This window comes from Syngnathus scovelli, chromosome 19 (genome assembly GCF_024217435.2).
Source record: "Syngnathus scovelli strain Florida chromosome 19, RoL_Ssco_1.2, whole genome shotgun sequence".
NCBI lineage: Eukaryota > Metazoa > Chordata > Actinopteri > Syngnathiformes > Syngnathidae > Syngnathus > Syngnathus scovelli.
In genome coordinates, this window is record NC_090865.1 from 9,267,458 (window position 1) to 9,339,546 (window position 72,089).

General features: G+C 43.2%; 1 protein-coding gene across 3 annotated transcripts; it reads right to left on the bottom strand.

The window, feature by feature from the left end:
• Window positions 1–14,365: 14,365 nt before the first annotated feature.
• LOC125987043 (uncharacterized protein K02A2.6) lies at window positions 14,366–33,456 on the bottom strand. Of its 3 annotated transcripts, none has more exons than XM_049751126.2 (4): window positions 33,394–33,456; window positions 32,997–33,319; window positions 25,630–25,705; window positions 14,366–25,541 (listed from the first exon to the last, which is right to left on the bottom strand). In XM_049751126.2, the coding sequence occupies exon 4, from the start codon at window positions 16,405–16,407 to the stop codon at window positions 14,938–14,940; it is 1,470 nt and encodes a 489-aa protein (XP_049607083.2). In that variant the 5' UTR covers window positions 16,408–25,541; window positions 25,630–25,705; window positions 32,997–33,319; window positions 33,394–33,456; the 3' UTR covers window positions 14,366–14,937. The 3 variants fall into 3 exon arrangements, with proteins under 3 accessions (XP_049607083.2, XP_049607079.2, XP_049607077.2); XM_049751122.2 differs by having other exon boundaries at window positions 25,630–31,013; XM_049751120.2 differs by having other exon boundaries at window positions 25,630–32,917.
• Window positions 33,457–72,089: the final 38,633 nt, after the last annotated feature.

Consider the following 72,089-nt stretch of genomic DNA (forward strand, 5'->3'; position numbering starts at 1 on the left):
TTTGAAAAGTAAGGGGTTAGTTGTTAATGCATGTTTACAGACATGACACAAAATTCTCCAAGACTGCAGTTGACAACCTGCAAAGTAAACGCAAGTTTAACAAATAAAGCACAATCTGCTCCCTGGGTTGCTGTTAGAGGCTGCAATACAATTAGGTAAAACGTCAAAACAAAGCAAGTCATCACAAATTTCGTCACATACATTTCGTCACACTGTCAGGTAAGTCCAGAGTTGTTGTTATACACTGTCTTGGCTCAGAGTCTTGATTGTCAATGCTGGTATAGTCACGTCTGGTCATAATCTTGAAATGGGCCTTCTCCATTGAAGTCTTTTGTTGTCAATGGTTCCAGAATTAGCCCTGATTGATTGATTGATTGATTGATTGATTGATTGATTGATTGATTGATTGATTGATTGATTGATTGATTGATTGATATCTTTATTTCGAACATCCAAAACAAAAAAGAAAAAACAAAACAAATCACACTCTAAAGTGCCACATATAAGTCCATACAACAAACAAACAAAATATAAACCAACAAACAGAAAAAAATACATAAATAAATAATAATAATAATACATAAGTAAATAAATCAATAAAGAATGCTCGAAAAGGAGTAGGAAGAAGCATAGCTTTTTAGATTCCTACCCCTTTCTCACTTTATCCATTAAACCAATGATTCAACATATATTGTAATTCTACAACAGAACACAAGTAGATACACTTTCACACTTATTTTTCTGTTTCACTTTAACTTGTGTGTAGCCCTTTGGCACTTTTAGCCTTTGTACCCGCTAAACAACATATTTTTGTACATTCTTTTAAACTGGTGGATATTTGGACTTTGCTTAGATTGTTCCATAGTTTGACCCCAGTTATAGTGAGGCAGAAACTTTTTAAGGTTGTTCTTATGTTTAAGATTTTGAAGTTGTGATTCCCCCTTAACTTATAACCTCCCTCCCGATTCCTAAATAAGTTTTGGATATTTTCTGGTAGTTGTTTTGCTTTTGCCCTATACATGATGATTGCTGTTTGGTAAGATACTATGTCAGTGAATTTCAATAGTTTGGATTGTATGAAAAGTGGATTTGTGTGTTCCAAGTAGTTGACTTTATGAATAGTCCTTATTGCTCTTTTCTGCAGAATGATAAGTGGCTGTAGTGAAGTTTTATAAGTATTCCCCCAAACCTCAGCACAGTAATGCAAATAGGGCAAGACAAGAGAACAATAAAGTGTACGAAGTGAATGATAATCCAGTAATTCTTTTGCTTTGTATATGATTGCCATGCTTCTTGAAATTTTAGACTTTACGTTTTTGATGTGTGGCTTCCAACTCAGCCTGTCATCTATTATAACCCCAAGAAATTTGTTTTCCTGCACTCTTTCAATTTCAGTCCCATCTATTTCTATTCGTATCTTTATGTTCGCTTTGCCAAATACCATAAAATTGGTCTTACTTACATTTAATGATAATTTGTTTCAGTCAAACCACATTTTTATTTTTTTCATTTCCTCATTCAACACTGATTCCACTTGTTGGATGTTATCACCTGAACAAAAGATATTTGTATCATCTGCAAAATTGATGAGTTTTAGTTCTTTAGAGACTTTGCACATGTCATTTATATACAAATTAAATAATTTAGGGCCTAAAACTGACCCTTGTGGAACACCACAAGCTATGTCCAAATATCCAGAGCAGTGATTACCCAACTTTACATACTGTTGCCGTTCTCGCAGATAATCCTTTATCCAGTCTAATACAATTCCCCTTATCCCATATTTTTCTAATTTATTGAATAGTATATTATGATTAATTGTGTCAAAAGCTTTTTTGAGGTCAATGAAAACTCCCACTGCATGTCGTTTGTTATCTATTGCATCTGTGATTTCCTCGATTGATTCCATTAATGCCTGTGCTGTTGATCTTTTTACTCTAAAACCATATTGGTTCTCTGCAAATAATTTATGTTTTTCCAAAAAACCATCCATTCTACTGTTAAAAAGCTTTTCCAATATTTTTGAGAGTTGTGGCAATATTGAGATAGGTCTGTAGTTTGTAAAAATGTGTTTGCTCCCAGTTTTATAAAGAGGAATGACCTTAGCAATTTTCATCTTTGTGAATGTACCAGTTAAAAATGACAAGTTACAGATGTACACAAGTGGCTTTGAAATCCCCTCAATGATTTGTTTAACTAACATCATATCAATCCCATTGCAGTCGGTAGATGTTTTATTTTTGCATTGCTTTATAATGTTAATGATTTCATTTTCATCAACTGCCTTTAACAACATTGAGTGAGGATTCCTTTCTATTAATTTATCTCTGTTGCCTACATCTGGCGCTGGAATCGGTATGTTTTTTGCTATTTGAGGCCCAACATTTACAAAGAACTGATTAAAACTGGTTGCTACTTCTTCCATATTATAATTTTCAGTATCATTTATAACAAAATATTTTGGTAATTTGTGTTGTTCGGTACCTTCTCTAATAATGTGGTTTAGGAGAGTCCATATCCCCTTAATATTATTTTTGTTATCCTCTAATTTATGCTTATAATATTCTTTCTTACTTAATCTTATAATATTGGTTAATTTATTCTTATATCTCTTATATTTATCTTCAGCACCTTCTGTTCTCTGTTTTATGAAATTCCTATAGAGTAAATTTTTCTTTTTACAGGCATTTCTTAAGCCCTTCGTCAACCATGGACAGTTCTTATATTTAGTTTTTTTATTATATTCCTTGATTGGACAATGCTTATTATATAATGAAGTGAATATAGTCATCAATTTATGGTATGCATTATTTACATCTTTTTCTTTATATATTGCATCCCAGTTCTGTTCCATTAATTCATGTTTTAGAGTAGCAATTGTCTCATCTGTCCTAATTCTTCTTTGTTGTTTATACACCCCAATTTCAGATTTGAAGTTATTGTCATATACTGTGAACACTGGAAGGTGGTCAGTAATATCAGTAATTAATAACCCGCTTGTTGTCCTGTTTTCTATTATATTGGTGAATATGTTATCTATCAGAGTAGCACTCTGTGATGTTACTCTCGTGGGTCTAGTGATTGTAGGAAAGAGACTCAGGCTATGCATTAAATTTAAAAAATCATCAATATTTTGTTGCTTACTTGGATTTAATAAATCAATGTTATAATCCCCGCAAATAAAAATATTTTTGTTGCCCTTTTGTATAATCACACTTTCTCTCCATTCTGTGAATGTCTCAATGCTAGAACCAGGAGCTCTATAGACACAGCTTATAATAATGTCTTTTTTTTTTTCAACACAAATCTGTATCGTGAGACATTCAAGAAGATTGTCCACTACCTGTGTCATAGGCTCTACAATCTTAAATTTCATATTCAAATCAACATAGATTGCAACACCACCCCCACCTTTACTCTGTCTGTTATTTTGTATGAATTCATAGCCTTCCATCTCAAAGTGCATTCCCTTCTCAGTCGTAATCCAGGTCTCAGAAATAGTTATTATATTAAATGGTTGTTTGAATGTGTTTAAGTAAGCCTGAATGCTACTAAAATTTTTATATAGACTCCGGCTATTGAAATGGATAATAGATAGCTTATCTTTTGTTAAGATGTCCATATGGTACTGATCATTGCTGTAATAATAACATGTGTTGTTTGTGGTGGAGAAGAAATTATTGTCTGGGTCGATGTCCTGATCTATGACCAGAGTGCTGCTTTCACTGTAATCAAACGTTAGTTGAAGTTGTTCATGTTCTTGTATCCACTGTGTTACATGTCCATTGTTGCTTGATGTACGTTGAGTAGTGTCCCTGAGCATTATGTTTGTGTTTTGTGTTGTTACCTCCATTCAGTTCCAAGTCCACTCCAGTTGATTTTCTATTGAGGATACTTGTTCGAGCTTTTCCAGTTCCTCAATACTCCTCACCATCAGTATCTTGGCCTCTTCTGGTGATCCATTAAGCTTGATGTATATCTTGCAATTTCTGGTCCATGTACTCTGTATTTTTTTCATTCTTCTCAAGTGACGTGCTTTCTTTGCAATATCCGCATTGGTCTTTGTCAAATGTTCATTGATGTAGATGTCTGTGCCTTTGAGCAACTTACCCTGCTTTGGAAGTGCAACTTTGTGCTTCCTGTTGACAAATTTCAGAATGACTGCTGGCTTGTCATTACTGTTTCTTCTGGGCAGTGGATGACATGCTTCCACCTGGTTGGAGTCCATAGTTATTCCTTTAGTTTGCAGAAACTCAGCTACCTGTTGCTCAGCTGAGCTTGCATGTTGCTCACAGCCATCGTTACCTGCCGTCACTGCCCTTGCATAAGATATAGGTTTAATTGCTATTCCCGTGATGACAATGTCATTTATTCGTGTATATTGCTCAATGTCCGCTACCCGACTTTCAAGGTAGGCAAGCCGCTTGTCCTTCTCAGCATTGAGCATACGGAGCATCTTTACCTCTTCCACCAGTGCCAAGATGTTTTTCTGCTGCATCCTTACAGCAGAAACTTCTTCCGAAAGGAAGTCAAGTGACCTTTTTATGTCCTCAACCTCCTCCGTGGACATGGTTAGGTTTTTTTTCGGCCCCATATTGCTCACGTTGGTCGCAGCTATCTCTTTGACAATATTAAATTGTAAAAAGAACCTTCCCTACGCAAAATTTTCTCCTCAATTAAAATTTCCCTTTTTTTTATTTTAAATCTAAAATTAATATCTAATTGTCTGGTCTCCTGTCCTCACATCGTTTGCCAATATGTATAATACTGGAACATGATTTAACTCCCCATTTACTTTGCTCACATCTCACATTTAGACTATTTGACTCTTTGTGTTGAGCTGTAACTTCAATATTTCCACCTTCCCATATTTCTTCCACTAAACAGTTCCATTTTGCTTTCAGTTTAAATTCATCCCTCCAAATAACTACCTCTGCAAAGAACCAAACATTTTTAGAGCACTCCCTTTTACTGTTACCTTGTTCCTTCATTCATATTCTCACAAGCATTACTGACCCTCCTAAGAAATACTGATACTGAAAATAATGTTTAAAAATATACACAGCTTCCTCCTGCCACTTACACTATCACCTTGGATTATCGTTCTCATTTTTGTTGATGCCAATTCTTAGAATTAAAAAGAAATACTTACTCTTGATAATGGAGTCACGCTATATCACAAATTTTGAAAACCTTCTTCCATGTTCCCCCTTTGTACCTATCAAAACCAATTAGAAATATTTTTGCTGTCATGATCATCATTGTGGCCCTCACACTTATTGTTCTTGTATTTTAAATTGGCAATTTTTGTACATTTGAAGCCCTTTGAGACTTGCTTGTGGGATATATAAATAAATTTTAATTGCCTTGACTTTATTATTATTCAACTTCTTCTGCATTCTTCTTCCTTTTATTTTATTTTTATCTTAACTACTTCCACATAATTCATCTGATTTACTCCATTACACTTTTAACCTCCTAGATTCAAATTCAAATTTCACATCCTCACTTCCAAATTTTGCAAAGTTTCATTTTTTCCCTTCTAATATCTTCTAGTTTTCCTTTTTTCTTCTTTTTTTTTCCCCTGACTCAACTCATTTCAACCATCATCTTTTGAGCACACTCATCATCTTTTTTAACTGTTCATCTTATGCCTACCTATTCCAAAACTTCCCACTTGTGGAAAATTTCAAATTTTCAACTTTAGAATTCACGCCCAATTTTACAAAATTCTTTCTATATTTTTATCAATTTTCTGACCAATTCAACACGTTCCAAATTTAAACATAATCTTGTAGCATTCCCCGAATTTTTATTCAGCCTCTTCGCCTTCACATGCAATTTCTACAGAAATTAATAATTCTAGTTATTATTGTTAATCCTCCGTGGCCCTCGTAAGGACAAGTCGCACCAGTAATGGAAGGATGGATGGATTGTTAATCCTAACCCCAAGTGCCTATCATAAATTGCCATTTAAATCAATTGTCGCAAGGGTCATGTCAATGTATTTGTTATTTAAAGCCCTACTGTATTCGTTTTTAATTAAGTAGTGCCCTGTATTACTATTTTGCTGACTATCCAGAATTCCAACTTTCTTATGGCCCCTCACCCCTTCAAGTTCAAATATGCATCCTATAAATCAGTCGCAGTTGATGTGTAATTAAATTCTGTTGTTTTGATAAAGGTCAATTAAGTTTAGCAATTCAGCCTTCTGTTGCCCGAATCCAAATTTTCACTGGTCCAATTATAAAATTTCATTATTTCAATTAGATTCATTATGTCTTCGAAATGCTATGTCACATAAAAATTTATGATTCAAATGATTTAATTTCTATCGATCAATGTCCACTTTGCAAAGTTTCTGATCACGCTGTCGTGATTTGTTATTATTAGTGTATCTTCACTGTCCATATCTAAGTATTTTGTTTTTTATCCCCGTTTCAGTGTCAATAAGCAACCTTATTATTCCCTCTTTTATCAAAACTCCTCAGTTATGTCTGCCCCAGCACCCAAACACACTTCCATCCCTTTTGTCCCATACTCCACCAACTTTGTAATGCTTCAGCAGTCTTTAGCAATGTGTCCAGTTTGACTTCATGTGCCTCGTGCAAGTCTTTAGCAGCCTCTCATCTTAGATTCTCATGATGATGATTCAAGGCTGGACCGTCCGCCATTCTCAAATGCGTCCATCTTGTCTTTGTTCTTTCAGTCCATTTTCTTTTTGATCTGCAACTGTGTGTATTCTACCAACTGTATGGTTCTTGTCCTGTGAAGAGCCGTCCTTGCCCCCTTCAAGCATGATAATAGTTCCTGTTGTTCTCCCAAAGGTCAAAGGTGTCTCATGACCAGGGACAGTCCTCTGTTGATTTTGAGACAGCCAGTGGAGTAAGAGGACTCAGTTCAGGAATTGTGCCACGCGCTAGGGCAGAACACACTGGAACACCAATTTCACAAAACTATCTTCGTGTTATCAGTCTTCCTGTGTAGTATTTGTTCCTTCCACCCCAAATCTTCCCATTAACATATTGTATCTTATCAGTTGCACACACTCATCATCTTACTATCAAGCCGCCCTTATCAAATGCTTTTTTTTTTTTTTTTTTTTTTTTGAGTAATCCATCCACCCTACCCATTAACACGGCTAAAATCCTCGTTCCAGTGTTTATCATCAAATAAAGTTCCGAAATCCTTTGTAATAAACTGTAATGTAATTTAACAATCTACCAACATGGTTGTATATGCGGTGAATGTTATTGTATAATTTATAGGTCATACAGCGCCTGTGTTCCAACTATGACACTCCTCCTTGGTTTACCATTTCATAAGTTATTGTTGTCAGCAGCGCTAAATGATAGTGCTTGAAAGTGAATGTCTTATCGCCCAATTTAAAACACATGCCACATTTGAGCGATTATTTATTCATTTATTTATTTCCCATCCTCATGTGTCAGAATTAAAATGTAATTTTGCTTTTAATTTTAAGTTTTTCAAAATTGCTATATCCTTACTGCACCGAGATAAACTGTTAAATATGTCTTTAAAAACAAACAAAAACAATCTATGCTCCTGCACAGACTCTTAAAAGTGGCACCCAAGTGCCAGATTACAAATCAAACCTCCTCCTTCACTCTCACATTTTTGATAAAACAGTCTACTTATCTAGACACTGTCATCACATACGAAATAATGACCTGCAAATTAAATATAATGTTGTTGGTGTGGTCCCTCAAAACATGTGACTAGGATTTGGACAATTATTAACCCCCATCAATTGATCAATTGATGGGGGTTAATAATTGTCGCAATAATTGTCCAACTCACTAAATTCCTAGCCTGTTAACCTATCTGCATAAAGAAGACATTTATAATGCAGGGGATAAGAGAATAACAAGGAACACCTTAACAATAAACAAAATAAACCCAACCCACAATCAAAACCAAATAAACTAGAACCATGACATATGTGGACCCACACAGTACTCCAAATATTTACTCATTAAAATTTTAGCCTTTTTGTGTAGAGCACCACTGAATTCTAATCATTGACCTAATTTTATCCTTAATTTAATCCCAATCACGAATGCCCACTACTTAATACTTTACTTGGTGTTCTTTTGATAAAAAGTGCCCCCTTGCAATGTCGTTTTTATTAGTTGTTTATTAACTCTAAGTGATTCAAATCTTTAGTTATATGTAACCACCTTATATAGTCTTATGTCAAAACCAATCAATAATTCCTCCTAAATTTAAAATCTGCAATCATAATTTAATTTTCTCCAATTCTACAATGTATGTTCTCTCTTACTCTCGCATTTTTATGAGGGCTGGGCACTCTCCTCGTTGGACGAGTTTCTGCCCACAACCCTCAGATTATTCTATAATTTCTAAGTTTTACATTTAAGAATGCAAATCTGATAAACCATTGTCTAGCACACCGTTTCCGTGCACCAATTTAACGCAATTCCATCCTTTATAACGAACCGATAAACAAAGACAAACATGCACATAAACAAACACACGGGCCCACAACATAGACATGACAATCTTCCCAGCTGATAACTAGGGTGGGGGGGGGGGAGGCAACTGAAGTGCGGAGAGCCTCGCCACCACCACGTCGCACAATGTAACCCCCCACCTCTGTCCAAAATATGCATTTGTGCCCACCTGACCGTTTGGCCCAAACTTTAGAGCCGCACCCTTTTGAAAACAAAAATGGTTACAGTTTAACCCCACCACACAATGGGATATAACCTTCATGCTAATTAAATATACATTCTTTATCAAATTCTTGTTAAGCCATTTTTCTGACTCCAACTCTCATGCAAAATCAAAATAAAATCAACAATTTTATACAAATCAACTTATTGTTCTTCATGAATCATCACTTCCATCCCATGAACAGCACCACAACTAATCACTCACTTCTTCAGCTGCGCCGCTGTCCTATCTGACAGCCAAGCCTGCTTTCCACACAATATCATCATAGACACACTTCAACAATTATGTGGCGACCTGGTTAACCCAGTTACCCTTCGCCCTAGACAACAATATAAGTCTCTAAGGTCGTACTATTGAGGTCGCCAGGCATCCGTCCTGCTATATCAGCGATGCCTTCACCATTTTTTTTTTTCTTTTTTTTTTTCACGAGTCCCCGACTCGTTTTGGTGGCCTGGCCGATCCAATCCACCCCGACCTTAGGCAACAGTATAAGTTCCTTAGTGTCTACTATTGAGGCCACTCAGGTGCCCATATGCTAGTCACTGGCATCCCACAAGTTCCAGCGGTATGAGCGCCCTTTGCTGATCAGACAAAGTCCTCACCTCTCTTAATTCACCACGACTCGTCCTTCACCTTAGACAGCCCTGTAATGTTCTAAGGTCACACAATTGGAGTCGCTCGGCATCCGTCCTGCTATATCAGCAACGCCTTCACCTGTTTTTGTATTTTTACTTTTTTCCACAAATCACTCTTACCAAGTTCCACACAAACACACACTTCTATACAACCACCATTCCTGAACACAGAGCTGAAATTATTAATTTTTGTATTCCGCTTTCACTCCACAGTATTGCTCAACTGGGAGAGAGAAAAAAAAGGTTCCCCAATACCTTTTGTGCCGATCGGACTGCAAACTTGTTGAGCAAGACCGGAGAAGGAAGAATCCTTTGTGGAGCATGCACTTTCCCTTCCGAAGAAATCACGTCGGATGGTCACCATTTGTTGGATTTTGTCCACAATTTAGGGAGCGCGTTATATGCGCCTCACGGCAAAAGCCATTGCCAATCACCTGTTATCCAATTTACTCACTGCGTGCTCGTTTGATTTCTTCAGATTTAGGAAAATGCTAAGACACTGAAGCACAAATTAGACTTACACAGGTTGGTTGAGTTCAATCACAATTCTTGTTCAGACAGCTCTGTTTTCAGGAAAGTACAATACAGCGATAAACTGAACAAATTTAAGATGATTGCAGAAGTATTATGTCAAAAACAAATACCGTAATTTCCGCACTATAAGTCGCGGTTTTATTCATAGTTTGGGTGGGGGGGCGACTTATACTCAGGAGCGACTTATATATATGTTTTTTTTCACAAATTTTTACTTGATCATTAAGACATCACTTACTTACAAGTATAGTTGACCACTTCCCATGTTTTTTTTAGTATAGTTGATCACTTCACATGCTTTTATATCTTTATCTTGAACATATTCAAAACATAAAAAATAGAGAAAACATCAAAGAAAGCAATTAACAATTTAAAGCACCATATCCAAGTCCACTGTCTGCTGTATGTACACTTGTTCCATTTTTGCTCCTCTTATATTTATTATTATTATTTATTATTTGTTTATTTATCATTTATTCAACACTTTTATTTATTCATTGTTTGTGCCTTCTTGGTTTTTTTTGTGTCGCTTATATGCATATGTGTACTATCTCACCGAAGGATAGTGGGAAGGTAATTTCAATCTCTTTGTGTGTCTTGGTATATGAAACAAAATCGACGATAAAGCTGCCTTAACTTTGATAAAATAACCAAATAAACAAAACAAAAACTACATCTGAAAAAAATATATATTTTCAGACAAAACTGGATGAGGGCGCTTTAAATTTCACCCTTGGCCATGACTCATCAACTGGCTTAAGACAAATGGCACCAAAAAGAAACTCATATTTTGCAGGTTACAAACTTCAAGTTGTAAAATATGCAGCTGAAAACAGTAATCGAGCAGCAGAAAGAAAGTTTGGAGAACCGTGATGTACCAAGGTATTACTATTTCAAGTGACGTCAGTGGCGCGGCGCGGCGGTTGTTTACATAAAGGACAAACGTACCCACGTAAGGACTACCGGCATCATTAGCGGTGATCATTTCTCAGTGACACGGAGGACAAAGAGTTTGAAGGAATTAAGGATTTGGAGTGACATAGAAGGTTTGAAAAACTATTATGACTTCTACGCACGCCCGGTCCTACTCTACTGAGTCGGGGGCCGGTGCTCGGCCGATTGGCTGTCCGCGAACGGTGCATGGGGCTCGGACATGGCCATTACGCACGCCCGGTCCTATGCCATGGAGCTCTCGTGTCTAGAAGTCCACACCGCCACACGCTTGGAAGTTTGTTTTGTTTAATAAAGAGCCGTTTACCAAACCCACGTCTATTCTTGTACTTTGTTAACGCTACAATATAGTTATATACTAGATCTGTGGAATAAAGACGAGGCTGACGTCAGGGCGCACGCGCGGCGATGTTGACAAAGGACGAGGAATTTGATCGATGGATTTAATGGATTTAAAGTGCACGGATGGTTTGATAATATTATTGCTTGTATTATAGTTATTTGAAATCTAGTTTATCTATCCTTATATGAGCCTGTGGAATATTTTGAAGTGCAAGCGCCCTCAGCCGCGCGCACCCATTGTTGACAAAGAACGATCGATGGATTTAATGAATTGGAGTGACACCGATGATTTTATAAACGTGTTATTCATGTAATCGTTTTCTTTAATAACTCTATATGTTACGTCAGGCCCGTTCTCAGCTCCTCGTTTGTGTTTGTCACGTTAGCATACCTATCGTTTAGCCTGTTGCTATCGTATCGAACGATCGATGGATTTAATGAATTGGAGTGACACCGATGGTTTTATAAACATGTTATTCATGTAATAGTTGTCCTTAATCACTCTATATGTTACGTCAGGCCCGTTCTCAGCTCTTTGTTTGTGTTTGTCACGTTAGCATACCTATCGTTTAGCCCAGGTATGGGCAAACTACGGCCCGCGGGCCACATCCGGCCCGCGGGACCGTTTAATCCGGCCCGCCAACCCTAAATAAATTGTATTATTAAACTTTTTTTTTCCGGTCATTTTGCCTGCAATGACTGCGTTTACCCAGTAGATGGGGAACCACTCGCCTGCGCATTTACTACCGGAAGCCGTGTCAGAAAGCTCGGTGCACACTCACAAGTGCGTGTACGTACTCAATAGTACGGAAATGGCGCACTTGCGCTCTATTTGTAGCAGTGCCGAATTTAGAGCGTGGGCTGTGACGACAGCATTCTTGTAATTTGCGCGCCGAGTTTTCGGATACAGTTTTACGCTAAAGCCACCCACAAACCTTCCCCTGGAATCCTTCCATTAAAATGAGTCGCCCACGGAAAAGCAAGGTGGACACTGAGTGCCGAGTGTTTAAAAAGAGTGGCCAATTTGGCTCGACGTACGCGACGTGACGTTCAGCCACATGAACATCAACATCAAATGAACACTGAAAATGAAGGGGAGGCTTTCAAGTTTGTTGTAAAAAAATGCATTTTGAATATGATCTGTACAAATAGCAGGGATTGAAACTAGCGACCATTCTCATTTTCAAACAATGCAGGATGCTCAAGGACATTGATGCACCACCTGTTTGTGACTAATCTTAACCTTTAAAGTTCTTAAGGCTTACTTTAAGGAAGTGTTTTCCGTTTCCTCACTTCTGTTACCAGGTGTTTGTGAGTTAAAACTCTGCTCTGATTTTCAGATACCCCTCACCGTGATGCCGTTTTGATTACTTTATTTGGATGTATGCTTTCACCGATTCTTCAAGATGATATATTTGGTCAGAATGTTTGCCGTTTGATGTGATCTCATAAGATAAACATACATCTTTCATTAATCTGACCTGCAGGCACTGAAGTGATGGAGACTGTTATTCATAACAACAGTGTCATATTTTATGAGAATCACTGATAGCAGTTTTTTAGGGATGTTTTTTTTTTAATGCTGTTAATAAATGCATTTGTTTTCAAAAAACTTTTTTGAATATCCATGCTTTACTACCTACTAAAGGCCAAAACCTTTTATGCAATGACCTTTACAGGTCGTTTATATTACTTCACACAAACACTACATCCATCTGCTCCTGGTTCGGCCCCCCGGTCAAAATTTAGAACCCAATTCGGCCCGCAAGTCAAAAAGTTTGCCCACCCCTGGTTTAGCCTGTTGTTGCTCGTTCATGACTGTTTTTGGTGTGGGATTTTGGCGAATAAATTGCCCCCAAAATGCGATTTATACTCTGGAGCGATTTATAGTCCGGAAAATACGTAGATTCAACAAGTTTTTTCCCTATGAAATGGTGCCGTTTGGGTTTGAAGTACATAGTCGCTTCAAAGGAGGAAAAGCATGATTTAAGATACGTGGTTGATCAATGAGAAGGCTATCCCTTGTACCAGGGGTGTCAAACTCATTTGTTCACGGGTCGCAGTGTAGTCATAGCTTCTTTCGGAGGGCTGGTATGACTGTCACCCGAAATGATTGATTGATTGATTGATTGATTGATTGATTGATTGATTGATTGATTGATTGATTGATTGATTGATTGATTGATTCATTGAGTGACTGACTGAGTGACCGAATGGGCAATCGTTCGATGTCTGTCTGTCTATATGTATGTACTATATATGTATGTATGTATTTCGTTATTTGTTTATGTATTTCTCTTTCACATTTTCTTTCTCATCTTCCACTTCTTTCGGCTGCTCCTGTTAGGGGCCGCGACTGCAGAGCGATCGTTTCCATATCTTTCTGTGCCACCAACCATCTGCATGTCCTATCTTTGTCTCTGCCACACTCTCCATTATTTTGGCAAGTAGATTTCCAAGCCTCGCTTCTAACATTCTTTCCGATAACTTCATGCTTTGCTTAATCAACATAACAACACCTCTGTAGCTACAGTTCTGCGCATCGCCGTGGTCTGAAATAAAAAATAGAAGTCAACACCTTTCTGGGGATCTTCTCGCTTTTTAAGAATCTCCCCTGCCATCTCTCCTTGATTGTTCCATGCTGTCACTGGAATGCCGTCTAGGCCAATCGCCTTTCCACTCTCTATCTTTTACAAATGTCTGGGTATGAATTTTATCTATATTTATTTTTCTCACTCATTGGCGGCCCCACAGAGGGACTTGAAGCGGCTCCACAGAGGGACGTTGTGTGCCAACAGAGGGACCCTGGTGGCATCAACGATTTTGGTGACCTCAGTTAAACTGAGGTCAACAGAGGGAGTGAAGGAATTGAGTCGAAATACAAAAAGTCCTGCCTAGCTACAAAAACAGATGTGCTCAAACCTCATTGAATAAAGTACATAAGCAGACAAGTATATTCACATATTAAATCAATAAAAGAAACATTTTAAGCATATAATTATACCTACACACCAAATCAATAAATAAGACATAACTAGACATTTTTGATAAGTGGTAATGAGGAAGGTTTTGATAAACTTTATGATCTGATAGATATTTCTGAGCACTTTGAAATAACAAATGTCTTTTGATATATGTCATATTCTGTACTCACGCTAGGTACAAAATGTAGAAGGACGACGACATGCAAACTAATCTTTTAATGAAGATTGCGGGAGCAGGAAAACATGCTGCATTCAGGAAGGCGTATACTTCCAACATCCGGCTACGTCACTTTTGGTAGATACACAATACGATAGGCTAACGTTACTGGACTGACAGTTCGAACATATTCTAAGAGAATATTACATCCCCCTTCTTAAATGTAAACAAATGTATTTCAGAATACAGTCCTTGTAGGATAAACAGTATACCAACACGAATAACCAATTGCTCTAAACATCTCAGGTTAATCACATAGGCTAACTGTATAGCAAAATCACAACCAAGGTTATATGCATTAATTAAACAGAACAGTGCACATGTTTGACAAGTATCACTTAGCTTGTTCAACGTCAGTGCATGCCTATAAACAGATGCTTAGTAGTATACCGCAAACAATATTACTAATCATTGATTAGATCATTAAACCAAAATCACATCACAAATGAATCTGGAACTCTTTTGCATTCAAAGCACTCAAAAGAACAGTGACAAGATTATTATTATTATTTTTTATCCGAAGGGCAGCGATCCGCCTACACCCTTTTACATAGTATTACAAGTCCAGAACCTGTCTGGGCTTGACTTCCCGTCCATACCGTGTCTGGTAGGGAACAGTGTGAGGGACAGCCTCAGACGCCTCTGAGGCGAGGGTAGCAATGCCGGGATCCAAGTCACTGTCCATGTTGTGTGTCTCTTTTGTGTCCAGGAGGTGACGTCTATTTTGCCGATACTCATGTCCTTCAGCTGTGCGGACGTGGTATGATCTGTCAGTACCAACTGGCTGGACGACGGTTGCTGGTTTCCAACAGCCACACTCTTGCATTCTGATGCTTTGGCCCTCCTGCAGCGGTGACAGTGGTTTCGAAGATCTGTCATAGTATCGTTTCTGATGCTGCTGCTGGTGTATTCTCCTGGCGTAAACCTCTGTATGGTTGACCACCTTGGGCTGGAGTTGCTGGTGGGTGCTGGGGAGGACTGAGCGTAAGCGTCTGCTGATAAGCAGCTGGGCTGGTGATCGGAGATTATCCACTGGGGTGTTTCGATACTCCAAGAGGCTCAAATAGGGGTCTCGATGATCAGCTTTAGCCTTTTCCATGAGAGATTTACAGATGGAAACAGATTTCTCTGCAAGACCATTGCTCTGTGGAAAGAACGGTGAGCTTGTGAGGTGGGTGAACTCCCAGGCATTTGCGAAAGCCTGAAACTCTTTGCACTTGTACTGGGGTCCATTGTCCGATACTACAGTCTCTGGTACTCCGTGCCGGGCAAAGGCAGCTTTCATCTTGTGTATCACAGCAGAGGATGTTGTGTTGTTTAACTTGTCCAGCTCGAAGTATCTGCTGTAGTAGTCCACGGTGACTATGTAGTCGTCATTGTTCCAGGTAAAGAGGTCAGTGGCGACTGTTTGCCATGGCCTGCCAGGGATTTTGTGGTTGATCAGGGGCTCTTTTGTGTTGGATGGTCTGTGCTCCAGACAGATGGGGCACTTTCCCACCATGTCCTCAATCTGTTTTTTCATCCCAGGCCAAAAGAGAATGTCACGCGCTCTCTGCTTGCAATTCTCTATGCCCATGTGACCTGAATGCACCCGGGACAGCATCTCCGTGCGCAGTGAGGTAGGTATGATGATTTTCTCACCTTTGAAGAGGATGCCGTTCATCTGGGAGAGTTCATCTCGGTGGTTCCAGTAATCGGCTATGCTCTGAGGGCATCTTCTCCTCTCCTCAGGCCAACCATTCTGGATAGTGTCTCTTAGCGCCATGAGCTGAATGTCTTTCCCAGTCTCGGCTCTGACCTGTTTCAGTCTGGCGTCGCTGACTGGCAGGTTACTGTAGACTGTGTGAACCTGCATATCCATGCCTTCCCGCAGGCTGTCGTCCTTGTCAGACAGGGACTTCCTGGAGAGGGTGTCCGCTACAGGAATGTCTTTGCCTGGACGGTGGATGATGTTGAAGTTGTACCTCTGTAACTGAAGCATCATCCTCTGTAGTCTTGGAGGCGCTGCGTTGAGAGGTTTCCGCATGATAGGCTCCAATGGCTTGTGGTCACTTTCGATAATGACGTGGCGGCCATACACATACTGGTGGAAGCGTTTACATCCAAACAGAATGGCGTACAGCTCCTTTTCTATCTGAGTGTAGTTGACTTCGCTGTCTGTTAGCGATTTAGATGCATAGCCGATGTGTTTCTCTTCTTGCAGTAGGACTGCACCGAGGCCATATTTGGACGCGTCGACTTGCAGCCTGAGCTCTTTGCTGGGGTCTGTCAAGTGGCATGGTGGTACAAGATGGTGTAAATTTAGGTATTGAATTTGGCCCAGGCACACTGGCTATCCCAAAACATGTAGTAGTTCCAAAATTTCACCAGGAGATGGTGTTAAAGCTTGACATGGGGTGACCTGATGGAAATGAACAATTAAATAAATTAAATTGTTAGCAATTGGGTAGACACGACCTGTTCAAACACGTAGCAACGCACAATTTTGGAATTTGAGTTTGCTATGCCATAATTTTAAGATGTAACAGCTTGAGCAATATCAATATATCTGTTTAAGTTGGAGGAACCCATTATTATGTTAAGTACTATTATGGGTTGAGATTGATCTTTATTAGTCAAGATATATGTGATTAATGTTGCAATGTTTTGTCCAACCTGTATTTAACATTGGTGTTCCATCCATACCTGAATATATTAAGTTGAGAGGAGACATTAAGGGCTAGTAGGGAAAGAACGAGCAAAACAGGAAACACCTGCATCTGGTGGCCGGTGGCTGTCGGGTGCTGTGGTTGCTGCTTGAAGCAGGGTTGCCAAGACAACCAGAGGTGCAGGGATTCTGACCTTTCATCTACATATTCCAATGAGGTAATGCCAGAAGCCTATAAATATGATGCCCGAATGCAGAGCGGGCGCTTCTTCCTAGTCAGGGCGTTAGCCGTGACGCTGCCCGGAGTAAAAGAACGAAGATTGATTTTTCATTGTTTTTGAGATTGAACCAAAATCTACTAAGATGAATTTCCAGAGTCTTCGAATTGGACTTGGTTAAATTTTAAGCTTCGAGGAAGGGCAGAGGAGACAGCCGCTCCGGGCAGAAAGGGGAAGTCGCCAATTTTACTTTTTCGGCTACGCTCCTCACGGCTGGACCTTTCCTCTTTTTTAAACAGAATTCGGATTTTGGAACAAAGAAGTGCTGATCACTCGACTTGTTCAACCAAATAGGTTTTTAGACCTTTAGTCTCCTCTTTTGTTCTGAGTGGGTGAGTCTTGTTTTCTTTGTTTTTTCGACTTGTAATTCTTTTGCTTGCTTATTCATTAAATCTCTTCTTAAGCCTTAATTCGGTTATCGATTATTTCGTAGTACCTATGTTGAGCATGGTTTTATATGCAGTAACTTTAAAATGTTTTTATTCCCCTATCGCAGTCATTCTTTAAATCCGTTCAATTCTTTTTAAAGTGAAGACAGCTTTAATCCTTAACATCAGGAATTGTCAGATCTGGTTCAAAGTGGTTATCTTGAGCTCAGCTAGGGCGAGGGCGCTCTAGTAAATTAACAAATCCTTGAGGTCTTAACAAAGACATCTAAAAATATCCGTAACATAACAACAGCTTCAAACAGAAAAAAGGGGGGCCATCGATACAACGCGGTCATTTCGAAGTCTTACCTCGAATTGAGTTACTCGGCTTGAGCTTCGGGTGACTTGAGAGGGATTGGCGTCGTAAAGAAATTAGATTGATTCTGGTAGAGTTAATTTAACTCGGGTGGTTAGATTACGGACGAATCCCCAAACCCCGGCCAAGACAAACCCGTTACCGGGAAGCCGGTGCCACTTTGATAAAAAGTGAGCGTTTGACATTTTGGCGCCCAATGTATAGGAGGGGGGTTGTGATTAGAGGTTTACTAGAAAAAAAAATTGCTCACAACTCCAAAACGAACCTGTGTGGAGTTTTTTCAGTTTTTTCTTCCCAGAAACTGTCATAATTCCGCTCACTGATACAAACAAGAACGGCCTTGAGTGACATAAGTACAGTTTCTTTAAGGAATAGAGTTTCCTAGAAGCGAACCTTTTGTACTACAGAAGGATTAGAACTGTTTTGTGTCATCGTAACGGTGGCCAGTGCCCCTCGCCTCGGAGATTTTGAGTGACGATGCAAGAGAGTGCTTTTGCTAGAGGGGTTGGTAATTGGGCACGTTTCTTGCGTGGCGGTATATTGAAGCGCAGAAAGTGCATCCCGCCGTTGAGAGCATCAATTAGCGAGGCGGTAGTTCTCGAATTGGTGTTCTGAGTAGAGACGACGCGAAGGGCGCCGTTGAGTAACTGAGAGCTGTATCATCCCTAATCCGAGTGCACACGGAAAGGCTTCGAGAGGAGACAGCTCGAACCTACAACTACTTTTTGGAGGCGGCTTGTGTGGCGAAGCTGGCCTCCAGAGTTAGCTAAATACATAGTGGAGCTGGCGTGGGAGCGGCGCCTCACTGTATAGTGTGTGAGCTTTTTGAGGAAGGAATACTAGGGGATGAAAAAAAAAAAAAGGCGGAAGAGCAGAGCAGGCCGTTTGCCCAGTGGGGGCTGAGTGTGCTCGGTGAGAATGTTAAAGGGACAATATGTGTTTCCCACAGGGTGTTTGAAGCGGGGAGAAGATGGCGTTTGCGCTGTGTTGCTTGTGTGTTTATATGTTGTCTGTCGGTGTTATGTGTTGTGAGACATAATTGGCTATAATGGTGCGCTGAAGAATTTGCTAGACTGTAGTTTGTCTGGCTTGCACCGCAAAACGTAAGAGAAAAAAATGGGGGGGGATTAGTTGTTTACAGAAACTGGTCCACACTCATTTAGGGTCCTAATGGATTTTTTTTTTTTTTTTTTTAGGGCAGAGAGCGTTCTGTCTGAAATTGGATGAAGCAAAATTATGACATAAGGACATTTCAATCCTAAAGTCAGGGGAACTAGTTGATTGGCTAGGTCAGGACTATACAAGTATTTGCACAGGAAAATAAGACAGATTAGGTTATATAAAGTTGAGACAAGTATTTTGATTAATATATTGGCAGTTGATTTGTAGATCCTTTTTTTTTCTTTTTGGGGAAGTAAGTGGGTTATCAGAAGCTTTGCGAGAGGAAAGAGAGGAAACAGCTGTCTCGAAAAAAGGGAACTGTCGACAGCCTTGAGTGAGACATCTGAGGCCGGTTGACTTAGAAGAAGCTGAACATTTTTGAAGTTTTTCTTTTTTTTTTCTTTCTTCAAAATTGTAAACGTTTCTGCTGTAAACAATCAGGACATTATTGAAAAGTGAAGAAGATTTGCCAGAAAAAAAAAGTTGTGGATGCAGTCTAATTGCTACAAAAAGAAAGCTATATGCATGTGTCCAACACACGCACACACACACAAGACTGATGAGATGTCAAAAGGAAATGAGTTGCAGTCAGGCCCGCAGAAGCTGACACCGCGAAAAGAGACGGATCAAGAAAAGATGGAGACCTGAAAGCCCATTGGGGCTTCACCCCTAAGAAGAGTTACCGACATTGGGGAAGAACGCCTGGTGACCCGGAGGCAAGAGAAGTTGCTCCTACAGTGCTGGAAAGACTGTTGAAGGTTGTGAACAGACACGCAGGAAGTGTGAGGGTCATGACCGACAGCCGTTATGGTGAAGAAGCCCTCATAGACGTTCTGGCCATTTGGGATGAACATGGCTACGGGGGTGTGAAAGGAAGACCGGATGGGCCCTAGGAGGGGGCCTGCTGGTTAAGAATAAAGGTTAATCGATACGTCCAAGAAAGGACAATTATAGTTGTAGGAGTTGAGAAATGGGACAAGACCCCTCGCGGAAAGTGGTCCCATATGTGAGTCCGTGAAGAATGTGGTAACGGCCGTACATGAAGCCATAGGGCACGGAGGAGCCGTGCCTACACGGTAGGAGTTGGAGAAGCTGGAGCTCTGGATTTCCGAAAGTGCAATTCGTGCTGCCTTGCGTGAATTGTGTAACAGGTACAGCACAGGTCGCAGAGGACAGCGAACAGACAGATTGACTTTCAAGCACTGTGCCATGGGGGCCAGCATGACGCTGGACCCATGTGAGTTGACAGCACAAGAGGTGTGCTTGTGGACTGTTTGTCAAGACATGAAGGGCTGGAAGCTGGGAAAAGAGCCGACGCCAACAGTAATCGTGAGCGTGATCAAGACGCTAGAAGAATATAATCCAGAGGGTGAGCAGTTGAAACCATTGCCAGCTGACCCGATTCGAGCTAAAATGTAACCAAAGTAACCAGATTACAGATGACAATTTAGCTTGGAAACGTCTCCTTAACAGGGCTCCTTTAAGCCTGTCTAGGAAAGCATTTATCAGAGGGTGTCAAAGTGTAATGTTGAAAGGTTTTGTAATAGCAACTTCCATTTTATTTTTGTGTTTTATTTTGGAAGCAAATGTGAGCGATAAACACCTGCCGGCCAGTCCCTCTACCATGCGGAGGGATTGACCGTTCTATGTTCTAAATTTGTGCATCTATGTGTTCCAGACAAGTACGTGTTTTGAATGCACCCAGGTGAATTTTTAGTAAATTGAATGTGTCGAAATTTGCCTGGACGGCTGGAAGGGCGGTTGTGGTGAACTATGGCTTTCCCACATCCCTGACGTCCTTAAGTGGCTTGCCCCTAATGTCAAGCAAGGAGAGCAGGCTGAGTGGATCGCCTTAGATTGGGTGGCTACTCAGACCTGATGGGTTCAGCAACGCAACTCGAGACGTCCCATGGCCCACCGAGACCATGGGTTATCCTCGTTTTGAGACAGAGTGATGTCCTGTCGCACCATCTGGCCTCTGGTTCACATGGCTTGGCGCCACCTGGACGGATCACGATGCTTCACGTCCCACTGGCAGTGTGACTGGTGTGTGGCTGTTAGCCTGGCTCATCGTCCTGTGTCCAAAGACTTCTACACTCGAGTAGAGAGACCTGATGCTGCTCCTGTCGTGGCTGTGTGACCCTCCCCTCGGCGTGGAGGACCTTGCCTTGGACATTGGTCCGGTGACGGCTTCTTCTTCAAGCCATCACTGAGGGGATCGACAATGTCAATGATAATGTCAACGACAACGTCAACGGCAACATCGACAACAATGGCAACGACAGCGACGACGACATCAGCGTCCGTCACGGCGGCGTGTTCATTCAGGACCGTGTGGAGCGCTTGCATCTGACCCTGGAGTGACTAGCGGGAAAGGGCTGATTCCTCTACTGGAGAAGTTGTGGACAATTTTTTTAATTTAATTTTATTTTTTTTTCCGAGGACGAGATGCCAATGTGGCTCCCAACTGTCGAGGAGGGCAAGGGGGTTATATTGCCTGTCCCGAAATTCAAGGAGGGGATGTCAAGTGGCATGGTGGTAAAAGATGGTGTAAAATTAGGTAATGAATTTGGCCCAGGCACATTGGCTATCCCAAAACATGTAGTAGTTCCAAAATGTCACCAGGAGATGGTGTTAAAGCTTGACATGGAGTGACCTGATGGAAATGAACAAATCTAATAAATTAAATTGTTAGCAATTGGGTAGACACGACCTGTTCAAACACGTAGCAACGCACAATTTTGGAATGAGTTTGCTATACCATAATTTTAAGATGTAACAGCTTGAGCAATATCAATATATCTGTTTAAGTTGGAGGAACCCATTATTATGTTAAGTGCTATTATGGGTTGAGATTGATCTTTATTAGACAAGATATATGTGATTAATGTTGCAATGTTTTGTCCAACCTGTATTTAACATTGGTGTTCCATTCATACCTGAATATATTAAGTTGAGAGGAGACATTATGTCAGGTTCAAAGTACTAACTGAATATCTGTATAAAAGAAAAGGATCAGCAGACAAACACAAGTGAGGCAGAATATTGAGTTTTTCTCGCGAGGAGTGCATTCAGATTGCTTTCTACAATCTCACTACACTAAATATCTGTTTACACTCTCGTTCTTTTTATTTGGAACGCCCTACCCACAGTGTGAGACGAATAGCCCTTAAGGGTGAGGGGAAGAAGATTGTGGGCTTCGTCTCGTAAGAAAAGAAACAAAAGTAATGCACAAAGTGTTGCGTGCAGATATGGCTATATCAGCAAAACAGTTTAAGCAAGATTCCGAGAGATAAAAAGAGAAAGTGATGTTCTTTAAGGAAGATCAGAAGGTTCATGGTGCATCGTTTGATGTGTTGTTTTCACGATCTGTTCTGGTGGACGTCATTTTTCTGCTGAGATGTCAGCAGTATCTTGTTTGGCACTAACGTCATCTCACCCCTGACCCAGCCGTAATCCTACTGTTCTGTTGCACAAGATAAGAATAAGCAAGGCAAAGCAGCAAGCATAGTGAGCAGTAACATTATGAATAAGTACTCATTAGAGAACGCATGATAACATATATATATAAAATGTTTCTAACAATTCCCCCCTGTTTATCATAAGTTCTCGGGGACTAATTTATCACCCATATGGCCACTTCAAAAGATTTTCAGCCAAGGGATCACATTTCGCAAGAACTAACTTACACTTGGGAGGAAACTGAGTCTTAATCGTCAAAGCCAGAGTCAGGAAACAAATCGGACAGGTTTACCACAATCGATTCGCTGACAGAGTCGTCACTAGAGAAAGCACTCCCGTCGATCGAAAGGTCATCCCTTTGGAGCAACGGAAAAGTCTCAGCTGGTGGAGAGATAGCAGTTGTAATTAGCCTGTTAATTAAGGATCGGAGACAAGGAATGCAACAACATCCACACAGGGTCAAAATGGCAGAGAAAATGGCAATGGAGACCAGGACCGAGGAAACCAGGGTGCGGTACTTTCCGAACACGTTCAACCAGTCGGTCCAAACCTCTGTGTTCACCCCACTGTGTTCCTTCATCTTCCCATTCAAGGTCCGCAGACCCTCAAGGGCCTGGGACAGGCTTCCGTCAGCTGCAGTATTATTTGGAATAAATGTGCAACATTGCTCACCAAACATGGCGCAGACACCACCCTCTTTTGAGAGTAGCATGTCAAGGGCCATTTGATTCTGGAAAGCCATGAGGGAAGTAGCGGCCAGTTGGGAGTGGACCGCCTTGAAACCCGCCTCGGTCCAGTTTTCAAGCATCTGCACGTTGTAATGGATGTAGTTAATCCTGTCAACATTTTTGTTAAGAGTACACCACCAACACAGGGCGGATTCAAAACCAGCTGCTATCTGATTCACCAGCTTATACTCATCCGGTACTCTTCTAGGAACACCAATGGCGTCTGTGTAAATTGGATTAGCTGCGCCCTGCCATTCGGCGTTTCGCTTCGTTCTCGGCCAGAATTCGGGCACTACGGATTTAGCAAAAGATGTTAGATCATAAGAGGACATTGGTATCAAATGAACAGGAAACAATAGGGTTACCAAAGCGCAAATTCCAGAGTTGTTTAAAGGCAACCGATCATAAAGTTTGTTACTATTACACCTAAACCAAATATCACTACGAGCAATGGGCAAAAAAGGGGCTGTGACATTGGTCATACCATGGAGGCGCCGAGGTTCTCACCGGTACCAGGTAATCTAATGCATGTAAAATTACCCTTAGCTACATCGGACGAAAAAGGGGTTTATATTTTGTCATAGAGGCAACAGGGTAAACCTTATCCCATTTAAAACAATCATGAGTGGGTGAAATGGATGAGTTTGACAACAGCACACTTAGGAACTATATTTGCAGGTATGATTTTCAAAAGAGGTATTGGACCCATACATGCAATGCAACTGGTGTTAGCCATCTTTGCGGCTTGCTCAGCCATAAGAATCCAGTTGTTGGTTTGACCGCTTATTCCTGTGGAGGCTACAAAATAGCTGTCTACATCAGTGAGGAGCATACTTGTGATTTTTGCTCCTGCTGACAGGGTGTAATTATTTATAATGGGACGGTCTGCGATCGACATTGTTTTGTTAATACAAATAGCAATAGGAAAGTGAGGATCAATTCCAGAGGACCAAGCCCACAGTTGAAAACCCCAACAGGAAGTGTTAAACAAGGTGGCATTTGGAGGACGAATTTGACCATCAGGGAGTGTAAGAGTCAAAAGGAGGCTTGTGCCCTGTGTTAGAGATTTGCTCACTCCAACTTATTTTGCAAGAACCACACGGGAGACAAGTAAGTCCTACTGGACACCTGCAGGTGGAGAGTCCATTCGTCGCTGTGCGTGCAGCGATGATCGAATGGAGGTCTGACTCAGGCCTCTTGCAGGAGCATTTTTATTGAGAGAAACAGAGTGGGGGTATGAGTGGGCTGAATAGAAAGCCCTTGTCCTCTAGTCTAAACATCTCAGGGGATGTTTTACGATCTTGTGATAAGGAGGACAAGGTAAGGTATTTATTACCTGTTGCATTCCAACATAATCCTATGATAAAGATAACCTGGAAAACCCTAACATCTCCCTCCTGTTTTATCATATGATTATGCTACCCCAAACAACAAAGACAAGTAAGAAAAAAAACAAAACATATATATGTATAATGAAGAAAGAAGAATAGGAAAAATAAAAACAACAAACAATGATAGCAACACTTTCCAGTGAAGATGAGGCATTACCTTAATACCCCAGATCAAACTTATTGTGTAAGCGAAAAACCTGCTGGCCAGATGTTATTAGCAGGAAAATTCTTACACGGTCCCTTTGCCTTAAGGCGGCCAGAATGCTATCAATAAAAACAAAAAGAAAAACAAAGAAACAGTACATCAGCGTATCCATTACTTGCGAAGCATATTTGATGGTCAAATCAACAAGTTTCCGTAATACATGCTCAACAGAACAGCATCTACGCAATCCACTTCTCAGTATCATTATCACATCTGCCACGCCTAAGAAGTATATGTGCTCGTGTTTTCGTCAGCTGCTGATGTTCTAGTCTGTAGGTGAGGTCTGTCACACACACTGGCGCACACACTCGTGTCCAGTTGGCAGGCAGCATCGGACAACTCTCGTGACCACAAAACCATGATCCGTACTGAACAGGCACGTGCACTCATAGGATGCAGGTGAGGCAGTGCCTCTGAACTTCTGGATGAAGTAGGTCCCGTCCGATGGTGCAGCCATGTTGGTAGTAGAGCCCTTACACCTTGAAAACGGCTCTCTCATCCTGGCACACAGCGGTGATGTCCAAAGCTCCCATCCAGTTACCTCCTGGAGAGCAGTCGTCGTTAATGCATTTGTGGGTCCTGCAACCTTGGATGCAACATGTGTAGTCAGCAAGACTTGGAATGGTCCCTACCGTCGTGGCTGGCCCAGTTCCTTCTTTTGATGACCTCAATGTAGACCCAGTCTCCTGGATTGATGGGGTTGTCGACCTGTGAGGAGGAAAGATCAAGCGGCAGTAAATTTGTCTTTGACACAGTTTGAGCGTCCTGATCATATAATCTGCCAAGGACTGCTCTTCATCTGGTGTTTGCAACTCTCGTAGTCAATTGTCGTGCCCATTTAACTGGCAAATAGGAATGTTTGTGGGAAGAGTTTGAACACTTCCTAATGATTCCCTTTAACCAAAAACTATTTATGACAGGGGCGTTCCCATTTATTGCCTCCTGGTGTAAAAGAGATTGTCTTATCCATGCCTTCTTTCTCCTCACACGCTCGCACCCACCCACACACACACACACACCCACGCAGACAAAGGGATTCTAATCCATCTCTCATGTAGCTTCTCTTGATAGAATCTCCTATTGGTAACTGTATAGCAGACGTTTTAGCATATAATCCCATACGCTGCTCTCTCACTTCTACTTTTTCATGTCGGTGCAGTCGTAGGTGGCCCCTATTGCAGTCATTGTCTTGTTAACTGTCGCCTTGTGACTCCTATGCATGATTGTGTGAATGTCAAAAATTGAACGTACCTAACTTTCTGACCATCCAACCTCCACTGTGGTATAAAAAACCTTACTATTGTATTGAGTAGGTACATTGAGCAACCTAGCTTCCTCCTGACTGCCAAATGTCCTGTTCTAAAATTTATATAACTCGACCTCTACGTCTTAAGCTTGATGAGCCAAAATATAAGATCTTGCTCTTGTTTCCTACCGTTTTAGCTTATTTGTTTTATCCAAATCCGTTCAATCTCTGATTATAATCTGTAGCCCTACGTATTTTTCAATTTTTTATTTATTTATTTATCAAATCTCCTCAGTTCTGTCAAACTCAGTGCACAATGAACCTCCCTTCCACTTTGAACCAAGCTCCACCAAATTTGGTAACGCCAAGGAGTGCGATTTGGTTGTCGGACACTCCAAGTCAATTTCTTTTTGCCGCACTTCACCCTATCAAGTTGGTGTTCTTTTGTTGTTGCTTCAGAGCGACCCCATCCATCACTCTTGAATGAGCCCATTGTTCAAATGAGTCAATTTTCATCATTGTGAGTTCCTCCGCTTTTCACTGTCTTTTCTCATCCCCGAGGATGTTGTCTGTCCTCCGGAGTGTACTTGTCCTCCTCCAAGCACAACAGCAGTCTTTTCTTGTCCTTCGCCAAAGGTCAAAGGTGCTTCAGAGCCAGGCACCATTTTGTGGTTGTTCACGGCTGCAGGCGAAGTCTCGGATTGGGTTTCAGGGACTCTGACACTGAGAATGACAGGCTGGGACATCAAAATTGTAAGACTATCTCCAAATGTAGCTGCGCCATCAATTTGCTGGTAACATTGTTTACCAAACTTCAAATTCTCCTAATAACAGTGGTCTCGTTTTTACATCGTAAATCCTGCAACTCATCCTCTTTTTGAGCTACATTTTATCTATAGTTCCAATTTAATCGGACAATATGTTGTCTTCAGTATCATTATTGAAAATCAACTCATCGAGGTCTGCTTTCCACATCAAGCCCTGATCTGTATGTCTTGACCTCTCACATGTTATTGTCATGCTTGCTCAAAAATGTGACTTAGAGTATGGTGCTGTGAATTCTCAATCTCCCCAATGAAATTGGATCCCACCTCGTAGTTCTTATCGTTCTCATGTTCCTGTTAGCCTGCAATTGTCCAAATCAAAAATGTTTTCTTTTAACTGTCTTTCTTTTGAACCTCTAAATCTCTCGTGTTGCTAACCTATTTACACCAGAACAAAAAATTTACCACAATATAACACCAAATGTATTCGAAAATTCATTGTCATAAAGTGTATTATTACTATCTTCCACTATCTGTCCTACTCACTCCCCCCTTTTGAGGCTTGGCAACGCCCATGCCTCACACCTTGACAAACTTTTTGGGAGAATGCATTCTTTACTACATACGATTCCATCATCATTTAATTTGACTTTCTTTCCAAAACGCTTCTCAATTTCTCAGTTCACACATCTTCTACATGTGTTACTGGTTCTCCAGTTTTTTTTCTCTAGTTAATTATCAATCCAAAAGCTACGTGTTTCTTTCTAACATTCAACCTGCTCAAAATCACTCTTTCATCAAAGTCGCTCTACTAATTTTCTATAGTAGTCGCCAACGACTTCAACCATTCAACCTTTCATTCAGGCAATCATTCATCAATGCTCATCATATGTATCTCACACAGGAGAGGAGTCTTCCTATCTTCCTATCACATTGGTCCCAATTCATCCAAGCTCACCACACAACATTCATATATCATTTTCAACTCAGATTTCTTGGTAGAACAATCCACCAATCTAAAAAAACAAACAATTGGCAAATTAATCTGAATTTTTTCTTTGTTTTTAAATTTGAAGATCTCAACCTCTCAGATTTAGCTTGCATTTAGAATTTTGTATAATCTTATAACACAACTCAATTATTCCTATTAAATGTAGCATTGCAAAATCTTAAATTCACAATTTAGCTTCTTCCAATTCCTGAAAGCATGTTCTGTCGTTTTTTTTCTTCGAATTTCTCATGTGGGCTCGACACTCAACGTGCACTAGTGTGGATTAGTTTCTGCTCGCAAACAGATTTCTCTCTTTTTCCTCTCATTTTTATCTTTCAAAATCATTTCTGTTCTGCGGTGCAAATTGGATAGACCACAGTCTAGCAAATTTTTTTTATACTAAAACTTTAGCCAATGTTTATCATTTTAACATATACGCACACACATGCACAGCTCTCGCATGCAAAAGGTAGTTCCCAGCACCAATGATTCGTCACAGGCTGGCCATTTCCTGTGGTCGATCATGAGCTGGTCCCTCCCATGCACACGAGGACAGCACATTCTAATTTTATTTATTTACCTTCTAGAAGCAATTTGCATTTCTTTACCACTTGATTTGCATATTTTAACTTCAGTGTAACACAATTTGATCCCTATTCATTTGTAATTGGGCCTACAAACAGCATTGTCATACTTCTTGTGTGGACAGGGGCTCTAACAATCTAAAACGATTTTTGATAACCTGACAATGACATGTTTTGCTGTCATATGGGAGAGGTTTCAGATCTTTTAAATTTCGATACATGATTTGCATAGGACCGGAAACTCCTCTTGCCCCTTGCTTGAGCCGCGGCTTGAGCTGCGGCCTTGCACCTGCTCACAGGGGCCTTATTGTCTCCTGGTCTGACAAACACTTGTGACCGCATCAGTTTTCATCTTTCTAGCTTTTGTCTCTTGAATTCGTTCTCATCTCTTTGTGAAGATTTCAACCACACTCTAGCACTTCTACCACTTCAGCATGTATTACATACAATTAAGAAATCTACTTGCCATGAACTTTTCGTTTTAAAGAAGAGCAGAGCAAGAGATTTACCGTTCTTATTTCCCGTCTTAATTTTAGTAGTTTAAGGTTTTACAATTTTTTTCAATCTTTTTTTCTTTGAGGATCCTCAATGCAGGTTTAAATTGACCTTTCAACAAATTACTAGCCTGTTTTATTGCCATGGATCAACGCTAGAACTGCTTCTTAGTCAATTTATCCTACCAGTCACACACTCAATCACACAAACTCCAGCGCTTTTTTAGGCCTATCCAGGGATGGGTGTAAAACCCTCCCAAACAGCTTTGGAAAAACGGACAAAAGAAAAAATCTACGCCCTCCTTCAATTAAGAAAAAGAAGCTCTGTTTTTCTTAGCCCGTTTCTTCCACTGGGACTTGCACCCAAGCTATTCTTTGGCTTGGAAAAACATACAAAGAAAAATCTACGCCCTTCTTTGATTAACAAAAAAGAAGCTCCGTGTTTCTTAGCACGTTCCTTCCACTGGGACTTTAACCCAAGCCAGATCCCTCTGCTCGAAAAAACAGACAAAGAAGAGTCTACACACTTCTTCGATGAACGAAAAAGAAGCTCTGCCTTTCTTAGCCTGTTTCTTCCACTGGGACTTGAACCCAAGCTGGCTCCCGTGCACCTCTACGTGTTACGCGTTTAACAACACAACACAACTTCAGGCCTTTAACTTACTTGTCCCCTGGTTCGTTGCACTGCCGGGTCCCGTCAATCCACCTCTGTCAGACGAAGGCAGACCTAAGATGCTGGCCCAGCGAAGAATTCTCTTCCCAGGACTTTCTCCTCCAGGTTCTCTTAATGGACGCTGGCTTGTCGACAATGCAGCACGTCCTCCTTCGTCAGCCAGATAGCGGGTATGAGAGGTCCCGGGTTTCGGCACCAAAATGTTAGAGATTTGCTCACTCCAACTTATTTTGCAAGAACCACACGGGAGACAAGTAAGTCCTACTGGACACCTGCAGGTGGAGAGTCCATTCGTCGCTGTGCGTGCAGCGATGATCGAATGGAGGTCTGACTCAGGCCTCTTGCAGGAGCATTTTTATTGAGAGAAACAGAGTGGGGGTATGAGTGGGCTGAATAGAAAGCCCTTGTCCTCTAGTCTAAACATCTCAGGGGATGTTTTACGATCTTGTGATAAGGAGGACAAGGTAAGGTATTTATTACCTGTTGCATTCCAACATAATCCTATGATAAAGATAACCTGGAAAACCCTAACATCCTGATTCTTCAAAGTTACTCGTTTAGCAAAGAACACAGCCTCTTCACTGGAACCAGAGGGCCAAAAATCTTGCGTTTGTGTGGTGACAAGGGTGCCCCAATCGGTGCTAACCGGGTGACTAGTTAAATACCACCAATATCCGAGCCATTTATCCCCAGTAGTGGGGTGACCATTTCGAAACCTTTCAAACTTTTCATAGGTAAAATAATAGAAGAAGATGTATTAGGAGCCACAGTAAACATTAATGAGTTATTGTAAGTCCAAGACAAAAGCCATGGCACGCAAGTTGGAACGCGGACGGTTTCTGGTGTACAAACAACATGATCAAAAGGGGATTTTGTGTTGCGCTTATGTCTAGCAATTTTTCCCCATGAGCCATATTGATTAGAACCAGCGTTGGTAGTCGCCTGAGAGAAGAATGTTCGAGGCTCATAGTACTCTATCCATAAAAATAAAATAACCCCCGAAAAAAAAAATAACAATAACACAAACCAGCAAAAGCAACCAAAAGCACATGGTAGACTTTGCCCGATTAAAGCACTTTACGAATGACTCTCTAATGCTCACGTTTTGGATCTCCTCAGAGTCAACACCCTCAGCTTCGGGTTGGTGTCTTGGAAATTGGCTTCTGCTAGCTTTCGTGTCAACCCTGGATCTTGGCACCAGGATCAGGCACTATTACCAGACTTTGCTCACCTTCCGTACTTAGGTTGGGTCTGCGGAGATCACCTTTTTACAATGAGATAAATGCAGAAAACAAATAAATGCAGAAAAAAACAATATTGTTTCCCTTCACATTTATGTAATTGGATATAAACCATATGTATTGTCTGAAACGGATACAATGGAGTCGGGAACTTTCCTCTCTGAGGTCTTAAATTGCCTTGTGAAAAAGCTGCAAAACCGTATGTCGTATAAATAGCTTCAACTTGTTTCACCATACCCCCCCGTCGAGACATGGGTGACCCCATGACTCGAAATAGCAGCCCATTTGAACAAGTTACGAGGCAAGACAGGTTTGCCCAAAGGTCACACAAAAACACCATCAGTGTTTTTAGTTGCACCCCGCTTTTCCAAAGAGAGTTGTTCCTGGGAGGGGCTCTGAGACTGCATGTCAAGCAACACATCAGGGGAGATGTGTGACATCGAATCATGATCAGTGAGAGACGAGAGGACATGGAGCCGGCCTTCTGCAGCGGCCTTAGCGGATTTGTCAGCAAAAGCATTACCGAGAGAAACAGGATCAGAGCTTGCAGTGTGAGCAGCACATTTGCAAACCGCCACCTTTAAGGGCAGCTGGACAGCGTCCAAAAGTTGAAGTAGTAATGTGGAATGGGTGACGGGCTTGCCCGTAGAAGTTATCATGCCACGGTTGCTCCACTGCTGAGCAAAAACGTGCACTGTAGCAAAAGCATACTGACTATCAGTCCAGATAGTGAAGGATTTGTTTGCAAACAATTTGCACGCCTCAGTTAGAGCAATGAGCTCAGCGGCATAGGATGGCAGATTAGCAGCCTCCAAAACTTCGTCAGCAGTAACAATGGCATACCCAGTAAGGGTCACGCCAAATTCATTTTTCTTAGAAGACCCATCAACAAAAAACACATGACCATCTGGCATAGGCTTATCTCCCAAATCAGGCTAAGCCTTTGCAATTTGTTGAGCAGCATCGACGCAATCATGGAATACGTGATTTCATGACCATCTGAGATGATCCTCGTGTTTTGTAAGAGTGTGTTTTTGGCCCCGTTGAGACAAATTCTAAAATGCTGTCATTCGAAAGCTCATCTGTCAAATCACCCAGATAATCCCCTAGAGGGAGAACACTTTCGCCCGGTTTCACCGTGTACACGAGGCTGTCTGTATCGGTGTAAAGGACACGCCTCTGTAAAATTTCTAAATAGCTGTACATTTTTAGGCATGCACAGGCTGTTGTGAAACACGCTGCAGCCACGTTTGATGTTTTTGAGGCGGGGATCTCATTGTTTATGTTGAAACAATACTGCACAATTGAAAGCTTCTCACTGACAAAATGGAAGAATTTCACATTGTACAGACCTGAAAACAGAAGTTAAAAAAAATCCTCAGATTTTGTCACAATTTTTGTGTTTGTCATGTTCTCACGCTGCACAAGTTTTCCCCATAGATTGTTAAGACAGAGTTTTGACACTTGCCTTTTGCCAGGGTTTACAGCAATTTTGGAAGGGTCTAGTTGGATACCCTGATGAATGACATACCCTTCTATGTATCTTTCTCTATCCGCCTGGTTGACCATGTGAGCCGGATAACCTGAAGATTCCTGTTTACCTTTTAGAAATGTTCGCATATAATCACGGAAAATTGTGTCGCTCGTTCTTGTGTAATGCCATACTTCGGTAATATCTGCAACCGTGTACCCGAGATCAAGTGCCTTAACAGATTCAGGGGTTGTCCAAACACAACACAAACCTATTTTGATTCGGCTAAATCTGTAAGAATACGTATTATCTTAAAACATTCTTGTAACCGTCTTTTGTAGATACAGTTACCACGGCACTTTACAGGCCCCCTGCTAGTTGAATGGCGCGTGTTGTAGAAGGGCTGCCCCCTCCTCCTCTTCCTCTCTCTCTGTGCCTCCGTGTCACGACACTCACCTGCAAGTTAATCCTTTACAATACCGAAAATAGCAAGTCGGACGATAGCATACAAAGAGAGAAAAAATAGAAGGAATACCTCCAACTTTGTTTGTCGACTCTTGATGATGGTTCAAGCCCTTGTATGTAGATAGAGCTTCAGCTAACTCTGTGTCTGTCGATGTTTCCTGTCGGTTGGCGTGGGATGCAATTGGATTGGTTCCAACGGTAGCACGTGACTCTGAGGCGTTTGGTCTCGCTGGCTCTGTCTCCTCCACTGTGTCACGTCTCGTCCCTGGTCCAAGCTGCACTTGGTCGTCCTGCTCCATGCTCCCTCCATTTCATGACACACTGCTTCAATATGGCGTTCGAAGGCAGCTTGTGTCGGCCGATTGTTTTTCCTAGTAGCCGCGGCCACGAGATCTGTTACATACATAAAATAAAATCATCAACTACTAACATTTATATGAACTATCTTAGATGCACGATTGACTCACCGTAGTCTTATTGTGTTAGGTAAACGTCGCTAAAGTCGTCGTCAAAAGATGCGTGGACATCAGCAAGAGCGATGATGTCTGCAAATATTATATAAGCATTACATCTTGTTTTATAAAATAACCGCAGTGTATTATTATTATTATTATTATTTGTTATTATTATTATCATTATTATTGCGAGAAAAGTAGTAAAATGACTTACCTTTAACCATTCTCGAAACAGCTTTTGACGCGCTTCGACTCCGTTGCTCAGAGCGATCGCTTGTCTTCTCAAAAATGAGCGCTAGTTATTCGCACTAAACCAACTTCAAATTCGGCGGGGATAAGACCACGCCTATGGGATCACGTGTCGCGAGAAATCAGATAACTTTGGCCGCATGCTGATGACGCATCAAAGGCTCTACCTCATCAGATATCTTTGGCACCAATAATGCCGACTCCACTATTGTTTGTCAAATTACATGCGACAACACCTTGATTTTTTTCCTCTTTCAGATAACTTTGGCACCATGCTGACGACACTTCAATGATTTTCTCAATGATCCTCTAAACTATTGTTTGTCAAATTACATGCGTCTCTCTTTAAGATAACTTTGGCTAAACTATTGTTTGTCAAATTACATGCGAGTCTCTTTCAGATAACTTTGGCACCAATAATGACGACTCTCACGACCCCCACACTGACACAAACACCCCTCCCCTTCGCCTTCTCAACAAAACGGGCCCCTTCAACCCACACGTACGGGCTGGTAGCAAAGCTAGCTCAGATGCTGCACCGTTTTGATTCATAAAAATACATGCCCATACATATCCACATCTAAAAATGGCGCCAGCAAACCAAAATGGCGACAGTCAAAGATGGCGCCGTCACGACTGGCGCCATCTTGATGCCCCCAACCCCGCCCCAATCCAAAAGGGGGTGATTTATGATACCATAACAAGTCATAAAAAGGTCATACAATTTTATGACCCCTAACTCATTTGCATATGAATAGACATCAAGGCCTAGTGCCTTCTTCATTTGTGTGTGTTGCTGCTTGCACTGGTTGCTCTTTCTCTGATAATCCCGTTGCCAGTAAATAGTCTTCAAATTCCCCTCTTCACCTTCTTTCACTGGCCCTGCAGTGAAGCACAGCGCCGTCCAGCCAAACTGTGGTCGGGTCCAGTCACATCTGACACCATGTTTGCGTGTATATATGTACTGACCTAGGACGACAGCTGTTCAGCTCAAGTCTGTGTCTGTATTCAACTCACGCCCGTGCGTCATGACATCACACAACCCAGCATAACATCTCCAACAGCCACGCGCAACGAGCGCGCACAACGGCCGCTCCAAAGCCGTACACTTCCTCTCGGTTGAAACTGCAATGGCCGATCGGAATTGCCGTGCGCAACGACCGCGTGCAATTCCCGACCGCAACAGCCGCGAGCAACGGCCGCTCCCAAATTGCACACTTCCTCTTGGTTCAAGTTCAAAAGCCGGAGGGCGACATTCCCACAGCGGCGATCCAACAGGAGCGCAATGACAGCGCGCAACGGCCGATTGGAACGGCTGCGTGCAATGACCGAGGCGACGGCCGATCGGAACGGCGGCCCGCAATGACCGCGCGCAATGGTCGATCAGAACGATTGCGTGCAATGGCCGATCGGAACGGCCGCGCGCAATGGCCAATCGCAATGGCTGCTCTGGTTCCCCGGTCGGGCAGAAATGATGAAAAATCCGCCCCGTGCACACTACGTGCACAGCTACCCGCTAGCTTCAGCAGCTGAAAACCTCCCCTTCCCTCCTCTTTGAAAATGCAAAACGTCTGGCAGATGAAGCCGAAAAAAGTCAAGCCGAACGCGTGGAGGTGCACTCGGGCGTCAGGCTGCGGTTCTCCGGTCGGGCAGAAATGACGAAAAATCACTCACTCGCACACGGAGTTTTATTTTATTTTTTTAATAATTTTCTGTCTGCGACTGTGACAGTAATGCTTCCGGTGCGCTGCTGTTGCGTTGTGGGACGGAAATGTTGATAAATCAGCCTCTCCAGCCTGAAGATCAAATCAAATTTGGAAATTACTTCTACAACTGTCTGCGATGGTGCTATAACAATAGTGAGTCAGGCGCGCTACAGTTGCGTGAACGAACCACGTGGTCGGAACGGCCGTGCGCAACGACCGCGTGCAATGGCCGATTGTAACGGCCACACGCAATGGCCGATGGGAAAGTCAAGGCGCAACGACCGCGAGCAATGACTGATCGGAACGGCTGCGCGCAATGGCCAATCGCAAAGGCCGCACGCAATGGCCACTCAAAGCCGCAAACTTCCTCTCGGTTGAAACTGCAATGGCCGATCGGAATTGCCGCAAGCAACGACAGCGCGCAATGGCTGTTTGACACGGCCACGCGAAATGGCCAATCGCAACGGCCGCGCACAACGGTCGCTCCAAAGCCGCACACTTCCTCTCGGTTGAAATTGCACAAAGTGCGGAGGCCCATTAGTTTATTTTGATCATCAGTCGGGGGGCCACTGAAAACTTCCCCTTCCCTCCTCTTTCAAAATGCACAAAGTCCAACCGATACAGCCGAAAAAAGTCAAGCCAACCTGATTTTTCGTTGTTTCTGCCCAACTGGGGAACCGCAGCGCCACACCCGAGTGCACTTCCACATGTTCGTCTTGTCTATTTTCGGCTTCATCGGTCACACTTTGTGCATTTTCACAGAGAAGAAGGGGAGGTTTTCAGCGGCTGCAACGTGCGGGGAACTGTGCACTTAGTGTGCACGAGACGGATTTTTTGTCATTTCTGCCCGACCGGGGAACCATAGCGACCATTGCGATTGGCCATTGCGCGCGCCCATTCCAATCGGCCATTGCACGCGATCGTTCTGATCGACCATTGCGCGCGGTCGTTGTGCGCCGCCGTTCCAATCGGCCATTGCACTTGGTCATTGCGCTCCTGTTGAAGTGTTGCTGTCGGAATGTCGCCCTCCGGCCTAAGCTAAAAGTAAATTAATGCGAATTCGCACTTTGTGCAATTTCAACCGAGAGGAAGTGTGCAACTTGGGAGCGACCGTTGTGGTCGGCCATTGCGCGCGGTCGTTGCGCGCGGCAATTCTGATCGCCCATTGCAGTTTCCACCAAGAGGAAGTGTGCGGCTTTGGAGCGGCCGTTGCGCGCGGCCGTTGCGCGCGGCCGTAGCGATCGGCCATTGCGAGTGGCCGTTCTGATTGGTCATTGCGCGCAGTCGTTGCGCGCAGCAATTCCAATCGGCCATTGCAGTTTCAACCGAGAAGAAGTGTGCAGTTTTAGACGGGCCGTAGCACGCGGCCGTTGCAATCGGCCATTGCACGTGGCAGTTCCGATCGGCCACTGCACGCGGTCATTGCACGTGGTAATTCCGATCGGTCATTGCGGTTTTAACCGAGAGGAAGTGTGCAGCTTTGGAGTGGACGTTGCGCGCGGCAGTTGCGATCGGCCTTTTCGCGCGGCCGTTCCGATTGGCCATGGCACGCAGTTGTTGCGCGCGGCCGTTGTGCGTGGCCATTGCACGCGGCCATTACATGCTGGACGCATGATTGTGCCAAGGAAGTCGCACGCACAAGCGGACACACATACACACACATACACATATACACACACACACACACACACACACACACACACACACACACACACACACACACACACACACACACACACACACACACACAGTGTCATATGCAATGAAGCACACAAGCCAGGCAACAAGACAGGCAAGTGCACCCTTACACAAACAGCGACTCACTGATGGTCGGGGCTTTTTGATGTGTCATTTTGTGCTTGGACGCGACGACCGAGGGCACCTCCAGCCGTTCGGCTGTACTTTTTTGGGCTTCATCAGTGTGACTTTGTGCAAGAGGGTAGGGGTAGGTTTTCTTGGGCTAACGCCCAAAAGTAAATAAACGGGCCCTTGCACTTCGTGCACTTTCTACCGAGAGGAATTGTGCGGCTTTCGAGCGGTCGTTACATGGGGCAAAGGTGATCGGCGATTGCGTGCGGTCGTTTCGGGCGGCAATTCTGATCGGCCATTGCAATTTCGAGAGGAAGTGTGTTGCTGTGGAGCGGCCGTTGCACACGGCAATTTCAATCGTCCATAGCGCACGGCCGTTCCGATCGGCCATTGTGCACGGCCGCTCCGATCGGCCTTGTGCAGAATCATTGCACGCAGTCGTTCCGAACATCCATTTTGCGCGGCCATTCCGATCAGCCATTGCGCGCGGTCGTTGTGTGTGGCAATTGCGTGCGGCCATTGCGTGCGGCCGTTGCGTGCGGCCGTTGCGTGCGGCCGTTGCGTGCGGCCGTTGCGTGCGGCCGTTGCGTGCGGCCATTGCGTGCGGCCTTTGCGCTCAGCTGGTGGTTACCTTTATTTATTATTTGATTATTTTTCATAGTTTGGTGGGGGTGTGACTTATAATCAGGAGTAATTTATACGTGAAATTGTTAACAGAATATCAACTTAGTATAGTTGATCACGTTACATGTTATTTGCATTTTAAACCACATGAGGGCGCACTAGGCCTGTGGAATAACTGGAGCCACCACTGACAATGAGTTTCATTCAGTGACTTCCGAAGTTAGGGGTTGCTTACAACACAGGACAGAGATTGACACAGAGGACGAAGATTTCGATGGATTTAATGATTTGACACGGATGTTCTGATAAACATATTTATGTTATAGTTATTTGATATATTGTTTATTTAGTGTAGCAACTTTAAAATTGTTAGAGTTAAATAATTTCTGATTGGCTAGGGACGCCGCAGCACAGGAGGAGACCGGAAGGAGTGATTTGCATTTCAGTTTTTTTAAGTCAAGTCAAGTCAAGTCAAGTCAAGTTTATATTTATAGCCCTAAATCTCAAGCAGTCTCGAAGGGCGTCACATATACAAAACAAATTGACAGTTATTCTCAAAGCATCCACTGATCTAAAGCTCCCAAGAGGGCAAGGGAAAACTCAAAAAAATCCTACGAGGGGAAAAATGAGAAACCTTGAGAAGGTACCACAGATGGGAGGATCCCCCTTTCAGGATCACCACGCTGCAATGGATGCAAAGAGGGCACATAAAATTCATATTATAAAAATCAAAGAAAGAGTGGATGTCCAACTCAAAGCGAAGAGCTGCAGGAGGTGCCCTCGGTTGTCCTGGCAGTGTCTTCAAGGGGGTAATCAGCTGCAGTTTCCTCATCTTGATTGGTCCACAAGAATCCAAACAACCGCTGTCAGCTTGAGTGTCACCTAACCACCTCCCCAGTCGGGGAGTGGGGATGGGGGAGAGAGCGCGAAAACACAAACTCCAGCCAAATTGGCCACTACCGATTAATCAAAGGCTATATCATAGAAATGTGTCTTTAAACGTGTCCTAAATGCTTCTCCTGAGGTAGCAGTGCTAATATCCATTGGTAGGGCATTCCAAAGCTTTGGAGCGCAAATGGAAAATGCTCTAGACCAGTGCTTCTCAATTATTTTCTGTAAGAAAACATTTCGCGCCCCCCCCGTTATTAAGATTAAAGAAAACAAAAAATAAATAAAAGAGAAAGATCAACTAACAATAAAGAATAACTCTATTAATAACATTGTTTTTTAGTCTGTAACAGAACAGATTCAAAGTGCATCACTTTGCCTGAAATGAAAAAATAAATCATAATTCTTCAAACTATACACATTCTTGACCAACTGCCATTTTATGCTGAAAACAATACAATAAAATAATAATAAACATACATAATGTTAAATTAAACAACAGCAATAATTAATATTAAATTCAAATTAATCAGCAACATTAACTGAGGAGCACAATATATAAAAAATTGTAACCTACAAAACAAAAACAAATAAAACAATTTGTGCTGTTTTTTAATCAAAATGAGGCAGCATTCCACGGCTGCAGGTAGTATCAGCTCTTCTGCAATGGTGTGTTTTTGTTTTTTGCACTGAGCAATATGGTACACTGCTTTATATGATGCTTACAGTGCTTGCTACTAATGTAGCATTTCACAAAGTGGGATGAATGTTGACAATATTCAGCCCGTTTTCGCTGAAAAACCTCAAGCATCTTATCAGCGTAATTGGGGTGCAATGAATTCATAAGTGCCGCCTTGATTTATTTGGCTTCATACTGTCCATTGCCAACATTGTAAGGCACAGTAAACACACCGGTCTTTCCTCGTCTGCCATCGTAGTCACCCTGAAGTGGAGCGCTACGTACGCTTCGTCTTATTTCCTTGTCTTAGCTTTCGTGTGACTCTCAATTCTCTTATCTCCGTCTCTCTCTGCCGTTCTTTTCAACCCTGTTCAATATTTTTCCATGGCGTCCCACTGCACTTTTTATCGCCTGTTCTGTGCTGTGTGTGCGATTGTACCATGCGCTCTCCACTGTAGAGTGGATACTCCTTGCGCACACTCTTCCAGTGATACCGCTACCTACTGCAGTGGATGTCTAATTACCCTTCCTGCGGAAGCTCAGGCGTGCATGTGCTCCTCAGGCAGTCCTGTCTACATTCTACCGTGGCACCATTGAGAGCGTCCTCACCAGTTGCATCGCTGTCTGGGGTGGTAACTGCACTGAACAGAACTTGAAGGCCCTGCAGCGCATAGTGAATACGGCTGGTAAGATTATTGGTGCTTCGCTCCCCTCCCTGAAGGACATTTACACCTCCCATCTCGCCCGCAAGGCAACCTCGATTGCCAGAGATGTGAGTCACCCGGCTCACTCTTTGTTTGACCTTCTGCCCTCTGGGAAGAGGTACAGGAGCCTGCGCTCCCGCACCACCAGACTCGCCAACAGCTTCTTTCTCCAGGCTGTTAGGGCCCTGAACTCGCTACCCCCTTCTGGGTACCGTGCGGCACTGTTGCGCTATTTTCGGAAATGTCTGCTGTACGTGCACTTGCTCCTTTTTTTTTCTGCTCCTCTTATTTATTTATTTATTGTTGTGTTATTTATTCATTATTTATTCAGCACGCTTTTGTTATACTTGTTTACTTGTTTGTCTGTTGTGAGCCATGTCTTGTCACCGTGGGATAGGGGGGAACGAAATTTCGGTTTCTTTGTGTGTCTTTGGCATGTGGAGAAATTGACAATAAAGCTGACTTTGACTTTGACTTTGACTTGACTTTGACTTTCATCTAGTACAGCCAAAAGAAAAGCATGTTCCCTGGTGTCACACGCGCTCCCATGGTAACGCGCAGGGCGCGCCCCAGTATTTGAGAAGCACTGCTCTAGACCAGGGGTGGGCAAACTTTTGGACTTGCGGGCCGAATTGGGTTCTAAATTTTGACCGGGGGGCCGAACCAGGAGCAGATGGATGTAGTGTTTGTGTGAAGTAATCTAAATGACATATAAAGGTCATTGCATAAAAGGTTTTTACTTTTAGTAGATACTAAAGCATGGATTTTTTTTGAAAACAAATGCATTTATTAACAGCATCAAAAAAAATATTTCACCCAAAAACCACTATCAGTGATTCTTATTAAATGCGACACTGTTATGATGAATAACATTTTCCATCACTTCAGCGCCTGCAGGTCAGATTTATGAAATATGTTTATCTAATGAGGCGAAATCACATCCAACGGCAAACATTCTGACCAAATACATCATCTTGAAGAATCAGTGAAAGAATACATCTAAATAAAGTAATAAAGAAATCAATAGTATTGTTGGTTTCGACACAAACATTCTTGTGCTGTAGAAAATGTATGTAGTTGTAAATATATTAAAAGTACAAAATTTCAGAATGGCACAAACTTGTGTCATGGCAAGTGACACAGCACAGGGAAGTTGTAAACAAACAGGTGTGTGAGTTACGGGCCATGAATTCAAAAGGCAAAAAGAGAATGATTCCTGATGAGTACAGAGGGTGTTGGGTTGACAACATTTATCTGAAATCAATCTCAGAGGTGGTAGGTCTTTTTGGCTTAGCGTTTTCTTCTGCGCAGAAGGGCGCACCCTAGACACACGCAGCAAGTGTGGCTGAGATCCGCGCTCTTCTCGAGTTTAGCCGTGCCTTTTATTGAGAAAGAAACAATTGGGCAAGTGTACATTGTTGGAGATTTGCTCACTCCAACTTATTAGAGCAGGGGGTGTTTTACGATGTTGTGGGAAACAGAACAACTTTGATTGCTTCCTCTGCAGCTGGTCACTCAAGCAGAGGAAGCAACCACTTCATTTTACTGCATTGTGAGAGCAAGACAAGATTGGTTAATCATTATAGTCTACATTCCAACATAATCCTACGATAAAGATAACCTGGAAAACCCTAACATCTCCCTCCTGTTTTATCATATCATTACTATGTCATCATTATGTCACCCCAAACAACAAAGACAAGTAAGAAAAAAACATATATATATACGTATAATGAAGAAAGAAGAACAGCAAAAATAAAAACAACAAACAATGATAGCAACACCTTCCAGTGAAGATGAGGCATCACCTTAATACCCCAGATCAAACTTATTGTGTAAGCGAAAAACCTGCCGGCCAGATGTCATTAGCAGGAAAATTCTTACACGGTCCCTTTGCCACAGGCGACCAGAATGCTATCAATAAAAAAATAAAAAGAAAAACACAGAAACAGTACATCATTGTATCCATCACTTGCGAAGCATTTTCGATGGTCAAATCATCAGTTTCTGTAAAACATGCTCAACAGAACAGCATCTACGCAATCCACGTCTCATTATCATTATCACATCTGTCACGTCTAAGAAGTTGTATATGTGCTCGTGTTTTCGTCAGCTGATGATGTTCTAGTCTGTAGGTGAGGTCTGTCACACACACTGGCGCACACACTCGTGTCCAGTTGGCAGGCAGCATCGGACAACTCCTGTGACCACAAAACCACGATCCGTTCTGAACAGGCACGTGCACCCATAGGATGCAGGTGAGGCAGTGCTTCTGAAACTCTGGATGAAGTATGGTGCAGCCATGTCGGTAGTAGAGCCCTTACACCTTGAAAACGGCTCTCTCATCCTGGCACACAGCGGTGATGTCCAAAGCTCCCATCCAGTTTCCTCCTGGAGAGCAGTCATCGTTAATGCATTTGTGGGTCCTGCAACCTTGGATGCAACATGTGTAGTCAGCAAGACTTGGAATGGTCCCTCCCGTCGTGGCTGGCCCAGTTCCTTCTTTTGATGACCCTGATGTAGACCCAGTCTCCTGGATTGATGGGGTTGTCGACCTGTGAGGAGGAAAGATCAGGCGGCAGTAAATTTGTCTTTGACACAGTTTGAGCGTCCTGATCATATAATCTGCCAAGGACTGCTCTTCATCTGTTGCTTGCAACTCTCGTAGTCAATTGTAGTGCCCATTTAACTGGCAAATAGGAGTGTTTGCGGGAAGAGTTTGAACACTTCCTAATGATTCCCTTTAACCAAAGACTATTTATGACAGGGGCGTTCCCATTTATTGCCTCCTGGTGTAAAAGAGATTGTCTTATCCATGCCTTCTTTCTCCTCACACGCTCGCACCCACACAGGGTGCGCACACACACACACACGCACGCACGCACGCACGCACGCACGCACGCACGCACGCACGCACGCACGCACGCACGCACGCACGCACGCACGCACACACACACACACACACACAGACAAAGGGATTCTAATCCATCTCTCATGTAGCTTCTTTTGATAGAATCTCCTATTGATAACTGTATAGCAGACATTTTAGCATATAATCCCATACTCTGCTCTCTCACTTCTACTTTTTCATGTCGGCGCAGTCGTAGGTGGCCCCTATTGCAGTCATTGTCTTGTTAACTGTCACCTTATGACTCCTATGCATGATTGTGTGAATGTCAAAAATTGAACGTACCTAACTTTCTGACCATCCAACCTCCACTGTGGTGCAAAAAAACTTACTATTGTATTGAGTAGGTGCATTGAGCAACCTAGCTTCCTCCTGACTGTCAAATGTCCTGTTCTAAAATTTATATAACTCGACCTCTACGTCTTAAGCTTGATGAGCCAAAATATCAGATCTTGCTCTTGTTTCCTACCGTTTTAGCCTATTTGTTTTATCCAAATCCGTTCAATCTCTGATTATAATGCTTTTCTCTGTAGCCCTACGTATTTTTCAAATTTTTATTTATGTATTTATCAAATCTCCTCAGTTCTGTCAAACTCAGTGCACAATGAACCTCCCTTCCACTTTGAACCAAGCTTCACCAAATTTGGGAACGCCGTAGCAAGGAGTGCGATTTGGTTGTCGGACACTCCAAGTCCATATCTTTTTGCTGCACTTCACCCTCTCAAGTTGGTGTTCTTTTGTTGTTGCTTCAGAGCGACCCCATCCATCACGCTTGAATGAGTCCATTGTTCAAATGAGTCAATTTTCATCATTGTGAGTTCCTCCGCTTTTCACTGTCTTTTCCGTCCCCGAGGATGTTGTATTTCCTCCGGAGTGTACTTGTCCTCCTCCAAGCACAACAACAGTCTTTTCTTGTCCTTCGCCAAAGGTCAAAGGTGCTTCAGAGCCAGGCACCATTTTGTGGTTGTTCACAGCTGCAGGCGAAGTCTCGGATTGGGTTTCAGGGACTCTGACACTGAGAATGACAGGCTGGGACATCAAACTTGTAAGACTATCTCCAAATGTAGCTGCTTCCATCAATTTGCTGGTAACGTTTGTTTACCAAACTTCAAATTCTCCTAATAACAGCGGTCTCGTTTTTATATCGTAAATCCTGCAACTCATCCTATTTTTGAGCTACATTTTATCTATAGTTTCAATTTAATCGGACAGTATGTTGTCTTCAGTATCATTATTGAAAATCAACTCATTGAGGTCTGCGTTCCACATCAAGCCCTGATCTGTATGTCTTGACCTCTCACATGTTATTGTCATGCTTGCTCAAAAATGTGACTTAGAGTATGGTGCTGTGAATTCTCAATCTCCCCAATGAAATTGGATCCCACCTCGTAGTTCTTATCGTTCTCATGTTCCTGTTAGCCTGCAATTGTCCAAATCAAAAATGTTTTCTTTTAACTGTCTTTCTTTTGAACCTCTAAATCTAATCTAATCTACACCAGAACAAAAAATTTACCACAGTATAACACCAAATGTATTCGAAAATTAATTGTCATAAAGTGTTGTATTATTACTATCTTCCACTATCTGTCCTACTCACTCCCTCCTTTTGAGGCTTGGCAATGCCCATGCCTCACACCTTGACAAACTTTTTGGGAGAATGCTTTCTTTACTACATACGATTCCATCATCATTTAATTTGACTTTCTTTCCAAAACGCTTCTCAATTTCTCAGTTCACACATCTTCTACATGTGTTACTGGTTCTCCAGTTTTTTTTCTCTAGTTAATTATCAACCCAAAAGCTACGTGTTTCTTTCTAACATTCAACTTGCTCAAAATCACTCTTTCATCAAAGTCGCTCTACTAATTTTCCATAGTAGTCACCAATGACTTCAACCATTCAACCTTTCATTCAGGCAATCATTCATCAATGCTCATCATATGTATCTCACACAGTCTCCAAAAAGGAGTCTTCCTATCACATTGGTCCCAATTCATCCAAGCTCACCACACAACATTCATATATCATTTTCAACTCAGGTTTCCTGGTAGAACAATCCACCAATTCAAAAAAACTTAACTAAAACAAACAATTGGCAAATGAATCTGAATTTTTTCTTTGTTTTTAAATTTGAAGAACTCAATCTCTCAGATTTAGCTTGCATTTAGAATTTTGTATAATCTTATAACACAACCAATCAATTATTCCTATTAAATGTAGCATTGCAAAATCTTAAATTCACAATTTAGCTTCTTCCAATTCCTGAAAGCATGTTCTGTCGTTTTTTTTTTTTCTTCGAATTTCTCATGTGGGCTCGACACTCAACGTGCACTAGTGTGGATTAGTTTCTGCTCGCAAACAGATTTCTCTCTTTTTCCTCACATTTTTATCTTTCAAAATCATTTCTGTTCTGCGGTGCAAATTGAATAGACCACAGTCTAGCAAATTTTTTTTTTATACTAAAACTTTAGCCAATGTTCATTATTTTAACACACACACATGCACAGCTCTCGCACGGTAGTTCCCAGCACCAATGATTCGTTACAGGCTGGTCATTTCCTGTGGTCGATCATGAGCTGGTCCCTCCCATGCAAACGAGGACAGCACATTCTAATTTTATTTATTTATCTTCTAGAAGCAAGTTGCATTTCTTTACCACTTGATTTGCATATTTTAACTTTAATGTAACACAATTTGAGCTCTAGTCATTTGTAATTTGGGCATACAAACAGCATTGTCATACTTCTTGTATGAACAGGACTTCTAATAATCTAAAAAAAAAATCTAATAATCTGACAATGACATGTTTTGCTGTCATATGGGCATCTATTCTTTCTTTCTCTGTATGAGCATAAGCGGTCAAAGAGGAGGAAGCTTGTCATGCTAAAAATTTGGCTTTTCCTCTGCTCCTTCCTCCACCCTTTGATTGGTATTGTTTTGCAAAACGACACTTTCGTGCAAAGTGTCCTCGTCTCCCACAGTTCCAACAGTTGTCTGAATCTGATGGGGGTTTTGATTTGAATGGTGGCTTGCGACGTTGTTGGTATCTAACTCTTCCTCTGCCCCTTTGGGAACTTTGGTAGAAGATCGTTGTATCTTCATTTAGATCATTATCATCATCTATATGAAATACATCAGAACTTTTGCCCTTCTCAATCCCTTTATCAGCGTCTCTGGGCCACTGCATGATTTTGTAAACCAAGCAGTGTCCGCTTCCACCAAGTGTTTCCTCGGCCAATTGCCTAAGTCAGGGGGGAAAACAGTGAGGAGCGCAATTTTAAGATGTTGCTGATAAGCACTCTCATCTGCATCATTGAATGGGATGCCACTATGTACCCAGAATTCTTTTTCAAATCTCAATTGAATGGCGGCCTCATCACTTTTCAACTTTCTATCTTTTGTATTTTGGATTTGTTCTCTTCTTTCTTGTGAAGCTTTCAACCACACTGTAGCACTTCTACCACTTCAGCATGTATTGCATACAATTAAGAAATCTACTTGCCATCTCTACTTCTCATCTCAAAGAAGAGCAGAGCAGAGATTTACCGTTCTTATTTCCCATCTTAATTTCAGTAGTTTAAGGTTTTACAATTTTTTTCAATTTTTTTTTTTCTTTGAGGATCCTCAATGCAGGTTTAAATTGACCTTTCAACAGATTACTAGCCTGTTTTATTGCCGTGGATCAACGCTAGAACTGCTTTTTAGTCAATTTATCCTACCACACACTCAATTACACAAACTCCAGCGCTTTTTTTTCAGGCCTATCCAGGGATGGGTGTAAAACCCTCCCAGACAGCTTTGGAAAAACGGACAAAAGAAAAAATCTACGCCCTCCTTCAATTAAGAAAAAGAAGCTCTGTTTTTCTTAGCCCGTTTCTTCCACTGGGACTTGCACCCAAGCTATTCTTTGGCTTGGAAAAACATACAAAGAAAAATCTACGCCCTTCTTTGATTAACTAAAAAGAAGCTCCGTGTTTCTTAGCACGTTCCTTCCACTGGGACTCTAACCCAAGCCAGATCCCTCAGCTCGGAAAAACAGACAAAGAAGAGTCTACACACTTCTTCGATGAACGAAAAAGAAGCTCTGCCTTTCTTAGCCTGTTTCTTCCACTGGGACTTGAACCCAAGCTGGCTCCTGTGCACCTCTACCTGTTACGCGTTTAACAACACAACACAACTTCAGGCCTTTAACTTACGTGTCCCCTGGTTCGTTGCACTGCCGGGTCCCGTCAATCCACCTCTGTCAGACGAAGGCAGACCTAAGATGCTGGCCCAGCGAAGAATTTCCTTCCCAGGTCTTTCTCCTCCAGGTCCTCTTAATGGACGCTGGCTTGTCGACAATGCAGCACGTCCTCCTTCGTCAGCCAGATAGCGGGTATGAGGGATCCCGGGTTTCGGCACCAAAATGTTAGAGATTTGCTCACTCCAACTTATTTTGCAAGAACCACACGGGAGAAAAGTAAGTCCTTTTGGACACCTGCAGGTGGAGAGTTCACTCGCTCCAGAATGAAGTCTGAAAAGTCTCCTTCCTGCAAGGGCATATTTATTAGGAGGAACAGAGTGGGGGTGAGAGTGGACAGGTTTGGTGAACCCCCGGCCTCTGGTAAGATCAGAGCAGGGGGTGTTTTACGATGTTGTGGGAAACAGAACAACTTTGATTGCTTCCTCTGCAGCTGGTCACTCAAGCAGAGGAAGCAACCATTTTACTACGTTGTGAGAGCAAGACAAGATTGGTTAATCATTATAGTCTACATTCCAACATAATCCTATGATAAAGATAACCTGGAAAACCCTAACAGAGCACAATTCAGAAAACGTGCTCAGCTCGTCGCGAAAATGTGATTTAAGCAATAAAATTAAAAATGCACCTAAAACCTAAACCAAACGCTGCAAATGGTCATTTCTTCATGCGCAGTGGTCAACTCGGCACTCTAAAGCCCCCAAGAGTACTTTTCACTATTCCAACCCAACCAGAGTGACGTGAGGGGCACAATTCAGAAAACGTGCTCAGCTCATCGAGAAAATGCGATTTAAGCAATAAATTTATAAATACTTATAAAACCCAAACCAAACGTTGCAGGTGGTTATTTTTTCATGCGCAGTGGTCAACTCGGCACTCTATAGCCGCCAAGAGCACTTTTTACTATGCCAAACTAACCAGAGTGACGGGAGGGGCACAATTTAGAAAACGTGCTCAGCTCGTCGAGAAAATGCGAATTAGGCTATAAAATTAAAAATGCACCTAAAACCTAAACCAAACGCTGCAAATGGTCATTTATTCATGCGCAGTGGTCAACTCGGCACTCTAAAGCCCCCAAGAGTACTTTTTACTATGCCAACCTAACCAGAGTGACGGGAGGAGCACAATTCAGAAAATGTGCTCAGCTCGTCGAGAAAATGCGATTTAAGCAATAAAATTAAAAATGCACCTAAAACCTAAACCAAACGCTGCATATGGTCATTTCTTCATGCGCAATGGTCAACTCGGCACTCTCTAGCCGCCAAGAACACTTTTTACTATTCCAACCCAACCAGAGTGACGGGAGGAGCACAATTCAGAAAACGTGCTCAGCTCGTCGAGAAAATGTGATTTAAGCAATAAAATTAAAAATGCACCTAAAACCTAAACCAAACGTTGCAGGTGGTTATTTCTTCATGCGCAGTGGTCAACTCGGAACTCTCTAGCCGCCAAGAGCACTTTTTACTATGCGCACCCAACCAGAGTGACAGGAGGAGCACAATTCAGAAAACGTGCTCAGCTCGCCGAGAAAATGCAATTTAAGCAATAAAATTATAAATGCACCTAAAACCTAAACCAAACACTGCAGATGTTCATTTCTTCATGCGCAGTGGTTAACTAGGCACTCTCTAGCCGCCAAGAGCACTTTTTACTATGCCAACCCAACCAGAGTGACGGGAGGAGCACAATTCAGAAAACGTGCTCAGCTCGTCAAGAAAATGCTATTTAAGCAATAAATTTATAAATACTTATAAAACCCAAACCGAACGTTGCAGGTGGTTATTTTTTCATGCACAGTGGTCAACTCGGCACTCTCTAGCCGCCTAGAGCACTTTTTACTATGCCAACCCAACCAGAGTGACGGGAGGAGCACAATTCAGAAAACGTGCTCAGCTCGTCGCGAAAATGTGATTTAAGCAATAAAATTAAAAATGCACCTAATACCATACCAAACGCTGCAGATGGTCATTTCTTTATGCGCAGTGGTCAACTCGGCACTCTCTAGCCGCCAAGAGCACTTTTTACTATGCCAACCCAACCAGAGTGACGGGAGGAGTACATTTCAGAAAACGTGCTCAGCTCCCCAAGAAAATGCAATTTAAGCAATAAAATTAAAAATGCACCTAAAACCTAAACCAAACGCTGCAGATGGTCATTTCTTCATGCACAGTGGTCAACTCGGAACTTCTAGCCGCCAAGAGCACTTTTTACTATGCCAACCCAACCAGAGTGACGGGAGGAGCACAATTCAGAAAACGTGCTCAGCTCGTCGAGAAAATGCGATTTAAGCAATAAATTTATAAATACTTATAAAACCCAAACCAAACGTTGCAGTTGGTTATTTTTTCATGCGCAGTGGTCAACTCGGCACTTTCTAGCCGCCAAGAGCACTTTTTACTATGCCAACCCAACCAGAGTGATGGAAAGATCACAATTCAGAAAACGTGCTCAGCTCGTCGAGAAACTGCGATTTAAGCAATAAAATTAAAAATGCACCTAAAACCTAAACCAAACGCTGTAGATTGTCACTTCTTCATGCGCAGTGGTCAACTCGGCACTCTCTAGCCGCCAAGAGCACTTTTTACTATGCCAAACCAACCAGAGTGACGGGAGGAGCACAATTCAGAAAATGTGCTCAGCTCGTCGAGAAAATGCAATTGAAGCAATAAGATCAAAAATGCTCTTAAAACCCAAACCAAACGTTGCACGTGCTTATTTCTTCATGCGCAGTGGTCAACTTGGCACTCTCTAGCCACCAAGAGCACTTTTTACTATGCCAACCCAACCAGAGTGACAGGAGGAGCACAATTAAGAAAACATGCTCAGCTCGTCGAGAAAATGCGATCTAAGCAATACAATTAAAAATGCACCTAAAACCTACACCAAACGTTGCAGGTGGTTATTTCTTCATGCGCAGTGGTCAACTCGGCACTTCTAGCCGCCAAGAGCACTTTTTACTATGGTGACCCAACCAGAGTGACGGGAGGAGCACAATTCAGAAAACGTGCTCAGCTCGTCGAGAAAATGAGATTTAAGCAATAAATTTATAAATACTTATAAACCCAAACCGAACGTTGCAGGTGGTTATTTTTTCATGCGCAGTGGTCAACTCGGCACTCTATAGCCGCCAAGAGCACTTTTTACTATGCCAACCTAACCAGAGTGACGGGAGGGGCACATTTCAGAAAGCGTGCTCAGCTCGTCGAGAAAATGCGATTTAAGCAATAAAATTAAAAATGCACCTAAAACCTAAACCAAACGTTGCAGGTGGTTATTTCTTCATGCGCAGCAGTCAACGCTGCACTCTCTAGCTGCCAAGAGCACTTTTTACTATGCCAACCCAACCAGAGTGATGGAAAGATCACATTTCAGAAAACGTGCTCAGCTCGTCGAGAAAATGCGATTTAAGCAATAAAATTAAAAATGGACCTAAAACCTAAACCAAACGTTGCAGGTGGTTATTTCTTCATGCGCAGTGGTCAACGCGGCACTCTCTAGCTGCCAAGAGCACTTTTTACTATGCACACTCAATCAGAGTGACGGGAGGAGCACATTTCAGAAAACGTGCTCAGCTCGTCGAGAAAATGCGATTTAAGCAATAAAATTAAAAATGCACCTAAAACCTAAACCAAACGTTGCAGATGGTCATTTCTTCATGCGCAGTGGTCAACTCGGCACTATCTAGCTGCCAAGAGCACTTTGTACTATGCGCACCCAACCAGAGTGACGGGAGGAGCACATTTCAGAAAACGTGCTCAGCTCGACGAGAAAATGCGATTTAAGCAATAAAATTAAAAATGCACCCAAAACCTAAACCAAACGTTGCAGGTGGTTATTTCTTCATGCGCAGTGGTCAACGCGGCACTCTCTAGCTGCCAAGAGCACTTTTTACTATGCGCACCCAACCAGAGTGACGGGAGGAGCAAATTACAGAAAACGTGCTCAGCTCGTCGAGAAAATGCGATTTAAGCAATAAAATTAAAAATGCACCTAAAACCTAAACCAAACGTTGCAGGTGGTTATTTCTTCATGCGCAGTGGTCAACGCGGCACTCTCTAGCTGCCAAGAGCACTTTTTACTATGCGCACACAACCAGAGTGACGGGAGGAGCACATTTCAGAAAACGTGCTCAGCTCGTCGAGAAAATGCGATTTAAGCAATAAAATTAAAAATGCACCCAAAACCTAAACCAAACGTTGCAGGTTGTTATTTCTTCATGTGCAGTGGTCAACGCGGCACTCTCTAGCTGCCAAGAGCACTTTTTACAATGCGCACCCAACCAGAGTGACGGGAGGAGCACATTTCAGAAAACGTGCTCAGCTCGTCGAGAAAATGCGATTTAAGCAATCAAATTAAAAATGCACCCAAAACCTAAACCAAACGTTGCAGGTGGTTATTTCTTCATGCGCAGTGGTCAACGCGGAACTCTCTAGCTGCCAAGAGCACTTTTTACTATGCGCACCCAACCAGAGTGACGGGAGGGGCACATTTCAGAAAACGTGCTCAGCTCGTCGAGAAAATGCGATTTAAGCAATAAAATTAAAAATGCACCTAAAACCTAAACCAAACGTTGCAGGTGGTTATTTCTTCATGCGCAGTGGTCAACGCGGCACTCTCTAGCTGCCAAGAGCACTTTTTACTATGCGCACTCAATCAGAGTGACGGGAGGAGCACATTTCAGAAAACGTGCTCAGCTCGTCGAGAAAATGCGATTTAAGCAATAAAATTAAAAATGCACCTAAAACCTAAACCAAACGTTGCAGATGGTCATTTATTCATGCGCAGTGGTCAACGCGGCACTATCTAGCTGCCAAGAGCACTTTTTACTATGCGCACCCAACCAGAGTGACGGGAGGAGCACATTTCAGAAAACGTGCTCAGCTCGTCGAGAAAATGCGATTTAAGCAATAAAATTAAAAATGCACCTAAAACCTAAACCAAACGTTGCAGGTGGTTATTTCTTCATGCACAGTGGTCAACGCGGCACTCTCTAGCTGCCAAGAGCACTTTTTACTATGCGCACCCAACCAGAGTGACGGGAGGAGCACATTTCAGAAAACGTGCTCAGCTCGTCGAGAAAATGCGATTTAAGCAATAAAATTAAAAATGCACCTAAAACCTAAACCAAACGTTGCAGATGGTCATTTCTTCATGTGCAGTGGTCAACGCAGCACTCTCTAGCTGCCAAGAGCACTTTTTACTATGCGCACCCAACCAGAGTGACGGGAGGAGCACATTTCAGAAAATGTGCTCAGCTCGTCGAGAAAATGCGATTTAAGCAATAAAATTAAAAATGCACCTAAAACCTAAACCAAACGTTGCAGGTGGTTATTTCTTCATGCGCAGCAGTCAACGCGGCACTCTCTAGCTGCCAAGAGCACTTTTTACTATGCGCACCCAACCAGAGTGACGGGAGGAGCACATTTCAGAAAACCTGCTCAGCTCGTCGAGAAAATGCGATTTAAGCAATAAAATTAAAAATGCACCTAAAACCTAAACCAAACTTGCAGGTGGTTATTTCTTCATGTGCAGTGGTCAACGCGGCACTCTCTAGCTGCCAAGAGCACTTTTTACTATGCGCACCCAACCAGAGTGACGGGAGGAGCACATTTCAGAAAACGTGCTCAGCTAGTCGAGAAAATGCGATTTAAGCAATAAAATTAAAAATGCACCTAAAACCTAAACCAAACGTTGCAGGTGGTTATTTCTTCATGCACAGTGGTCAACGCGGCACTCTCTAGCTGCCAAGAGCACTTTTTACTATGCGCACCCAACCAGAGTGACGGGAGGAGCACATTTCAGAAAACGTGCTCAGCTCGTCGAGAAAATGCGATTTAAGCAATAAAATTAAAAATGCACCTAAAACCTAAACCAAACGTTGCAGGTGGTTATTTCTTCATGCGCAGCAGTCAACGCGGCACTCTCTAGCTGCCAAGAGCACTTTTTACTATGCGCACCCAACCAGAGTGACGGGAGGAGCACATTTCAGAAAACGTGCTCAGCTCGTCGAGAAAATGCGATTTAAGCAATAAAATTAAAAATGCACCTAAAACCTAAACCAAACTTGCAGGTGGTTATTTCTTCATGTGCAGTGGTCAACGCGGCACTTTCTAGCTGCCAAGAGCACTTTTTACTATGCGCACCCAACCAGAGTGACGGGAGGAGCACATTTCAGAAAACGTGCTCAGCTAGTCGAGAAAATGCGATTTAAGCAATAAAATTAAAAATGCACCTAAAACCTAAAACAAACGTTGCAGATGGTCATTTCTTCATGCGCAGTAGTCAACGCGGCACTCTCTAGCTGCCAAGAGCACTTTTTACTATGCGCACCCAACCAGAGTGACGGGAGGAGCACATTTCAGAAAACGTGCTCAGCTCGACGAGAAAATGCGATTTAAGCAATAAAATTAAAAATGCACCCAAAACCTAAACCAAACGTTGCAGGTGGTTATTTCTTCATGCGCACTGGTCAACGCGGCACTCTCTAGCTGCCAAGAGCACTTTTTACTATGCGCACGCAACCAGAGTGACGGGAGGAGCAAATTTCAGAAAACGTGCTCAGCTCGTCGAGGAAATGCGATTTAAGCAATAAAATTAAAAATGCACCTAAAACCTAAACCAAACGTTGCAGGTGGTTATTTCTTTTTGCGCAGTGGTCAACGCGGCACTCTCTAGCTGCCAAGAGCACTTTTTACTATGCGCACCCAACCAGAGTGACAGGAGGAGCACATTTCAGAAAACGTGCTCAGCTCGTCGAGAAAATGCGATTAAAGCAATAAAATTAAAAATGCACCTAAAACCTAAACCAAACGTTGCAGATGGTCATTTCTTCATGCACAGTGGTCAACGCGGCACTCTCTAGCTGCCAAGAGCACTTTTTACTACGCGCACCCAACCAGAGTGACGGGAGGAGCACATTTCAGAAAACTTGCTCAGCTCGTCGAGAAAATGCGATTTAAGCAATAAAATTAAAAATGCACCTAAAACCTAAACCAAACGTTGCAGATGGTCATTTCTTCATGTGCAGTGGTCAACGCGGCACTCTCTAGCTGCCAAGAGCACTTTTTACTATGCGCACCCAACCAGAGGGACGGGAGGAGCACATTTAAGAAAACGTGCTCAGCTCGTCCAGAAAATGCGATTTAAGCAATAAAATTAAAAATGCACCCAAAACCTAAACCAAACGTTGCAGGTGGTTATTTCTTCATGCGCAGTGGTCAACGCGGCACTCTCTAGCTGCCAAGAGCACTTTTTACTATGCGCACCCAACCAGAGTGACGGGAGGAGCACATTTCAGAAAATGTGCTCAGCTCGTCGAGAAAATGTGATTTAAGCAATACAATTAAAAATGCACCTAAAACCTAAACCAAACGTTGCAGGTGGTTATTTCTTCATGCGCAATGGTCAACGCGGCACTCTCTAGCTGCCAAGAGCACTTTTTACTATGCGCACCCAACAAGAGTGACGGGAGGAGCACATTTCAGAAAACGTGCTCAGCTCGTCAAGAAAATGCGATTTAAACAATAAAATTAAAAATGCACCCAAAACCTAAACCGAACGTTGCAGGTGGTCATTTCTTCATGCGCAGTGGTCAACGTGGCAATCTCTAGCTGCCAAGAGCACTTTTTACTATGCGCACCCAACCAGAGTGACGGGAGGAGCACATTTCAGAAAACGTGCTCAGCTCGTCCAGAAAATGCGATTTAAGCAATAAAATTAAAAATGCACCCAAAACCTAAACCAAACGTTGCAGGTGTTTATTTCTTCATGCGCAGTGGTCAACGCGGCACTCTCTAGCTGCCAAGAGCACTTTTTACTATGCGCACCCAACCAGAGTGACGGGAGGAGCACATTTCAGAAAACGTGGTCAGCTCGTCGAGAAAATGCGATTTAAGCAATAAAATTAAAAATGCACCTAAAACCTAAACCAAACGTTGCAGGTGGTTATTTCTTCATGCGCAGTGGTCAACGCGGCACTCTCTAGCTGCCAAGAGCACTTTTTACTATGCGCACCCAACCAGAGTGACGGGAGGAGCACATTTCAGAAAACGTGCTCAGCTCGTCGAGAAAATGCGATTTAAGCAATAAAATTAAAAATGCACCTAAAACCTAAACCAAACGTTGCAGGTGGTTATTTCTTCATGCGCAATGGTCAACGCGGCACTCTCTAGCTGCCAAGAGCACTTTTTACTATGCGTACCCAACCAGAGTGACGGGAGGAGCACATTTCAGAAAACGTGCTCAGCTCGTCGAGAAAATGCGATTTAAGCAATAAAATTAAAAATGCACCCAAAACCTAAACCAAACGTTGCAGATGGTCATTTCTTCATGCGCAGTGGTCAACGCGGCACTCTCTAGCTGCCAAGAGCACTTTTTACTATGCACACCCAACCAGAGTGACGGGAGGAGCACATTTCTGAAAACGTGCTCAGCTCGACGAGAAAATGCGATTTAAGCAATAAAATTAAAAATTCACCCAAAACCTAAAACAAACGTTGCACGTGGTTATTTCTTCATGCGCAGTGGTCAACGCGGCACTCTCTAGCTGCCAAGAGCACTTTTTACTATGCGCACCCAACCAGAGTGACGGGAGGAGCACATTTCAGAAAACGTGCTCAGCTCGTCGAGAAAATGCGATTTAAGCAATAAAATTAAAAATGCACCTAAAACCTAAACCAAACGTTGCGGGTGGTTATTTCTTCATGCGCAGTGGTCAACGCGGCACTCTCTAGCTGCCAAGAGCACTTTTTACTATGCGCACCCAACCAGAGTGACGGGAGGAGCAAATTTCAGAAAACGTGCTCAGCTCGTCGAGAAAATGCGATTTAAGCAATAAAATTAAAAATGCACCCAAAACCTAAACCAAACGTTGCAGGTGGTTATTTATTCATGCGCAGTGGTCAACGCGGCACTCTCTAGCTGCCAAGAGAACTTTTTACTATGCGCACCCAACCAGAGTGACGGGAGGAGCACATTTCAGAAAACGTGCTCAGCTCGTCGAGAAAATGAGATTTAAGCAATAAAATTAAAAATGCACCTAAAACCTAAACCAAACGTTGGGGGTTGTTATTTCTTCATGTGCAGCAGTCAACGCGGCACTCTCTAGCTGCCAAGAGCACTTTTTACTATGCGCACCCAACCAGAGTGACGGGAGGAGCACATTTCAGAAAACGTGCTCAGCTCGTCGAGAAAATGCGATTTAAGCAATAAAATTAAAAATTCACCCAAAACCTAAAACAAACGTTGCACGTGGTTATTTCTTCATGCGCAGTGGTCAACGCGGCACTCTCTAGCTGCCAAGAGCACTTTTTACTATGCGCACCCAACCAGAGTGACGGGAGGAGCACATTTCAGAAAACGTGCTCAGCTCGTCGAGAAAATGCGATTTAAGCAATAAAATTAAAAATGCACCCAAAACCTAAACCAAACGTTGCAGGTGGTTATTTCTTCTTGCGCAGTGGTCAACGCGGCAAGCTCTAGCTGCCAAGAGAACTTTTTACTATGCGCACCCAACCAGAGTGACGGGAGGAGCACATTTCAGAAAACGTGCTCAGCTCGTCGAGAAAATGCGATTTAAGCAATAAAATTAAAAATGCACCTAAAACCTAAACCAAACGTTGGGGGTGGTTATTTCTTCATGTGCAGCAGTCAACGCGGCACTCTCTAGCTGCCAAGAGCACTTTTTACTATGCGCACCCGACCAGAGTGACGGGAGGAGCACATTTCAGAAAACGTGCTCAGCTCGTCGAGAAAATGCGATTTAAGCAATGAAATTAAAAATGCACCTAAAACCTAAACCAAACGTTGCAGGTGGTTATTTCTTCATGCGCAGTGGTCAACGCGGCACTCTCTAGCTGCCAAGAGCACTTTTTACTATGCGCACCCAACCAGAGTGACGGGAGGAGCACATTTCAGAAAACGTGCTCAGCTCGTCGAGAAAATGCGATTTAAGCAATAAAATTAAAAATGCACCTAAAACCTAAACCAAACGTTGCAGATGGTCATTTCTTCATGCGCAGTGGTCAACGCGGCACTCTCTAGCTGCCAAGAGCACTTTTTAATATGCGCACCCAACCAGAGTGACGGGAGGAGCACATTTCAGAAAACGTGCTCAGCTCGTCGAGAAAATGCGATTTAAGCAATAAAATTAAAAATGCACCTAAAACCTAAACCAAACGTTGCAGATGGTCATTTCTTCATGCGCAGTGGTTAACGCGGCACTCTCTAGCTGCCAAGAGCACTTTTTACTATGCGCACCCAACCAGAGTGACGGGAGGAGCACATTTCAGAAAACGTGCTCAGCTCGTCCAGAAAATCCGATTTAAGCAATAAAATTAAAAATGCACCTAAAACCTAAACCAAACGTTGCAGATGGTCATTTCTTCATGCGCAGTGGTTAACGCGGCACTCTCTAGCTGCCAAGAGCACTTTTTACTATGCGCACCCAACCAGAGTGACGGGAGGAGCACATTTCAGAAAACGTGCTCAGCTCGTCCAGAAAATCCGATTTAAGCAATAAAATTAAAAATGCACCCAAAACCTAAACCAAACGTTGCAGGTGGTTATTTCTTCATGCGCAGTGGTCAACGCGGCACTCTCTAGCTGCCAAGAGCACTTTTTACTATGCGCACCCAACCAGAGTGACGGGAGGAGCATATTTCAGAAAACGTGCTCAGCTCGTCAAGAAAATGCGATTTAAGCAATAAAATTAATAATGCACCTAAAACCTAAACCAAACGTTGCAGGTGGTTATTTCTTCATGCGCAGTGGTCAACGCGGCACTCTCTAGCTGCCAAGAGCACTTTTTACTATGCGCACCCAACAAGAGTGACGGGAGGAGCACATTTCAGAAAACGTGCTCAGTGTCATGCGGTCGCGTTTATTTTTCCGGGTTTCTGTCTCGTCGATGTCGTAATTTTACTTCCGGTTTTATTTTGTCGTTCCTTCCGGTTCAGTTTGTGTTTCCTTCCTCGGTGTTGGTTGTCTTGTCTTCCCTGATCCCGATTGTGTGCACCTGCGTAATCGATACTAATTGTCATCACCTGTGTCCCCGCCCTTTTGTGTGTATTTAGTCTGTGTCTTCCCCTTGTCTTGTGCCAGTGTGTCTTGCCTCGTCCCGACCACCAGCGATCCCTTGATGCCTGAACTCTCTGTAAGAACCCTCCTTTTTGTCTCGCCACCGAGCGACGCTTTTGTTTGTGCCTTGGTCTCCATCGCCTTTTTGTCTCGCCCCAGTGCGACTCCTTTAGTTGGTACCTTTTGCTACGCGTTTTCCCTCGTAAGAGGCGTTTTGATTTGTACTTTTAGCCTTTTGACTCGCCTCAGTGCGACACCTTTTGTTTGTACTTTTTGCCACGTGTTTTCCCTCGCAAGAGGCGATTTGATTTGTACTTTCGCTCTGTGTGCTTGCTGGAATAAATCCAAGATAGAAACGACTCTGCATCCGAGTCCTTCGCCTTGTTCCCGGCCTGACACTCAGCTCGTCGAGAAAATGCGATTTAAGCAATAAAATTAAAAATGCACCTAAAACCTAAACCAAACTTGCAGTTGGTTATTTCTTCATGTGCAGTGGTCAACGCGGCACTCTCTAGCTGCCAAGAGCACTTTTTACTATGCGCACCCAACCAGAGTGACGGGAGGAGCACATTTCAGAAAACGTGCTCAGCTCGTCGAGAAAATGCGATTTAAGCAATAAAATTAAAAATGCACCTAAAACCTAAACCAAACGTTGCAGGTGGTTATTTCTTCATGCGCAGTGGTCAACGCGGCACTCTCTAGCTGCCAAGAGCACTTTTTACTATGCGCACCCAACCAGAGTGACGGGAGGAGCACATTTCAGAAAACGTGCTCAGCTCGTCGAGAAAATGCGATTTAAGTAATAAAATTAAAAATGCACCCAAAACCTAAACCAAACGTTGCAGGTGGTTATTTCTTCATGCGCAGTGGTCAACGCGGCACTCTCTAGCTGCCAAGAGCACTTTTTACTATGCGCACCCAACCAGAGTGACGGGAGGAGCACATTTCAGAAAACGTGCTCAGCTTGTCGAGAAAATGCGATTTAAGCAATAAAATTAAAAATGCACCTAAAACCTAAACCAAACGTTGCAGGTGGTTATTTCTTCATGCGCAATGGTCAACGCGGCACTCTCTAGCTGCCAAGAGCACTTTTTACTATGCGCACCCAACCAGAGTGACGGGAGGAGCACATTTCAGAAAACGTGCTTAGTTCGTCGAGAAAATGCGATTTAAGCAATAAAATTAAAAATGCACCTAAAACCTAAACCAAACGTTGCAGATGGTCATTTCTTCATGCGCAGTGGTCAACGCGGCACTCTCTAGCTGCCAAGAGCACTTTTTACTATGCGCACCCAACCAGAGTGACGGGAGGAGCACATTTTAGAAAACATGCTCAGCTCGTCGAGAAAATGCGATTTAAGCAATAAAATTAAAAATGCACCTAAAACCTAAACCAAACGTTGCAGATGGTCATTTCTTCATGCGCAGTGGTCAACGCGGCACTCTCTAGCTGCCAAGAGCACTTTTTACTATGCGCACCCTACCAGAGTGACGGGAGGAGCACATTTCAGAAAACGTGCTCAGCTCGTCGAGAAAATGCGATTTAAGCAATAAAATTAAAAATGCACCCAAAACCTAAACCAAACGTTGCAGATGGTCATTTCTTCATGCGCAGTGGTCAACGGGCACTCTCTAGCTGCCAAGAGCACTTTTTACTATGCACACCCAACCAGAGTGACGGGAGGAGCACATTTCTGAAAACGTGCTCAGCTCGACGAGAAAATGTGATTTAAGCAATAAAATTAAAAATGCACCTAAAACCTAAACCAAACGTTGCAGGTGGTTATTTCTTCATGCGCAGTGGTCAACGCGGCACTCTCTAGCTGCCAAGAGCACTTTTTACTATGCGCACCCAACCAGAGTGACTGGAGGAGCACATTTCAGAAAACGTGCTCAGCTCGTCGAAAAAATGCGATTTAAGCAATAAAATTAAAAATGCACCTAAAACCTAAACCAAACGTTGCAGATGGTCATTTCTTCATGCGCAGTGGTCAACGCGGCACTCTCTAGCTGCCAAGAGCACTTTTTACTATGCGCACCCAACCAGAGTGACGGGAGGAGCAAATTTCAGAAAACGCGCTCAGCTCGACGAGAAAATGCGATTTAAGCAATAAAATTAAAAATGCACCCAAAACCTAAACCAAATGTTGCAGGCGGTTATTTCTTCATGCGCAGTGGTCAACGCGGCACTCTCTAGCTGCCAAGAGCACTTTTTACTATGCGCACCCAACCAGAGTGACGGGAGGAGCACATTTCAGAAAACGTGCTCAGCTCGTCGAGAAAATGCGATTTAAGCAATAAAATTACAAATGCACCTAAAACCTAAACCAAACGTTGCAGGTGGTTATTTCTTCTTGCGCAGCAGTCAACGCGGCACTCTCTAGCTGCCAAGAGCACTTTTTACTATGCGCACCCAACCAGAGTGACGGGAGAAGCACATTTCAGAAAACGTGCTCAGCTCGACGAGAAAATGCGATTTAAGCAATAAAATTAAAAATGCACCCAAAACCTAAACCAAACGTTGCAGGCGGTTATTTCTTCATGCGCAGTGGTCAACGCGGCACTTTCTAGCTGCCAAGTGAACTTTTTACTATGCGCACCCAACAACAGTGACGGGAGGAGCACATTTCAGAAAACGTGCTCAGCTCGTCGAGAAAATGCGATTTAAGCAATAAAATTAAAAATGCACCCAAAACCTAAACCAAACGTTGCAGATGGTCATTTCTTCATGCGCAGTGGTCAACGCGGCACTCTCTAGCTGCCAAGAGCACTTTTTACTATGCGCACCCAACCAGAGTGACGGGAGGAGCACATTTCAGAAAACGTGCTCAGCTCGTCGAGAAAATGCGATTTAAGCAATCAAATTAAAAATGCACCTAAAACCTAAACCAAACGTTGCAGATGGTCATTTCTTTATGCGCAGTGGTCAACGTGGCACTCTCTAGCTGCCAAGAGCACTTTTTACTATGCGCACCCAACCAGAGTGACGGGAGGAGCACATTTCAGAAAACGTGCTCAGCTCGTCGAGAAAATGCGATTTAAGCAATAAAATTAAAGATGCACCTCAAACCTAAACCAAACGTTGCAGTTGGTTATTTCTTCATGCGCAGTGGTCAACGCGGCACTCTCTAGCTGCCAAGAGCACTTTTTACTATGCGCACCCAACCAGAGTGACGGGAGGAGCACATTTCAGAAAACGTGCTCAGCTCGTCGAGAAAATGCGATTTAAGCAATAAAATTAAAAATGCACCTAAAACCTAAACCAAACGTTGCAGGTGGTTATTTCTTCACGCGCAGTGGTCAACGCGGCACTCTCTAGCTGCCAAGAGCACTTTTTACTATGCGCACCCAACCAGAGTGACGGGAGGAGCACATTTCAGAAAACGTGCTCAGCTCGTCGAGAAAATGCGATTTAAGCAATAAAATTAAAAATGCACCCAAAACCTATACCAAACGTTGCAGGTGGTTATTTCTTCATGCGCAGCAGTCAACGCGGCACTCTCTAGCTGCCAAGAGCACTTTTTACTATGCGCACCCAACCAGAGTGACGGGAGGAGCACATTTCAGAAAACGTGCTCAGCTCGTCGAGAAAATGCGATTTAAGCAATCAAATTAAAAATGCACCTAAAACCTAAAACAAACGTTGCACGTGGTTATTTCTTCATGCGCAGTGGTCAACGCGGCACTCTCTAGCTGCCAAGAGCACTTTTTACTATGCGCACCCAACCAGAGTGACGGGAGGAGCACATTTCAGAAAACGTGCTCAGCTCGTCGAGAAAATGCGATTTAAGCAATAAAATTAAAAATGCACCCAAAACCTAAACCAAACGTTGCAGATGGTCATTTCTTCATGCGCAGTGGTCAACGCGACACTCTCTAGCTGCCAAGAGCACTTTTTACTATGCGCACCCAACCAGAGTGACGGGAGGAGCACATTTCAGAAAACGTGCTCAGCTCGACGAGAAAATGCGATTTAAGCAATAAAATTAAAAATGCACCTAAAACCTAAACCAAACGTTGCAGGTGGTTATTTCTTCATGCGCAGTGGTCAACGCGGCACTCTCTAGCTGCCAAGAGCACTTTTTACTATGCGCACCCAACCAGAGTGACGGGAGGAGCACATTTCAGAAAACGTGCTCAGCTCGTCGAGAAAATGCAATTTAAGCAATCAAATTAAAAATGCACCTAAAACCTAAAACAAACGTTGCACGTGGTTATTTCTTCATGCGCAGTGGTCAACGCGGCACTCTCTAGCTGCCAAGAGCACTTTTTACTATGCGCACCCAACCAGAGTGACGGGAGGAGCACATTTTAGAAAACGTGCTCAGCTCGTCGAGAAAATGCGATTTAAGCAATAAAATTAAAAATGCACCCAAAACCTAAACCAAACGTTGCAGATGGTCATTTCTTCATGCGCAGTGGTCAACGCGACACTCTCTAGCTGCCAAGAGCACTTTTTACTATGCGCACCCAACCAGAGTGACGGGAGGAGCACATTTCAGAAAACGTGCTCAGCTCGTCAAAAAATGCGATTTAAGCAATAAAATTAAAAATGCACCTAAAACCTAAACCAAACGTTGCACGTGGTTATTTCTTCATGCGCAGCAGTCAACGCGGCACTCTCTAGCTGCCAAGAGCACTTTTTACTATGCGCACCCAACAACAGTGACGGGAGGAGCACATTTCAGAAAACGTGCTCAGCTCGTCGAGAAAATGCGATTTAAGCAATAAAATTAAAAATGCACCCAAAACCTAAACCAAACGTTGCAGATGGTCATTTCTTCATGCGCAGTGGTCAACGCGGCACTCTCTAGCTGCCAAGAGCACTTTTTACTATGCGCACCCAACCAGAGTGACGGGAGGAGCACATTTCAGAAAACGTGCTCAGCTCGTCGAGAAAATGCGATTTAAGCAATAAAATTAAAAATGCACCCAAAACCTAAACCAAACTTTGCAGATGGTCATTTCTAAATGCGCAGTGGTCAACGCGGCACTCTCTAGCTGCCAAGAGCACTTTTTACTATGCGCACCCAACCAGAGTGACGGTAGGAGCACATTTCAGAAAACGTGCTCAGCTCGTCGAGAAAATGCGATTTAAGCAATAAAATTAAAAATGCACCTAAAACCTAAACCAAACGTTGCAGGTGGATATTTCTTCATGCGCAGCAGTCAACGCGGCACTCTCTAGCTGCCAACAGCACTTTTTACTATGCGCACCCAACCAGAGTGACGGGAGGAGCACATTTCAGAAAACGTGCTCAGCTCGTCGAGAAAATGCGATTTAAGCAATCAAATTAAAAATGCACCTAAAACCTAAACCAAACGTTGCAGATGGTCATTTCTTCATGCGCAGTGGTCAACGTGGCACTCTCTAGCTGCCAAGAGCACTTTTTACTATGCGCACCCAACCAGAGTGACGGGAGGAGCTCATTTCAGAAAACGTGCTCAGCTCGTCGAGAAAATGCGATTTAAGCAATAAAATTAAAGATGCACCTCAAACCTAAACCAAACGTTGCAGGTGCTTATTTCTTCATGCGCAGTGGTCAACGCGGCACTCTCTAGCTGCCAAGAGCACTTTTTACTATGCGCACCCAACCAGAGTGACGGGAGGAGCACATTTCAGAAAACGTGCTCAGCTCGTCGAGAAAATGCGATTTAAGCAATAAAATTAAAAATGCACCTAAAACCTAAACCAAACGTTGCAGGTGGTTATTTCTTCACGCGCAGTGGTCAACGCGGCACTCTCTAGCTGCCAAGAGCACTTTTTACTATGCGCACCCAACCAGAGTGACGGGAGGAGCACATTTCAGAAAACGTGCTCAGCTCGTCGAGAAAATGCGATTTAAGCAATAAAATTAAAAATGCACCCAAAACCTAAACCAAACGTTGCAGGTGGTTATTTCTTCATGCGCAGCAGTCAACGCGGCACTCTCTAGCTGCCAAGAGCACTTTTTACTATGCGCACCCAACCAGAGTGACGGGAGGAGCACATTTCAGAAAACGTGCTCAGCTCGTCGAGAAAATGCGATTTAAGCAATCAAATTAAAAATGCACCTAAAACCTAAAACAAACGTTCCACGTGGTTATTTCCTCATGCGCAGTGGTCAACGCGGCACTCTCTACCTGCCAAGAGCACTTTTTACTATGCGCACCCAACCAGAGTGACGGGAGGAGCACATTTCAGAAAACGTGCTCAGCTCGTCGAGAAAATGCGATTTAAGCAATAAAATTAAAAATGCACCTAAAACCTAAACCAAACGTTGCAGATGGTCATTTCTTCATGCGCAGTGGTCAACGTGGCACTCTCTAGCTGCCAAGAGCACTTTTTACTATGCGCACCCAACCAGAGTGACGGGAGGAGCACATTTCAGAAAACGTGCTCAGCTCGTCGAGAAAATGCGATTTAAGCAATAAAATTAAAGATGCACCTCAAACCTAAACCAAACGTTGCAGGTGGTTATTTCTTCATGCGCAGTGGTCAACGCGGCACTCTCTAGCTGCCAAGAGCACTTTTTACTATGCGCACCCAACCAGAGTGACGGGAGGAGCACATTTCAGAAAACGTGCTCAGCTCGTCGAGAAAATGCGATTTAAGCAATAAAATTAAAAATGCACCTAAAACCTAAACCAAACGTTGCAGGTGGTTATTTCTTCACGCGCAGTGGTCAACGCGGCACTCTCTAGCTGCCAAGAGCACTTTTTACTATGCGCACCCAACCAGAGTGACGGGAGGAGCACATTTCAGAAAACGTGCTCAGCTCGTCGAGAAAATGCGATTTAAGCAATAAAATTAAAAATGCACCCAAAACCTAAACCAAACGTTGCAGGTGGTTATTTCTTCATGCGCAGCAATCAACGCGGCACTCTCTAACTGCCAAGAGCACTTTTTACTATGCGCACCCAACCAGAGTGACGGGAGGAGCACATTTCAGAAAACGTGCTCAGCTCGTCGAGAAAATGCAATTTAAGCAATCAAATTAAAAATGCACCTAAAACCTAAAACAAACGTTGCACGTGGTTATTTCTTCATGCGCAGTGGTCAACGCGGCACTCTCTAGCTGCCAAGAGCACTTTTTACTATGCGCACCCAACCAGAGTGACGGGAGGAGCACATTTCAGAAAACGTGCTCAGCTCGTCCAGAAAATGCGATTTAAGCAATAAAATTAAAAATGCACCCAAAACCTAAACCAAACGTTGCAGATGGTCATTTCTTCATGCGCAGTGGTCAACGCGACACTCTCTAGCTGCCAAGAGCACTTTTTACTATGCGCACCCAACCAGAGTGACGGGAGGAGCACATTTCAGAAAACGTGCTCAGCTCGACGAGAAAATGCGATTTAAGCAATAAAATTAAAAATGCACCTAAAATCTAAACCAAACGTTGCAGGTGGTTATTTCTTCATGCGCAGTGGTCAACGCGGCACTCTCTAGCTGCCAAGAGCACTTTTTACTATGCGCACCCAACCAGAGTGACGGGAGGAGCACATTTCAGAAAACGTGCTCAGCTCGACGAGAAAATGCGATTTAAGCAATAAAATTAAAAATGCACCCAAAACCTAAACCAAACGTTGCAGGTGGTTATTTCTTCATGCGCAGTGGTCAACGCGGATCTCTAGCTGCCAAGAGCACTTTTTACTATGCGCACCCAACCAGAGTGACGGGAGTAGCACATTTCAGAAAACGTGCTCTGCTCGTCGAGAAAATGCGATTTAAGCAATAAAATAAAAAATGCACCTAAAACCTAAACCAAACGTTGCAGATGGTCATTTCTTCATGCGCAGTGGTCAACGTGGCACTCTCTAGCTGCCAAGAGCAATTTTTACTATGCGCACCCAACCAGAGTGACGGGAGGAGCGCATTTCAGAAAACGTGCTCAGCTCGTCGAGAAAATGCGATTTAAGCAATAAAAATAAAAATGCACCTAAAACCTAAACCAAACGTTGCAGATGGTCATTTCTTCATGCGCAGTGGTCAACGTGGCACTCTCTAGCTGCCAAGAGCACTTTTTACTATGCGCACCCAACCAGAGTGACGGGAGGAGCGCATTTCAGAAAACGTGCTCAGCTCGTCGAGAAAATGCGATTTAAGCAATAAAATTAAAGATGCACCTAAAACCTAAACCAAACGTTGCAGGTGGTTATTTCTTCATGCGCAGTGGTCAACGCGGCACTCACTAGCTGCCAAGAGCACTTTTTACTATGCGCACCCAATCAGAGTGACTGGAGGAGCACATTTCAGAAAACGTGCTCAGCTCGTCGAGAAAATGCGATTTAAGCAATAAAATTAAAAATGCACCTAAAACCTAAACCAAACGTTGCAGGTGGTTATTTCTTCATGCGCAGTGGTCAACGCGGCACTCTCTAGCTGCCAAGAGCACTTTTTACTATGCGCACCCAACCAGAGTGACGGGAGGAGCACATTTCAGAAAACGTGCTCAGCTCGTCGAGAAAATGCGATTAAAGCAATACAATTAAAAATGCACCTAAAACCTAAACCAAACGTTGGGGGTGGTTATTTCTTCATGTGCAGCAGTCAACGCGGCACTCTCTAGCTGCCAAGAGCACTTTTCACTATCCGCACCCGACCAGAGTGACGGGAGGAGCACATTTCAGAAAACGTGCTCAGCTCGTCGAGAAAATGCGATTTAAGCAATAAAATTAAAAATGCACCAAAAACCTAAACCAAACGTTGGGGGTGGTTATTTCTTCATGTGCAGCAGTCAACGCGGCACTCTCTAGCTGCCAAGAGCACTTTTTACTATGCACACCCAACCAGAGTGACGGGAGGAGCACATTTCAGAAAACGTGCTCAGCTCGTCGAGAAAATGCAATTTAAGCAATAAAATTAAAAATGCACCTAAAACCTAAACCAAACGTTGCAGGTGGTTATTTCTTCATGCTCAGCGGTCAACGTGGCACTCTCTAGCTGCCAAGAGCACTTTTTACTATGCGCACCCAACCAGAGTGACGGGAGGAGCACATTTCAGAAAACGTGCTCAGCTCGTCGAGAAAATGCGATTTAAGCAATAAAATTAAAAATACACCCAAAACCTAAACCAAACTTTGCAGATGGTCATTTCTAAATGCGCAGTGGTCAACGCGGCACTCTCTAGCTGCCAAGAGCACTTTTTACTATGCGCACCCAACCAGAGTGACGGGAGGAGCACATTTCAGAAAACGTGCTCAGCTCGACGAGAAAATGCGATTTAAGCAATAAAATTAAAAATGCACCCAAAACCTAAACCAAACGTTGCAGGTGGTCATTTCTTCATGCGCAGTGGTCAACGCGGCACTCTCTAGCCACCAAGAGCACTTTTTACCATGCGCACCCAACCAGAGTGACGGGAGGAGCACATTTCAGAAAACGTGCTCAGCTCGTCCAGAAAATGCGATTTAAGCAATGAAATTAAAAATGCACCAAAAACCTAAACCAAACGTTGGGGGTGGTTATTTCTTCATGTGCAGCAGTCAACGCGGCACTCTCTAGCTGCCAAGAGCACTTTTTACTATGCGCACCCGACCAGAGTGACGGGAGGAGCACATTTCAGAAAACGTGCTCAGCTCGTCGAGAAAATGCGATTTAAGCAATAAAATTTAAAATGCACCTAAAACCTAAACCAAACGCTGCAGGTGGTTATTTCTTCATGCGCAGTGGTCAACGCGGCACTCTCTAGCTGCCAAGAGCACTTTTTACTATGCGCACCCAACCAGAGTGACGGGAGGAGCACATTTCAGAAAACGTGCTCAGCTCGTCGAGAAAATGCGATTTAAGCAATAAAATTAAAAATGCACCTAAAACCTAAACCAAACGTTGCAGATGGTCATTTCTTCATGCGCAGTGGTCAACGTGGCACTCTCTAGCTGCCAAGAGCACTTTTTACTATGCGCACCCAACCAGAGTGACGGGAGGAGCACATTTCAGAAAACGTGCTCAGCTCGTCGAGAAAATGCGATTTAAGCAATAAAATTAAAGATGCACCTCAAACCTAAACCAAACGTTGCAGGTGGTTATTTCTTCATGCGCAGTGGTCAACGCGGCACTCTCTAGCTGCCAAGAGCCCTTTTTACTATGCGCACCCAACCAGAGTGACGGGAGGAGCGCATTTCAGAAAACGTGCTCAGCTCGTCGAGAAAATGCGATTTAAGCAATAAAAATAAAAATGCACCTCAAACCTAAACCAAACGTTGCAGGTGGTTATTTCTTCATGCGCAGTGGTCAACGCGGCACTCTCTAGCTGCCAAGAGCACTTTTTACTATGCGCACCCAACCAGAGTGACGGGAGGAGCACATTTCAGAAAACGTGCTCAGCTCGTCGAGAAAATGCAATTTAAGCAATAAAATTAAAGATGCAGGCGGCTCGGTGGCGCACTGGGTAGCACGTCCGCCTCACAGTTAGGAGGGTGCGGGTTCGATTCCACCTCCGGCCCTCCCTGTGTGGAGTTTGCATGTTCTCCCCGGGCCCGCGTGGGTTTTCTCCGGGCACTCCGGTTTCCTCCCACATTCCAAAAACATGCTTGGTAGGCCGATTGAAGACTCCAAATTGTCCCTAGGTGTGAGTGTGAGTGCGATTGGTTGTCTGTCTCTGTGTGCCCTGCGATTGGCTGGCAACCAGTTCAGGGTGTCCCCCGCCTACTGCCCGATGACGGCTGGGATAGGCTCCAGCACGCCCGCGACCCCCGTGGGGACTAAGCAATTCAGAAAATGGATGGATGGATGGATGAATTAAAGATGCACCTCAAACCTAAACCAAACGTTGCAGGTGGTTATTTCTTCATGCGCAGTGGTCAACGCGGCACTCTCTAGCTGCCAAGAGCACTTTTTACTATGCGCACCCAACCAGAGTGACTGGAGGAGCACATTTCAGAAAACGTGCTCAGCTCGTCGAGAAAATGCGATTTAAGCAATAAAATTAAAAACGCACCTAAAACCTAGACCAAACGTTGCAGGTGGTTATTTCTTCATGCGCAGTGGTCAACGCGGCACTCTCTAGCTGCCAAGAGCACTTTTTACTATGCGCACCCAACCAGAGTGACGGGAGGAGCACATTTCAGAAAACGTGCTCAGCTCGTCGAGAAAATGCGATTTAAGCAATAAAATTAAAAATGCACCCAAAACCTAAACCAAACGTTGCAGATGGTCATTTCTTCATGCGCAGTGGTCAACGCGGCACTCTCTAGCTGCCAAGAGCACTTTTTACTATGCGCACCCAACCAGAGTGACGGGAGGAGCACATTTCAGAAAACGTGCTCAGCTCGTCGAGAAAATGCGATTTAAGCAATAAAATTAAAAATGCACCCAAAACCTAAACCAAACTTTGCAGATGGTCATTTCTAAATGCGCAGTGGTCAACGCGGCACTCTCTAGCTGCCAAGAGCACTTTTTACTATGTGCACCCAACCAGAGTGACGGGAGGAGCACATTTCAGAAAACGTGCTCAGCTCGACGAGAAAATGCGATTTAAGCAATAAAATTAAAAATGCACCCAAAACCTAAACCAAACGTTGCAGGCGGTTATTTCTTCATGCGCAGTGGTCAACGCGGCACTCTCTAGCTGCCAAGAGCACTTTTTACCATGCGCACCCAACCAGAGTGACGGGAGGAGCACATTTCAGAAAACGTGCTCAGCTCGTCGAGAAAATGCGACTTAAGCAATAAAATTAAAAATGCACCTAAAACCTAAACCAAACGTTGCAGGTGGTTATTTCTTTATGCGCAGCAGTCAACGCGGCACTCTCTAGCTGCCAAGAGCACTTTTTACTATGCGCACCCAACCAGAGTGACGGGAGGAGCACATTTCAGAAAACGTGCTCAGGTCGTCTAGAAAATGCGATTTAAGCAATAAAATTAAAAATGCACCCAAAACCTAAACCAAACGTTGCAGGTGGTTATTTCTTCATGCGCAGTGGTCAACGCGGCACTCTCTAGCTGCCAAGAGCACTTTTTACTATGCGCACCCAACCAGAGTGACGGGAGGAGCACATTTCAGAAAACGTGCTCAGCTCGTCGAGAAAATGCGATTTAAGCAATAAAATTAAAAATGCACCTAAAACCTAAACCAAACGTTGCAGGTGGTTATTTCTTCATGCGCAGTGGTCAACGCGGCACTCTCTAGCTGCCAAGAGCACTTTTTACTATGCGCACCCAACAAGAGTGACGGGAGGAGCACATTTCAGAAAACGTGCTCAGCTCGTCGAGAAAATGCGATTTAAGCAATAAAATTAAAAATGCACCAAAAACCTAAACCAAACGTTGGGGGTGGTTATTTCTTCATGTGCAGCAGTCAACGCGGCACTCTCTAGCTGCCAAGAGCACTTTTTACTATGCACACCCAACCAGAGTGACGGGAGGAGCACATTTCAGAAAACGTGCTCAGCTCGTCGAGAAAATGCAATTTAAGCAATAAAATTAAAAATGCACCTAAAACCTAAACCAAACGTTGCAGGTGGTTATTTCTTCATGCGCAGCGGTCAACGCGGCACTCTCTAGCTGCCAAGAGCACTTTTTACTATGCGCACCCAACCAGAGTGACGGGAGGAGCACATTTCAGAAAACGTGCTAGGCTCGTCGAGAAAATGCGATTTAAGCAATAAAATTAAAAATACACCCAAAACCTAAACCAAACTTTGCAGATGGTCATTTCTAAATGCGCAGTGGTCAACGCGGCACTCTCTAGCTGCCAAGAGCACTTTTTACTATGCGCACCCAACCAGAGTGACGGGAGGAGCACATTTCAGAAAACGTGCTCAGCTCGACGAGAAAATGCGATTTAAGCAATAAAATTAAAAATGTACCCAAAACCTAAACCAAACGTTGCAGGTGGTCATTTCTTCATGCGCAGTGGTCAACGCGGCACTCTCTAGCCACCAAGAGCACTTTTTACCATGCGCACCCAACCAGAGTGACGGGAGGAGCACATTTCAGAAAACGTGCTCAGCTCGTCGAGAAAATGCGATTTAAGCAATGAAATTAAAAATGCACCCAAAACCTAAACCAAACGTTGCAGGTGGTTATTTCTTCATGCGCAGTGGTCAACGCGGCACTCTCTAGCTGCCAAGAGCACTTTTTACTATGCGCACCCAACCAGAGTGACGGGAGGAGCACATTTCAGAAAACGTGCTCAGCTCGTCGAGAAAATGCGATTTAAGCAATAAAATTAAAAATGCACCTAAAACCTAAACCAAACGTTGCAGGTGGTTATTTCTTCATGCGCAATGGTCAATGCGGCACTCTCTAGCTGCCAAGAGCACTTTTTACTATGCGCACCCAACCAGAGTGACGGGAGGAGCACATTTCAGAAAACGTGCTCAGCTCATCGAGAAAATGCGATTTAAGCAATAAAATTAAAAATGCACCCAAAACATAAACCAAACGTTGCAGATGGTCATTTCTTCATGCGCAGTGGTCAACGCGGCACTCTCTAGCTGCCAAGAGCACTTTTTACTATGCACACCCAACCAGAGTGACGGGAGGAGCACATTTCTGAAAACGTGCTCAGCTCGACGACAAAATGCGATTTAAGCAATAAAATTAAAAATGCACCCAAAACCTAAACCAAACGTTGCAGGTGGTTATTTCTTCATGCGCAGTGGTCAACGCGGCACTCTCTAGCTGCCAAGAGCACTTTTTACTATGCGCACCCAACCAGAGTGACGGGAGGAGCACATTTCAGAAAACGTGCTCAGCTCGTCGAGAAAATGCGATTTTAGCAATAAAATTAAAAATGCACCTAAAACCTAAACCAAACGTTGCAGGTGGTTATTTCTTCATGTGCAGCAGTCAACGCGGCACTCTCTAGCTGCCAAGAGCAATTTTTACTATGCGCAC

Coding starts and splice junctions, on each gene's coding strand:
- LOC125987043 (XM_049751126.2), bottom strand. CDS start 16,407: ATGCGGAAACCTCTCAACGCAGCGCCTCCAAGACTACAGAGGATGATG.